The sequence below is a fragment of the Labrus bergylta genome, chromosome 10, assembly GCF_963930695.1.
Source record: "Labrus bergylta chromosome 10, fLabBer1.1, whole genome shotgun sequence".
NCBI lineage: Eukaryota > Metazoa > Chordata > Actinopteri > Labriformes > Labridae > Labrus > Labrus bergylta.
In genome coordinates this window covers 6,959,952-7,030,827 of record NC_089204.1, presented here as the reverse complement: position 1 = coordinate 7,030,827, position 70,876 = coordinate 6,959,952, and the positions used below count along the sequence as shown (strand labels likewise).

At 43.4% G+C, this 70,876-nt stretch overlaps 4 protein-coding genes and 1 non-coding gene across 5 annotated transcripts in view; 2 read left to right on the top strand and 3 right to left on the bottom strand.

Moving 5' to 3' along the window:
• The window catches only part of rel (v-rel avian reticuloendotheliosis viral oncogene homolog), a 17,010-nt gene extending 2,652 nt beyond the window's left edge, over positions 1–14,358 (bottom strand). The window contains 13 exon segments of the mRNA XM_020647006.3: positions 1–1,508; positions 1,779–1,853; positions 1,961–2,026; positions 2,121–2,339; positions 2,522–2,626; positions 6,018–6,158; positions 10,886–10,977; positions 11,571–11,590; positions 11,592–11,633; positions 11,635–11,721; positions 12,230–12,369; positions 13,920–13,955; positions 14,245–14,358. The exon segment at positions 1–1,508 is cut by the window's left edge and continues 2,652 nt beyond it. Coding sequence (XP_020502662.1) covers positions 643–1,508; positions 1,779–1,853; positions 1,961–2,026; positions 2,121–2,339; positions 2,522–2,626; positions 6,018–6,158; positions 10,886–10,977; positions 11,571–11,590; positions 11,592–11,633; positions 11,635–11,721; positions 12,230–12,369; positions 13,920–13,955; positions 14,245–14,251 — 1,896 coding nt within the window. The 5' untranslated portion in view covers positions 14,252–14,358 and the 3' untranslated portion in view covers positions 1–642.
• A 3,558-nt stretch (positions 14,359–17,916) lies between these two features.
• On the bottom strand, positions 17,917–37,399 carry papolg (poly(A) polymerase gamma). Its single transcript, XM_020647005.3, has 24 exons — positions 37,050–37,399; positions 34,702–34,863; positions 33,520–33,586; positions 33,330–33,411; positions 31,463–31,572; positions 31,165–31,218; positions 30,848–30,959; positions 30,601–30,690; positions 30,359–30,497; positions 29,345–29,417; positions 26,764–26,884; positions 26,506–26,590; positions 25,858–25,911; positions 25,623–25,742; positions 23,774–23,883; positions 23,565–23,686; positions 23,324–23,481; positions 22,992–23,206; positions 21,891–22,093; positions 21,047–21,115; positions 20,695–20,754; positions 20,290–20,393; positions 20,039–20,139; positions 17,917–19,865 (listed from the first exon to the last, which is right to left on the bottom strand). Exons 1-24 carry the CDS (start codon positions 37,064–37,066, stop codon positions 19,690–19,692), a joined length of 2,604 nt encoding a protein of 867 aa, XP_020502661.1. The 5' UTR covers positions 37,067–37,399; the 3' UTR covers positions 17,917–19,689.
• Positions 37,400–39,209: 1,810 nt separating this feature from the next.
• Positions 39,210–46,747, top strand: haao (3-hydroxyanthranilate 3,4-dioxygenase). Its single transcript, XM_020646999.3, has 10 exons — positions 39,210–39,367; positions 39,602–39,680; positions 40,063–40,146; positions 40,284–40,390; positions 40,586–40,675; positions 40,785–40,828; positions 42,323–42,468; positions 43,186–43,254; positions 43,720–43,802; positions 45,310–46,747. The coding sequence occupies exons 1-10, from the start codon at positions 39,279–39,281 to the stop codon at positions 45,380–45,382; spliced, it is 864 nt and encodes a 287-aa protein (XP_020502655.1). The 5' UTR covers positions 39,210–39,278; the 3' UTR covers positions 45,383–46,747.
• On the bottom strand, positions 46,744–49,603 carry LOC109993880 (transmembrane protein 229B). Its single transcript, XM_020647000.3, has 2 exons — positions 49,373–49,603; positions 46,744–48,010 (listed from the first exon to the last, which is right to left on the bottom strand). Exons 1-2 carry the CDS (start codon positions 49,422–49,424, stop codon positions 47,514–47,516), a joined length of 549 nt encoding a protein of 182 aa, XP_020502656.1. The 5' UTR covers positions 49,425–49,603; the 3' UTR covers positions 46,744–47,513.
• A 4,481-nt stretch (positions 49,604–54,084) lies between these two features.
• trnai-uau (transfer RNA isoleucine (anticodon UAU)) lies at positions 54,085–54,178 on the top strand. Its single transcript has 2 exons — positions 54,085–54,122; positions 54,143–54,178. It is a non-coding gene; the product is annotated as a tRNA-Ile (tRNA).
• Positions 54,179–70,876: the final 16,698 nt, after the last annotated feature.

Below are 70,876 nucleotides of genomic sequence, written 5' to 3'. Positions count from 1 at the left end.
TGTGTGTGTGCCTGTGTCTGTGTGTAGACAAGAGAATGGAACTGAAGTAAGATGAGCTGATTACACAAACTATAATAAGTTAAAGAATAAAGCACAACTCATGTATGTATCTATACAAACCTAGCATTCAAATATAAGCTAGGCTAGCAAAAAAAGGTTACAACCCTTGTACGCTAACTCCTCCACTCAGGTTCAGCGTCATTCTTTGGGAAACCCATTCTGACAGTTTGTTTGTCATTGGATTTACATAATATAAGGATATCATCAGTGTACAAGTGATGGAAAAGATAGACTAGGATATCATCAGCGTACAACTGATGAAAAAGATAGAACAGGATATCATCAGCGTAAAGTGATGTTTCTAAAACTCCTGAAGAATTCTGTGTGATGTGTTTGTAAGAAAACAAACCATCCATCTTAAAAGGTTCACCTTCTAACACTTCCTGTGTCTGGTTATTGATACGACTTTGTGATCATAGCTCTGATCTCATTCCTACTGGTGTAAAAACGCGACCTGGTGCCTCCAGAGTATGCAGACTCAGATTTTGACCAGAAAAAGCTGGATGTCTCCCTCTACAGGGAAGAATTAGACCAACTCCGTCCTTAGGGCTGTTCCTGTTCAATTAATGGAAGCAGCTCTTCTCAGTTACTTTGTCGAGTTGACTTGATGTAGTCAGCCAGAGTCGGATAGTGGCCATCAGGATTGTGCAGGTTTTTGAGGGGCTGTGTGTTCCCGCTCCTCATTGGATCCAAGTTGGTGCCATTGCTGGCTGGACGGGGGAGCAGGTTGGTGTAGGTGTTCCTTTGGCTTTCCCTCGGGGAGTGCATGACAGGAGCAGTGTTTTCTAGTACCTGTGGCTCTTGTTTTAAATGGAAGCCGGCCTGAGAATCTCCTCCCACCAGACCTTTCAGGAAATCCTCCCCTTCAATTCCCTCCAGGAAGGGGAAAGAGCCCTGACCCTGTGAGCCCCCTCCACCTCCAGGTACGGACCCATTAAACGGGTTTTGGACAGAATTGATGAGATTGAAATTGGGCCATCCAGTCTCGAGACCCTGGTTCTGGTTCTGGTTCTGTGGGTGATTCTGGGTCCGTAGCTCAGAGGGGAGCCCCGGCCTTTGTTGCTGCAGGTGGAAGAGGGTCTGAGACTCCTGCTGGCTCTGTCCAGGTGCCTGTTGTTCCAAGCACTGCAGGTCGGTCATGGAGAGCTCAGGGAGAAAGTTATTCTCAAAGCTGTGCTCTACTCTTTGGGGGATACTGGGTCCACGGCTTGGCTGTGGCCTGGAGTTAGGATGGGACAGGTTGTTCACGGCACCGGATGGGCTGATGGTGACTGTTTCCATGGAGATGGGGGGATTGGGGTTGGCCCACTGATGGCTGACAGGAACATTAGGACCCTGAGATGGCATCATGACACTGTGAGGGGCCGGCTGGTACTGCTGGTTGAATACCTGTTGTTGGTGCATCATAGGTGTGTGCTGCGGCCTCAGGTAAAGACCGCTGATGTCTGCTGAAGACACAAGGAGACTTTAGTGAGATTTCAGCGTAGACTCATCCTGATCAGTGTCCTGTTGCAGCAGCTCTGTATAAGCTCTGTCTCAAGTTATGTTGTAAAGTCTACATCAAACCCATTTTGGTGGCACCAGAGAGACGTAAGGTTCATCTCAAACTACGCTACATTTGAACTTTTGCAGAGCTGCTGCAACCCAGTGCTGGATAATTATGTTGTTTGTGGTTAACCATTGTTGTTATTTCAGGGACACAAAATTAAAGCAGTTACCTTTCCTCATGTGACCCATGGTACTCTGAGGGAAAGCCTTGGGCCTGTTCATGGATAGACCAGCGAAAGGACCACCTGAAGAAGGTCCAAAACCATTTGTTACACTACAGTCATGTGGAGGACATGCTAAAAACATTTACATGGTGAGTTGAAGTTTATATACAGAGTGCTGTATCACTTACCGGGCAGTCCTGAAATCCTCATCAGGTTTTCTCTTTTGCGCTTCTTCTCGTTGTAGCCGTAAGGATCTAAAGAGGAAACAACGTAAATGTACAATGTAAAAAAAAAGGCCCCAGTTTACCTGAAAACTATCTCCACACCCAGATGGAGATCTCTGCTCACCTTTGTCATCGGGCAGATATCTGAAGTCCAATGGTTCACTGACTTCCTGGTCAGAGGGTCGACGTAGCTGCATTTGCACGGTGATGGACTCGACGATGGAGGTGTTGTAGTAGGACGGAGTCTTAAAGACTATGGCGACCTGACGGTGAACATCAGCCTGAGAGAAGGAGCCTTTGGCCTCCCAGCCGTCAGAGGAGAAGAATCGCACCTCAATGTCGTCTGGGGGAAGTGATGATGGAATACAAGTGCGAAAAATTGACTGATCATGCAAAGAGACGGTGCTACACATATGAACCGTAAAATGAAGATGAATGGAGATGAACGGAGAGAAAACAGATTTAAGCTAACATTTCAGTGAAATAAAGTATAAATCATTTTCAAAGAACACTGATGGTATTCACCTTTCTGGACTTTGTCGCACAGTAAGAAGATCTCGTCCCCTCCTTTAACGCTGCCGCTGTTCTTATTGACCCGACAGATCCTCAGCTCGGCTGTGTTCGGGGCTCCTGATGACACACAAGTTAATAAGTCATACATTGAAGCACTTTATACCTTTGATGTTGTCAGTCTGTGAAACCTTTAGAGGAGCTTTGTATGATTTGCAGCTCAAAAAACTCATTATTTATCTGATACTGGCATCAGTAAAAACCCTCATTTCAGGTTTGTTTCAGCTGCTGTCTCCTTAAGACCCCCCTCTCCACATGCCCTCTTTCTTCTGATTGGCCAGCTCTCTGGAAGCCTCACGCAGGGGCAGAACGCTGCAGGGCTGCCAAGGGAGGGCTGCTCCCCAGTGCTGGGAGAAGGGAGCCTGTGCAAGAGGTTTTAACAGCTTACATTGAGGCTTGAAGCCATCTTTTAAAATTCCTGGTTTCATATCGGGAGACTATGGCGTGATTTACAGAACGAGATGTTTAGCGCCCTCTCCAGACATATCCTGGTATAACTCCAACAGACGTTTTCCTCATGATCTGAAACGTTGCTGTCTGTTACAGCAGGTAAGTGAAACAAAAAGCTCCTTCTGTTTCAGCCCAAGTGTCAGTCTTTGTGGTTGTAAATTTCCACCAGTTGCATCATGGGAAATAATCTTAACAGAAAGTTAGCTGTAGTCTCCACATAGTGGTGCTGTAAGATACCCAGTTTCAACCGCCAAGTAATTAATTATTTTTTAGATATGGGAGGGGTCAGACTGAAGTCTTTTTAGGGTCATTTTAATGTTCTTAGCGTTTGTTAGAATAAAGAAACATGTTTTCATTAGTCTGACATCAGAATGTGTCTGTGTCCGATCTATTTGATGTTGTGAATCTTTAGTTTCTCAGTCTAACCCGGTTCAATATTAACCTCAGGGAGCGACCACACTCAGGGTAAGTCAGATGACTGCTTTGAGAAGAGGAAGTGCTCCATGGTAACCGTGTTGCTGGGGGGTTAGTGGGTATAAAGAACTTCCTCTTTTTGTGTGTGTGAGGAACACTGAACTAGTACACAGCGTGCAACACTGTTACTGACACAACTACGCCATTTTCTTACATGAACATTTCTAAACAATTTCAGGCAGGCTGACCCTGAGATCTTCCTGATTTAGTTGTTCACACATGCACCTCACAGCGGGAGACGATACCCGTCCGACAGGCGGAGGGGGGGGTTCCTCAGGAGACACTATGTCAAAAGAAGTGTTGGATGAAGGAACACAGTCCGACTCTGTGAATCGTGCCTCTATATCAATGCTGTGTGTAGTTCAACTCATTCACAATATAAACTAAAGAGCAGATAACATCCTGGAGAACGGAAAACATAATAAAGCAGTTTGATTACGTGCACAGGGATCACACCTCTGGCATGCAGACAGTCTTTGGTCGTAGGCTATGCTCATCATCACCCCCTCCTGCTCACTGGTGGTGGTTTCGCTCACCCCGAAAAATTTCAGGATGTTTTCAGGAGTTATTTGCAAGCATATAAGCACCAGGTCATAAACACAGGCATGGGCGTCATAGTAGGGAGAAAAAGGGACGGACTACCAGGGCCCCCAAGGCCCTTATTTTGCCAGAAATAAATATACTGTATATAGATTTTGTTTTGATTTTTCACAGTAAAGGTGAAATGGGCAGAATGAATGAATATAAGTATTAACTTTCTTAACTCTTACAATAAAAACAACATAAAACATAAATTACAAAGTCGAATTAATTGTTATCATTTAATTTAAAATGCAAAGTGAGTTTTTAAAGGTGTAACAGAAAGTTAAAGTTATTTAAAGGTCACATATTCTCCTCCTTTCTTGTTCTAAATCCACTCTGATCCTGTATTTGAACATGTCTATAAACCCCTCTATTTAAGCCCTGCTCAGAACAGGCTGTTTCTGTGTCTGTACCTTTAAATATGTAAATGAGCTGTGTCTGACCACACCCCCCTCTCTGGAAGGGCTTGGGTGGCTCGGGCTTTCTCGCTCCATGTCCTATTGTTTACAGTGAGAAGGCAGACTCAGAGGACAGAACAAACACCTAGCTGTGGGAGTGTCACCCACCTGGGGGAGGGGTTACTGCCCTTTGTGATGTCATGAAGGGAAAATCTCCAGACAGCCTGTTTGAGCACACATTTTCTGAAAAGTGGAGCAGGCAAAAGACGGAGAGGATGCACTTTTCTCATCATTGGGGGGTTTGTAGACAGACTAGGGATGATGACTAGATGATTTCAAGTGATTGATTACCAAAAACTCCTGCAAACTGTCCTAATTGCTCAAATGAGTTGACAAACATGATGGACTCACTCCTCTCTTACACACCTTTCTTATGAAATAGATTTAGACAGAGATTTATTTTAAGGCTTTGGTGCTATCATTAAAATGTGAAGTATCAGAAAGTATTAAAGGAGGACCTTTCTGGACCATAGTTTAAAGCTTTTAATGGGTTGTGTGTTCAGTGGAGGTGTAGTTATAGTAATATTGCAGGATTGGCTGATGCTGTTGTTTTAGGTTTTAATGAGATATCGTCTCATGGGGCTCAGAAATCCTGCACACAGGTGTTGAAATAAAAGCTTGCAACAGGTACTCCCAGCACAATCTGTTTTTTCGAACACTTGTGCAACATGGTGACATTTTTTCAGGTTTATTTCAGACAGCAGGACTCAGTGCATTTCAGGAAATCATGTCGGATGATGTAAATATTAGAAACATGTCCACTGCTTTTTTTGAACATAACGTAATCTCACAACTGACCTCAGCGGCCTGAGTTACCGTCAGGTGATCACATGTCAGTTTCATAAAGTTCTCATCTCTTGTGATTGGCCAACATGACGGTAGTGTGAACGTGTTGTCAGTCTTAGCAGTCTGTAGCAGTGTTAGCAGTATGTTAGCATTGTAATAGCAGCTATTAGCACCATATTTGTACTCCAAATCAGGACACTTTAGTTGAACTGCAAACCCTGTATCGATCCACAGATCAGTGGCCAGCTCTGGTCACACAAGGTGGTAGGTAAAGGTTTCCTCCTGAGCTGCCTCACTTAAGTAGTTCATTCCCACAGTTTGTGTTTGCTTGTTTTTATATGGCTTTGTATGTTGGTGTTTTCACCGTGCAGTGTGTGCAAAATATAGCATACCAGGCAAAAATGCCTGGTACTTTTTGAAGGAAGCTGTAACTCTCCTGGAGCTCTTTGGAAAACACTGACTTCCTCGCCTACCTGCAGGTCCTGTTAGCATGATAAGCTAGGCTAGCTAAGCAACAGCAGCAACCCCGAGATTGATTGACACACGTACAGACTCTCTATCTCTTGGTTAAAACAGTAACAGCCTTGGCAACGTGTTTACAGATATTTGTGGGGACTTATATTGGAGCTTATATCCGGAGTATTAACACCCTACATATTTGGACGGTGTTAGCAGTTAGCATAGAGGTGTAACGGACTCACGGTTGTCATAGATGGGGTTGGTGACGATGGGGTTCAGAGCTCTGGTGTACTGTCCGTTCTCATCCTGCAGGTAAACCTGGATACACAGACGCACCACGTTCAGGTCGTACTCCTCCGTCTGCAGCAGCTGCTCCTGTGGTACTGAGGACACAAACACACACACGCTTCAGTATCTGGGTGAGCGACGTTATAACTTCCGTCACAGAATATGCGTTCAGTCATTAAAGGGTCAGATCACTCTAATAATTGTTTCAGTTTGAACATCTCTGCTGTGGTTGAAAGGCTTTTGGTTTTAGTCATCAAATCATAGTTTCATTCTCAAAGACAATCTGAAAAAAATTAAACAGACATGATGTGACTGTGAGGCTGGCTGAAGATGTGTTTGAAGAACGTTGTGTTGAAGATGCTCAGAGTTATTTTAGATTCATTGGAGATGATGTGTTACAGAGAGGTACGACAACAGGTGTGAAACATGCAGACCAGCAGAGAGACTCACACGCCAATAAATGTGTATCAGGGCGCTGGATGGCCTAGCGGTTATCAGAGGTGCTGCTTGTCAACAGGCAACTACTTGGGGCCCCAGACGAGAAGAGGGCTGAGAAAATTTAAAAATAATGCAGCGACCCATAATGTGAAAATTTTGGAATGACAGTAGGAAACCTCCCTTAGGGGGGCCCCATTCGGACAGCATTCCACTCTCATTGCCCCTGCTGAACGCTGGTTGACCGCCCCTCCCTGTTTAGACCTCACCCCATTCATTTGACTGACTAGAATCACCCTCTGGACATGTTGCAAGCCCCTGTCCTCAGGGCTTCAGGTAGCAGCCCGCTAAAGGGTAACATTCCCCTTTTAATGTAAGTCGGATGTTTCATTGTCCCATCGGAATGTGTCGTCCTTCAACCACCGCCGTCCGCATTCATGCACGGCCTGCTCCGACCTCCACCTCAGCTGCAAGGAAGCCTGGACAACAGGAACGCGAGGAATACAAAGGAGAAATCCTTCCTGCAGATTATTATTATTGTATGTGCTCTTTTGTTTTTGAATTGGCGCTACACAAATAAAGATTGATTGATTCGTGGAGCCCTGTCAAAGGAGAATTTCTGTCACTTTTAGGATAGACAATAAAGTTGATTCAGTTCTCAATGCAGCGGCCGTGGGTTCGAGTCCGACCTCTGCACTGTGCTTCATGTCATCCCCCTCTCTCTCCTCCCAACAGTTCCTGTCTCTCTTCAGCTGTCCTCTCTAATAAAGGCCAAAGGGCTGAAAAAAGATTACTTCATATATGTAAATATATGTTCATCACAAATGATGTCATCCACTCAATACTCAACTTGTATCACACGGTGTCATTAGCAGGCATCAAGCATTTTACAAAGCACGTTTACAATGATGTAAATATAATGAAAAAGAACATTCACGATAGATATGAACTTTTATTTTCTCTGGTGTTCTGTTGCTCATGTTTGTCACATCTGTAGGACGTCTCCAAACCACAACTCTGGACCAACACAAACACGTCACAGCCGCGATCCTCTGCCCACACACACACACACACACACACACACACACACACACACACACACACACACACACACACACATACACTAGCGTCACATTCACCACCCTCACAGGCAAAATGCAAACACACACCTTTGACTGAGAGACGCCCACACACATACAGAGTGTCAGTCACACACATCAGCTTTCACATCTGCCCACTTTCTCTTCCTCCAGCTCTCATTCTCTATCTCTCACTGAGGTGACGCTCTGAGACGTCACCTCAGGGTGGAAAGAAGAGTGTGTGTGTGTGTGCGAGCAGGAGGTGACCACGGTGCTCCTGACGTGTGTGAAAGTTGTGGGAAACATCTCAGCTCTTAAACTTTGTGTTTCTGACATTTTAGATTAAGACCTGGACAACACAATTAAACGCTAGACACACAGACTGTGTGAGAGCGAAGGTGGACTCCTCCACCTCAGGGTTGCAGAATAAAGACAATATTCTTCTGCAGGCTCGAGTCTGAGTGCTCTCACTGGTCATCGGGTTACGAGTCTTTAAATCTGAAGTTAATCCTCAGAGGAGCAGCGAACAGTTAGTTTCCAAACATCTCCAATGCAGAGTGAGCATTTCTGACAAGAAGACTATCTATGAACTCTGTTACATGTCGTGTATGTGATGTGATAAAATATAACAGAAGTGTTTGAAACTTCAGACTCACAACTTTCTGTCTGTCTGAGCTGCAGGATTCTCTACACAAACAGGGTGATATACTTTTATTTCTTTCTGACAGGACAGGAGATTAACACCCACTATCTTAAATGCTTTGCTACATCATGTTAGCAGCATGTTAGCTAAAATCAGAGGGACACAGCTAGCTTAGCAGCTCCTCCAAAGCTTAACGACTTAAAATCTCGGCTTTAAAGAGTTCCCTTCACACACAGCCGGGGTTTAGGGTGAGTAGTGTGAGTGCGTGAGTGTGTGCAGAGTGAGTGTGTGAGCAGAATTTGATTGGTAGGAGGAAGCTTAACCGCAAACAGCTTCAGTGACTCACATTTTCACTAGCCCTGTTCAGACTGCTGTGACGTTTTGCCTTCAATATGAATGTTACGGAGGCGTAATGGGTGGGATGGCAAAGTGATCGGCCCTCTGTACCGACTTCAGACGTAGTAACAGAGGCGTTACGCGGTGACACTGGATGCGCAGAGCCAGCGGGGGCGTGTGGAGCGCTGTGTGTGTGAGGAGCTCCTGCCGTGCTCTCAATTCTCAGACTGGGACACCACTATCACCCCGTTGCAGAATCAATATGAATGTCTTGAGGTGTAATGATGGGGGAGTACTCTTTGTTGTATAATCTTTACAGACACCCAAAATGTATCCAGCTTGAGACAGAAAAACCTCGATCAGAGCCAGACTCATTAGAGAACTGACCTCTGAAGAGAGTGGATGGAGAGAGAACATTTTTCACCGGAGATTAAGGTCAACACATTGATGTCTTCAAACTCCTTATTTTCTCAAACAGCCCTGATCCAGAGACTTTTTATTCACCCTCATTAGATCCTGATGTTTAACAGAATGAAACAAGACCTTCTCTGACATTTCTGCTTATTGGCTAACTGAAACAATTTACTGATTATCTACAAAGTTAAATCCCCTCCAGGTAGCCAAATCTCCAGAGTTTTTCAGGAGATTTCCGTATGTGTGAAAAGGGTTTATGTTTGTGTGTAGAGTGTTTGTGTGTATACATACAGTGTGTGTGTAGTAATGTGGGCAGTGTTTAAGTGTGTCGGTACAGTGTGTGTGTGTGTGTGTGTGTGTGTGTGTATGTATTTTGTGCATGCGTGTGTAGTGTGCTGCTTGATGTGTGCGCAGGTTTTGTGTGTCTTAGTATGGGCAGTGGTTTGTGTGTACAGTTGCATGTGTGTGTTTTTGTGTGCAGTGTGTCTGTGTACATTGAGTGTGTAATTGTGTGTTTATGTGTGCAGTGTTTTCAGAATCTAATGGTCTCAGGTCTGAACAACATGTGTTAAAAAGAGAACACTGAGCAGATGTTGGGTTAATGTAGCTGGATGAGCTAACGTGCCAATTAGCCTGTTACGTAACAAAGTGTTTGATTTAGATAAAACCATCAGATTAGAGACACAATAAATACCGAGAGCATCGAGCTCTAGATCAGGCCTGTTCACGGGTCTGTAAAGCTGCTATCTTCCTCTGAGAGAGCCGGGGAACCCCCAACCCCCTCACGCCCCCCCCCCCCCCCCCCCCCCCCCCCCCCCCCACTTAATGAATCCTGTATTCCCAGCTCTCACGTGGCCTCCTGCTCTCTGCTATGTTGAGAAACTGTGAACCAGGAATGAGGAAGTATCTGAGCGCCTGTTTGTACACGAGGACGCCGTCTGTCTGCAGAGACGAGCTCAGAGAAGGAGAACACACAGGAAGCAGCTTTAACACACACACACACACACACACACACACACACACACACACACACACACACACACACACACACACACACACACACACACACTGTGGTCCAAACCAAAAAGAAAATCTGTGACTTTATGGCACAGACTGCTGAGAACTGGGTCAAAGCAGCAATGAGGACTGTTCTCTGGAAATGATCTCAACATGTTGAACCGTAAAAATTACAACATCTTTTATAACAGCTGCATAGCTCACCTGAACACACACTGTCTGTCTACACTACACTGCAGCAAAGTGACAGTAAAGTAACACGCTCTGCTTGCTTGCCAAAATCTTATTAGTGAGCTATAATAAAGTTCTAATGTGTCTGGTTGTTAAAAGTGGAGATCAGACTTGTTGGACGGTCTGTTAGGTCCAATAAAGCTCACAGAGAGAGACAGATTATTAGTCTGATATTTACATGAACAAATCTCCAAAAGACTCCAACAGCACAAACACGACCCAGAGGTTAAAGGTCAGGGACTGAATTATCTGAGAGGACACCTAGCGCCCTTTTGTGTCTGTCCTGTATTACCGCTGTCGCGCGGGAAGTGACGATTCTTTCGACCAATCAACGGACTGCACTGTGTCTAGCTCCACCCTTTAGCTCCACCAATCCGTTATTTTGGTCCCATTCCCAACTTCTAATAGTGGAAACGCCAATACACAGGTACCGTACTGAACCGGACCACTTGTCCCCCAGTGGCCACTTGAGGTATTGCAGCACAATACAATCCTGCATCTCAAAAACGGTACAAAAGTACAAAAATGTCAGAGCTACTTTACTGAAGAGACATCTGTAAACTTTATCCAGAACAACTCCCACATCCGGCTGTGAAGACTGTCATGTGTTTCTGTGTGAAGGTGTTCATACGACAGGTGACATGAGGACAGAGTGAGGAGGACTCACCGTTGAAGGGGTTGATCTTCCTCGTCATCCTCTGAATGATGGCGTCTTTCACCTCCCTCCTCCTCACACACTGAATACCCAGGTTCTGAAAACTGAAGAAGAAGACGGGAGTGTAATCAGCTGACTGTGTGTAACCAAAACACACCTGAGGAAGGTGTGCTCCTCTTCTTCTTCTTCATGTCTGACACACACATGAAGTTTAGAGACACTCAGCTCAGAGACTTCAATAATCTGAATTTACTGCACAACAACCAGGATTTATAATTACACACACACACACACACACACGCACTCACTACACACACTACACACACAGCATATTTGTCAGATCATGTCTGTGATGTGGATGGTGTTATGGGAATTCCCCGGGTGACATCACTGAAGTCTGCCAGTTCCAGTGTGTGTGTGTGTGTGTGTGTGTGTGTGTGTGTGTGTGTGTGTGAGTTTGTTCATGTGAATGTCTGACTGTAACACACAGATGTGTTGATGTTGTTTATTGTTCTTCTGTTTATTTGTTAACACTTTGTTGTGATTTTTATTATTTTGTTTCTAAAGTTTTTAATGGGATGTGTTGTTGCTTTGTTCTCTTGTTGCTGTTTTGTTTTTATTGTTTTTATGTTGTGCTGTTCTTGTTAACTGTTTTTGTTGTTGTTGTTGTTGTTGTTGTCATCTGTTTTGTACTCACGCGATTACTCGACGGTCAGGGTCCGAACTCGGCCTCGTAGAATCCGTCTTTGCAGTCTTTCCCCCACCAGGTCGTGAGGATGAGGGCGGTATGGCTCGTTCTTCGTCACCAGGTAAACCTTCACCTTTCCTTTACCGCTGTAGTTCAAGATCTGAAGGAGAGGAGAGGAGAGGAGAGGAGAGGAGGAGAGGAGGACAAGGAGGAATGGGAAGAAAGGGAGGGGGATTATGAAATTAAGAAGGAGAAGGGGAGAGTGGAGAGAACAAGGAGGAGCAGGAGGAGGAGGAAGAGGAGAAGATTTAGAAGGAGGAGGAGTATATTAGGATCATTGATGCACCAGCAGCTGTACCATGAACCTGTGTGTGTGTGTGCGTGTGTGTGTGTGTGTGTGTGTGTGTGTGTGTGTTCAGTAAAGTGTGTGTGTGTGTGTGTGTTCAGTAAAGTGTGTGTGTGTGTGTGTGTGTGTGTTCAGTAAAGTGTGTGTGTGTTCAGTAAAGTGTGTGTGTGTGTGTGTGTGTGTGTGTGTGTTCAGTAAAGTGTGTGTGTGTGTGTGTGTGTGTGTGTGTGTGTGTTCAGTAAAGTGTGTGTGTGTGTGTGTGTGTGTGTGTGTTCAGTAAAGTGTGTGTGTGTGTGTGTGTGTGGAGGTAGATGTTTCTCACCTGCAGACTTGGGTAGGTCCGACTATTGTCGCTGCTCTTCTCTCCCGGGATACTTCCTGCTGAGCGACCCTCGCACTTATACCTGAAACGCATTCCTCTCTGCTTCGGCTGCTCGAAGATCTGCACCGCTGGTTCTGCCACTGCACAGGACAAGGGACAGTGAAGGCATCGTGAGAGGATGAGACAGACGGTGAAGGCATCATGACAAGAGAGAGGATGAGACAGACAGTGAAGGCATCATGACAAGACAGGATGACACTGACGTGACGGCATCATGACAGGAGAGAGGATGAGACTGACAGTAAATGCATCATGAGAGAAGAGAGGATGAGACGGACAGTGAAGGCATCATGATAAGCGACAGGATGGGACTGACAGTGAAGGCACCAATGGAGCAGATAGGATGCAGAGATGGACAGTGAAGGCACCATGAGAGCGGAGAGGTCAAACAGACGGACGGAAAGGCATCACATATTTGCAAACATGATGAAACATAAACTCAGTTAATCACAAAGATTTTGAGATTAAATAATCCCTGGCAGTATACTGAACTCAATCACAGCACAACATTAATTACAAAGATTTTGATTCACAATTAAATGTCTTAAAGTAACATAAAGTAAACTTTGATGATTCTCTGATTGAGGGCCCCCAGTGTCGGTTAATTTATCTTTTTAAAGCACCAGAAGTTGCAGACAAACATCTTTAAAAAGCACAGCAACCTCCAAATTGCACAAACAGGTTGACAACATATCTGAATTATACACAGTGCTGTCTGTGTTTTCTCTCACAGCAGCTTTTGGTTTAAATCATGACTGAAGATCTGAAGATTTTTATCAACTTTTTAAACAGGAAAATAATCAGACAATCTGATTTCTACAAGATGGTGTATTTAGACTTCATGTTCTGTTTGTATGTTGTCAATAAAGTTTGTGTCAACGACAAACAAAAGAGCTGAGGATGACTGCGAGAGAAAAGACGTCTCCTAGAAACCGTTTTTTGAATCTGAGCATTTTCTGTCCCTCCCGAATAAAAAAAAACAGGAAACACCGATGAGCGCTCGTTTCTCCTTTTTGTCTTCAATAATAAACTCAGTGACTTCCTCTTTTACTTCTGCATCTCAGCTGCACTGTCTGCGTTTGAGTACGAGTTAGAGGTATTCATATGGAGTGTTATATGTGTTCATACAGTGTGAGTGTTTTCAGTTCAGCTGTTCTGCGTAAACAGAAAAGAGTCTGAGCGTCAGATAAAGACTTGTTAGATATCTGAACGAGTCTGAGAGAGAGTCTGTGTTTACGGAGAAACAAGCTGAACATCAGGTCTGAGAGAGAGGAACTAAAACTGATACAACACTGAACACACACACACACACACACACACACACACACACACACACACACACACACACACACACACACACACACACACACACACACACACACACACACAGAGACACACATCTTATCAAACGAGTCCTGTCACATTTCTGACATGATTAGACATAAATAGATCATGTTGCTCAGCTGAACCTGCTTTCATATGAGTGCAACACACACACACACACACACACACACACACACACACACACACACACACACACACACTCAGATTTATAAGAAAAAGGAGAAGTGAAGAGGCTGTGCTGCGTTCACTGACTGTAGGACGTGTGCAGACGTGTTTGAGTACTCACAGAGGTTCGGATCCTCGAGCATGGAGGGCAGCAGGACTGAGGACACACAGTTAAAGATTAATTATAAACCTTCAAGTCACAGTGTGTGTGTGTGCGTGTGTGTGTGTGTGTGTGTGTGTGTGTGTGTGAGAGCTGATTCAGTAACATCACATCAGGACACAGAGAAGGAAGTGTGTGTGCTGCTGACTCTAATAAACAGATTTGAACTGAAAGAGTTAAACTTTGATGCTGCTGAACACGAAGACAAAGATAAATAACACAGAGTCTGAACATGATTATATTCATCATGAGTCGTTGTAAATAAATTAAAAGTGTTTGTACTCACCGTCCATGATGCTGTCTCTGTTTATACGTCTCTCTGTGAGTGTGTGTGTGTTCGTATGTGTGTGTGTCAGTGCAGAGGCTCGCTCTGAATGACTGACAGCCCAGCAGTAGAGATATTTGTTAGAGCAGACGGTCAGGGGGGAATTCCCCTCTGGCTCCGCCCCCTGTTATCTGAACTGACCAATGAGAGGCAGCCTGAGTCACAGAGAGGGAGGAGGACACGAACGTGGAGGAGAGGTTATGAGTGACAGCAGCCAGGAGAGCGCGGGGAGACAACATGGCAGAAACATAGACTGTAAAAATAAGAAACATGTAGAAACATGTATCAGACAGAGCTGAGGAAAGGATATAATACGGTTTTATTATGATTATTAATATTACATGACTGTGTTGTATACTTGATTCTGATTGGCCTTTAAGCATAACACGGTCATTCTACAGAAACGCCCCTAGCCTGATGTGACTTCAGAGTTTATTTAATTTTTAATTTTAACCAGTTATATTGACTCCTGGAAACCACTGCCTGTCCCTACAGTCATGTTTAGAGGGCAAAGGCAGTATATCGAGTTTTTTTTTTTGCTATTCCCTCATGCATCATTATGGACATTTTAGTCCATTTGGGCAAATGTTTCCTCTTTATCTGGCCATCATTTTGTCTGTGTTAGTGCATATGGCACACATTTTTGTAAGAAAGTTTTTTTTAATAGAGCAATAGAACACTGTGAAACATTTTTACTACCCTCTTCAGTCATTAAGTACAAAAATGTCCACTTCCAAAAAACTGCAATAAAAATAGAACAGATTGATATTTCTTTCTACATACATCTCCTAAACAATTTCAGCCCTGCTCAAAACTACCAAACATTCAATCGTTTTTAGAAATTCAACCCTTTAAATTCCAGTTTGATTACATGAGTCTGGCATTTTAGGGTTACATTCATTAAGTAGGACAGCTGGGAAAGACATGCAGCAAAGGGCAGAGGGCGGACCCAAACCCACAACTGCACATGAAGCACGTGACACAACCGCTAGGCCACCGGCGACCCACTTTGGATTTTTTAACTTTTGTCACACTGTTTTCATTCTTGGCTGAACCAGAATGTAAACCTGAGACTTTAAGCTGTGAGGTGACAGCGACAGCAACATGCTCTGCTCTGTATAGAACAATTAAATGTATTCAATGTAAAAAGCTTAAAAATATACAAATAAAAGAACAGAACAAAACACTGAATCTATCCTAACGCTGAACATCTGTCTTAAAGAACCAAACCGACACTATGAAGCCGCTGCTCTAAGTGTCAAACTTCGGTTTTCACAGGAATACTGCACAAGAAGTAGAGTGGGTGCTGACAGTCTGAGCTCCACTTTGCACATTTTGAGCCTCTGCAGTTTAAAGTGTGTCAGCCCTTGGGGGCCCCCTACTGGCCTGGGGCCTCAAGCAGTTGTCAGGTTGCCTCTTTACATTTCTCAGGTACAGGTTCCTTTATTTGTACTCGTAGGTAAATTTGGTTGCAGGGAGTCACATAAACATGATAATCCTCTGCTTGTGCAGTCCGGGGAGGACAACGTGCTCACTACACATCATCCCACGATGCTGAAGTTAGCTCCCTCTTCAGCAGTTAATGTGGAAAGTTGAAGTAGTCTCGACTTAAGTATGAAGCGTGTCAGTCTTTTTAGGAACCCCATGGTACTTTATAAAACCAACTTTCAAGTTTGTGAAACTTTTTTTTTATTTGTAAAAATGCAAAAAGAGAGATTTCACTTCTTTTGTCCCTTTCTTTCTGGACCAGATTGATCCAGAACCTCCAGATTTAGACCTTACACATCAGGACTAGATTATCTCAGAGAGGCTTCAGACTTTTTAGAACACTGTTTCAGATTAGTGAAGCCTTGGTTCTGGATCAAGACCTGGTCCAATGTGGTCTAGACATCTGGTCTGTTTTTCCCCCCTTATGTGATAGGAGGACACCTGCAGCTTACAATGCACCCCTCACCTGTCCCGGCTGGTGATTGGCCCATAGAAGAGCAAATACAGGTCAGATCGGGTCGAGGTGATTCTGCTACATTTTAGAGTAGACCAGGTCCCCTTTTGACCACAGGAACAAGTGTGAAACAGGAAACTGGGCACTCGTGAATCAATTTGAAATGCCATACAGCCTAATTTGCATAATCGTCCCTAGACTTCAGGCAACCGTGGAAATGCTGACAACTATGGGCCACAGGAAACTTGTAGGTCCTTGAGGAGAAAGCCCTGTAACTTTCAGTTTTGGGGCCCTTTGGTTGAAAAGGGGCTCAGGTGTTCCCGATGGCTTGGTCATCTTTCATATGTATTAAAAGTCACATATTCTGTAAAATCCTCTTCACCATGTTTCTCTAACACTAGTATGTGTCCCTATAGTCCGTCTACACCCCCCCCCCCCAATGATGAGAAAAGTCCATCCTCTCCGTCTTTTGCCAACTCTTCAGAAAATGTGTGCTCAAACAGGCTGTTTGGAGATTTTCCCTTCATGACATGACAAAGGGCAGTAACCCCTCCCCCAGGTGGGTGACACTCCCTCAGCTAGGTGTTTGCTCTGCCCTCTGAGTCTGCCTTCCTACCGTAAACATTGGCTGAATCTCAATGTCCTCCCTAAACCCTGAGCCCTTACAGACTTTATTGACGTCATCTGAAAAGTGATTGAGTGCATGAGGGCTCCAATGGTCAAATACAAATGGGACAGAACTTTGCAACTTCTCTGTAACCATGACTACATGTCGTGGCAAGAACTTATTTAAGATTTTTTAATGTACTCTCTTACAGACATGGCTCGCATCAAAAGTTATACTTAATATATACATTTCTTCATTTTAGGAAAACAATGGTTTATCTTTTATAATGGGACTAATGTGATCGCTGTCTCTATTGTTTTTGTTTATAGACTTGCAGAGGAGTTCTGAATTCGCTGTAGTTTCCAAATGGTAGACTGTAAATAGAGCGTGGTTTCACCTTCCTGCTTTTTTACTCTACCTTTATTACGTTTTATGGTGTTTGTTTACCTTTCAATTGTTGTGGGCTTCCCCAGGGAATCTTGTTTCACATCTCAATGCTTTGAACTCTGGGCAATTCCCTCACGCTAAGTCTGCAGATATATATATATATATATATCCACTTACGGACAGGGTGCATAAAGAGCTCGTAAAGTCAGCGAGAGATCCCTCAAACACTTTAAGATTTGACAGTGGGACAGCACTAAGCCCTCACAGACTTACTGGCACCAAAGTCAGTGAGTGTGTGAGGGTGGACATCGAGATTGGGTCAATAGGACATGGAGCAAGAAAGTCAGAGCCACCCAAGCCCTTCCAGAGAGGGGGCGTGGTCAGACACAGCTCATTTACATTTAAAGGTACAGACACAGAAACAGCCTGTTCTGAGCAGGGCTGAAATAGAGGGCTTTATAGAAATGTTTAAATACAGGATCAGAGTGGATTTAGAACAAGAAACTTCACACATGTTTTGATGAGCTCTGAGACTTATTTACACTGAAGAGGAGGAGAATATGTCACCTTTAAGTTCAGTTACATTCAATATAAATAGCCCTAATCAACACTCCTAAAGACCCCCCCTCCCTCCCCACATACACATCAGTGTATAAAGAGTGACTATAATGAAATAAAGCAGACGTACAGCAGCAGGTAGCTTTTGGGGTTTAATGGTGTACAGACTCATTTAAAGGAGGTGATAAACACATAGAAAAATACCCTTTGAATACAGTTTAGAAACAAACACCGACATGTCCGTCAGAAACACAGAGATGAAGAGTTCATTCAAAGAGACCTACCTGCTATGATGCTATTAAAAAAAAGATAACATGGTACAAATATGTAAATATAAATAAAGTGATAAGAAAACCCCGGTCATGAAGAATACGTCTCTGGAAAAAAAAAACCTCTTCTCTGTACATTTAGTCTCTGATGAAGAGGAGGAAGAGGAGGAAGAGGAGGGCGGATCCTCAGCTTTGCTTTATCTCACCTGGAATCAAACATGCCTGAACCCCCCACTATGCTGTGACCGCCCCCCCATGATGCTGTCTAAGAACCTCCACAGGAGGCGCAGGGGCTCAACAAACACACGCAGGGAAATCTGTCTGTTCACACATACTGCCAACACACACGCTGCAATTATGATTTTCTCGACTAATCAGCTGTTTTTTTAAGGATTAATCAATTAGTCTTAACGAGTCAGAGGGTCGTGTAATTAACTCATTCACAAAACGACAGGAAGTAGGAAATCATTTTGTTTGCTTTAAATCGATTAAATTATTAATATGTTTGGACATAAACTTTGTCTTCAATCAATCAATGTTGCAGCACACACACGGTCAAAGCTTCCATCCATGTGTTCTCACAGCGGCGTGACACAGAGTCCGAATCAGGCTGCATGCTGAACTGAGCGGTGGGTGTGTGTGTGTGTGCGTGCATGCGTGCGTGTGTGTGGGGCAACTAAAGGTGATCTGATCATCTTTAAGGATTGCTCACACTCACACTGAGTGTCTCAGCTGAAGGGTTAAACACACCTGAACATGAGGCCTTTAACCATCAGGTGAGTGAGCGCCTCTTGCAGCCGATCAGGATCAATAACTCGATTTGATTCTCTGTAATAACCCTCAAGCTTCACACCTGCCCACCATGTTTCTGTTGTCGTGAGAATGATTCACCTGACAGGTGTGTGTGGTCTCTGGTGGTCCTCGTCCTCCTCTTCCTTGCTCTGCAGTCCTCTGAGGGTCGTTGTGTGTTTGTGTCAGAAATCCTCCTGAAACTGAATCAAACCTTTACAGTGTTTACAAAAAGATCCAGGGATGACACCGTTTCTTTTTTCTTTTTTTGGGGACAAGTGATAGAGAAAAACGAAATATTACAATTTTTTAAACTTTTTTTTTCTTTTTAGATAAAACTACAATAAATGTTCAAAAGACTCGACAGCGATTCTTTTGCTTCTTTTTTTGTTTTTTTTAAGACAAAAGTTATGTACATCAACATTTACTGTACAGGTTCGTGTTCAGGAGAAACAAAGAGTCGGCGTTCAGCTCGAGCGTGTGCACAAACCGTCCATAAAGTTCTCTTTAAAACGTGTTCACTGGAAAAAAGAAACTGAAACAAAAACGTCTCCGCCTGTATGCTTAAACTCGGAGAGGAGACGACTCCTCACTGTTAAAGGTCCTGCTGGGAGCTAACAGAGCTAACCGCGCTAACAGAGCTAACGGAGCTAACAGAGCCGACCGTGGAGACGTGGACACACTTCCTGTGTCTGTTGGAGGTCATGGCCGCTGTCTGTAAGCCCCGTCCCTCTCTGTAAGATCCAGTCTGTACGCCTCGGCCCCTCTGTGTGATCCAGTTTACAAGCCACGCCCCTCTCTGTATGATCCAGTCTGTAAGCTCCGCCCCCTCTCTGTATAAGTCCAGTCTGCGTTCAGGAGATGTGAATCCTGGCCTTCTCAGTCTCCTTCAGCCTCTTGGCCTGCTCCTCCAGAGAGGGGGAGTGGGGTCTTTTGGAGGCGGCTCCGTTCAGAGGGTCGGCCCCTCGACTCACCAAAGTGGGGATGGAGCTGCCAACAGGGGGAGCCACGTGTTTGGATGTAACATGTTCTGAAGAAGAGACAGAAGCGTGTTTCATTTTTCAGGGATGTGAATGACATCAGATGAAAAAGAAGGAACTGTGGGTCAAAATATTGAATAGTGCTGGCCAGTGAGATGTGCTACCACGCCGCACAGGGAGCGTTATTAGAGAGATTTAGATTATTGATCGATGAGTCACTCACTGGAGCCGATGACGGGAATGGACATGCCCTTCTCCTCTCCTGCAGGAGGAGTCTCTGTTGGGGGGGTCGTCTCAAACACCGGGGGCTTGGGAGGGGTGATACTGCAGCACAGACATCAGACACAGTTTACACACATCAACACGTTTAATTTCTGTGTGTGTGTGTGTGTGTGTGTGTGTGTGTGTGTGTGTGTGTGTGTGTGTGTGTGTGTGTGTGTGTGTGTGTGTGTGAGAGAGAGAGGAGGGACTCACTTGTGGCGGTTCAGAGCCAGTTTGATGGAGTTCTTCACCACCCGACAACTGTTACTGGCCGGGAGGGGAGAGGAGGCGTCAGGAAGCTCCATGCTGGGCAGTCTCTGAAAACAAACACACACACACACACAGCCGTTACAGTTTTTATTTTTGGGGCGGAGGTTGCTCAGTCTGAAGGGACTTGGCAGGGTTGTCGGTTCAAGTCCTGTTGTGGTGCAAGTCTATTATTTGGTCAGGTAGCTGGATAAGTGCCAGATCACTTCCTGAGCACTGCTGAGGTGGATCAAGGATTTAAACCCCCCAATCAGCTCAGGAGCGCTTGCTGTGTTTCTTCTTTCAGAGCGATTTTAGAATCACTTCGATAGCAGGTAAAACCCGGAGGTGTGACAGAGCTGGGGGTGTTACCTGTGTTCTTGAGGTGTCGATGGTTGGAATGGGTTTAGCCTTTGATCCAGAGAGGGGGGTCTGATGGAGACACACACACAGCATGTTAACGTTTTGTGTGTGTGCAGAGTTAACACACAGAGAGAATAATTGAATTTCTATTTATTTTAATAGGGACAATGCAATTTAACATAGCTTCAATACAAAGCATGAAACTGATGTGCTGCATGAAGACTATATAGATATTGCTAATTTCCAACTCGGGTCTCTAGTTGGGCCTTTGTGGCAGGTTAGAAATGTAAAACATTCGGTTACATAAAACCCAATAACACTATATAAGGATACATTAAAATACATGGACAATAACACTTACTGTATTTTGTCCTTCTGTGTCAGAGGGAGGAAACGGCTCTTTAAACGTGCAGTCATCACTGGAAACAGCCTGTGACACACACATTTATCCGTAAAATTATTGTAAAATGCAGAATATACACACGGATATATAACCTTGGAATCACAGACGCACAGCTGAGGAGTCGTTTCAGTCAAACCAAGATTTTCAGGTGGCATGCGGAGAGTGATGACGGTGGCTGCACTTGCTTTTGTGACGGCACATGTCTCAGCATGTGATACTGGTATATCGGTGGCACCGGTAGATACGGTAAAATCCGGTGTATTAGACAAACTTTGAATTCCTATTGTTCCATCTCGAAAGTTGGCTGTGTCCTTTAAACCGGTGTAAAATACTGAGGCATGCACCGTCATTACCGTGAGTGCAGACCTCACCGTCACACTCTAAACCTGACATGACCCTTTTGGAAATTCACTCCCATTCATTGTGTATTGCAAGGAATCAAAGCGACGCCAACAAGGCTGACAGTGCCACTTTTTAGCATCTTTTCTCAGTCATTAGGTCGTAAAGGTGCATTTAAAGCAAACATTGATATACAGTTCAGTAAATAAAGCCCATGTAGCGCTGGTTTGATTCTAAGACTCCTCAACGAGTGACCAGTGGAGGTGAGCAGCGCGTGTCTAGAGGTCACAACTTTCACCATAAGCCGTCGTGATCTAAAAGAGCGACACAGCTGCACCGATACTTCACGCTGTAGACTCCCCTGAACACTGAAGTTAAACATCAGTAATCTTTCTTTAAGTTAAACATACAAACTGTTTTCTTACATCACATTAAACACACAGTGACTGTATGTTGTGAATACCTCAGAGTCTCGGGGTCTCTTAGCGGGGTCCTCCTCTGTGGGGGAGTGAGGTCTTTTCGCGGCGGCTCCGTTGAGCGTGTCCTCCAGGCCGTTCGATTCGTCTCGTGGGCTGCTCGCCGCGTTGGGCTTCACGTCTCCGCTCGGCACGGGGCTGTTGGAGCTGCCGGGTGGAGGGGAGGGGGGCTTCGCTTTGACTGGAGGCTCTACACAGACAGAGACAGAGACAGAGACAGAGACAGAGACAGAGACAGAGAGAGAACTTTGAATTCAACAGCAGGAAACACTACAAGTGACCAACAAAGGGTTAAACATGTGAAGTGTGAAGTGATCACAGACTGTCTGTAGTTTCAGTTTGAGACGGATCTTTCTTTTTACTCGAGGTTTTCTCAGTATTTATTTCCCTTTACTGACTAAAAGAAGCTCACCGCCCCCTCTAGTGGTCGTCCTGTGCCAATACATATAACAGACCTCTTTTTAATTCCACTTTTTCTGGACAGAGCTGATTTAAACTGTTATGGTTTGTGTTTATTATTGTTGATGTAAATGGTTGATACTACTGTCTATTCTGCCATGCTCGATTTCATATTTCTGTGAAACACCCCGCATCTATTTTCCTTTCGCTAAAATGGACGAGGAACGAGGTGGCTCTACCAACCATAAGCAGAAACATTGTGATTTCCTTTTTTCTTGCCAGCTAATTTTACAAAGTGGAGACAACGGTGCATTAATAACATCCGCTTTGAGAAAAACTTAATCCGACTCGCTCAGATGGTGAAATTCACGGAGCAAAGAAGTAAATACCTGAAGGATGCAGTGTGGATATTGAGTGTCGGATCTTATTAGACTTAGACTTTCTTTATTGTCATTCAAACTTGTACTTTACAGTGCAGATAAGAACGAAATTTCGTTGCATTTGGCCCGTTGTAGTGCAGGATAAAAACAGCAGCATGTATTTACATATAAAAAATAAAAATAAGGTGCAGATATAAATAGATATAAAAAGAAAAACTATGAGTAAATATATTAGATATATTATTAGATGCAATGCTTTATCGTGTGATGTTAGGACACGGTGTTAAAGTCACTGGAACAAAGACTCACTTGAGCCGATGACGGGGATGGACATGCCGTGGTCCGGAGCAGCTGGAGATGCAGCTGGACTTGGACCAGGACTTGGTGCTTTGTCTGGATCAGCGGTTGGATCGGCGGTGGGATCAGCGGTGGGATCAGCGGTTTGATCAGCGGTGGGTGCAGCGGTTGCAGCAGCAGTGGGTGTTGGGGAACCCTCGCCAAACAGCTGCTTGGGAGGGCTGACACTGGAGAACGGACAGAAACATTAAAGTTTAGACCGAGTTAAAGAGAAACAGGTTCATTATGACACTAAACACTAAAATGTTTGCATGTACATGGAGACACAGAGAGGTGTCTTTTACCTGTCCTCTGTGTCAGACGCGGGTTTAAAGGGTTTGGCGGAGGGGGAGCTGAAGGGGGTCCCTGAGTCTGTGTCTCTGGAGCTGTCCAGGTGAGAGCTGTCCAGAGAGAGCCGCTTGGAGCTGCCCCCGTTCGAGCTGCGGTTCAGCTCCGCTATGCTCTGAGAAAAATTAATAAACAAGTTAGAACAAGAAAAACACAACTTTAAGAAACACGATGAAGACTTCAACACAGCTCTCCTACCCTCTTCTTCTTCTGCACCAGCTCAGGAGGGAGGTACTGATGGAGCTGCTTCTTCTTCACGTGTGTCGCTTCAATCTTCATCCCGTCCTTCAGCATGTTGATGTTGTTGGCCTGTCTGTACACTGCACAAAGACACACAACAGGTTATTGATCAGATGCATGTGTCAGTCTAACCAGAAGGGGGCGGTGTCGATGTGCAGGGGACTAACCTGTGTCTGTGAAGGACTGAATGTCGTAGGTCAGGTCGATGTTGACGCTCTCTGCGTTCTCCACCTTCTTGAAGCTGATCCCGATGAACCACATGGACACAAAGTCGTTCCTGATGCGCCGTGAAAACAAAAGTTACTTCATGTTTAGAGTGAACATGCATGTAACGCTAGTGAGTCAGTGGGGTAGAACTGCTTCCTTTTACAGCTCTCTCAGCTGCACTACACTGACCACACGTTCCTGCCATAAATAAAAACTAGAGTCCGGGTGATTATGTTTTAAACGACTCAAAGACCTTCAGTTATAATTAATAATACATTAGACTTTTGAAGTGGCTTTCTTCAAAAGTACACTTAACAAACAACAACAACAAAACAGTGAAAACAAAACAAAGAAGTAATCAAAGAGAAGGAGGATAAGAGCACATTTTGTTAGGAGGTTGTAGGTGTTGTAGTTTTTAGGGATTTCTTGAAGGTGGAGAGTGAGGGGGGGGGGAGGGGTCTCTGATGGTTTTTGGGAGAAGCATTAGAGAAGGCCCTGCCCCTGCAGGACCAATGGTTGGTCCTGCAGGGAGGATGAGGGGGTTTGCATCAGCAGACCTGAGAGTGTGGGTGGAGGAGCTCAGACAGGTAAGGGGGAGGAGCCAGGTTATGGAGGGCTTTATGATGAGGAGTCTGAAGTGGATACGCTGCGGGGGATGGGGAGACAGTGGAGGTTATGAAGCACGGGGTAATGTGGTCACAGGTGTGGGAGTGTGTGAGAAGACGAACTTCTTTAACATCAAAACTATTAAACATTTTTCCATGATTGCACATTGGAATAGTGACTCTGATGTGCTGCCCCTTTTGGGTACTTCTTTTGAGAGGGCCGGTTTCCACCAGTAGCATTTTCGGCGCTGCATTTCCGGTTCAGAGCGCTTCTCACCAGTGTTTATTGTTGCTAGGTTCCAAAAGTTAACCTCCACTTTCCTTGATAATATGAAAATGAAAACAATGTTAAGGAATCCTGTCTTGGCAGTCGCAGCAGCTCTAGGCCAGGAAATTGCCCCCTCGAAAAGATGAAAGAGGCCACAGTTGTTGACAATCAGAAGCCCCGCCCCCTTTTGGTCAGTGAGGAAGAAGTGATGAGTATGGCGCCGTTACAAAAGTTGAACCTTTTTTCAACTGAGAGCGCGCTGTGAGCTCAGCAAGAAAGAACAGCTGCTGCCGAGGGCGTTTAAACTCTCTGTATGCTGAGTGCCAAAAACGCTGAACTACTTTGCCAGCACACACAACACTCTGTGGACACAGGCCCTTATTTTTAGTTTCCAGCTTTCCTTCTCTGGTCACATTCAACATCGGACTGCCCTCTGCCGAAACTTTATTTAAAATAGTTTTACACAGATTTTGTCCAAAGGAGCTGCAGCTCTCTCTGGGATTTTACCAGAGACGAAGAAGAGGAATCAGAAGCACACTCAAATCGAGACAGCAGGAAACAGACTGCATCAGTCCGCCTGGTAAAAGTCAGCTCCTCCCCGACACATCGTCTGTCAGAGGTTCCAGAGAAGATGAGGACAGTTTGTTTCCAGAGTGTTTCATTTTGATGAACGCATGTGATGCAGATTTTGTAAAATCGATGAGTAATTGTGTTTAATAATTGTAATCTCGACATCAATCAATATAATCTTGATTATGATTTTTGCCATTAATGAAGCAGCTCTTGTATCAACCTCCAAAACTGATCAGGCTCGAAAATCAATCCTCTCTCTCCGCTTTTATGTTAAAAGATACATTTCAGAGAGACATACAGCTGCTGTTAGATTATTAACCTTCACCGATCCGTCTGGACTGAGAGGAGGAAGAGGACACTCACTCGTTGCGGTTCTCTTTGGACCCGGGGAAGGACTGAGGGTTGACGTGAGCCAGTGTGATGTACTCGTTCCTCTCCAGGTTTCCCACCAGAACTCTGATCTTTGACTCCACCAGCCCGATCCTAACACACACACACACACACACACACACACACACAGAGAGCAGAGCGTCACATAACAACAAACGACTGCAGCACTCACTGGAGTTTTCATATGACGACGTTCTTTAATACTCACCATTCTAAGTGGTTTTCTTCTGTGGACGCGCTGGCAGTCAGGACGATGTAATGCCTGCAGCAGAGACACAAAACTGTGAGTGGAACTACACAAAAACAAAACATGTGGACTGAACTCTGCAGAGCACAGTGAGGAGAGTCTAAAGCCTAGTCCACATGTAGGCTGGTATTTTTGAAAAACGGTGCGTTTTGGCCTTTCGTCCTAAACGACGGGTAAAGATGTTTAGATACTTTGTTTAGGGTGTTTCTGTGTAGACGGGGAAATCAGATTTTTGTTCTTGTTGCGTCAAACTGTACGTTGGTTTCTCCTCTGTGTGATGCTGTCACTTTTGTTTACATGTGATTAGTGCGATGGCAGACGTAACCAAACTAGTGCTAAAGTTGCTAACTGGACTTTTTACACACTCACACATACATACACAGTTACTCTCCCACTATGTTGACAAGCAGAGACTCCTGATTGGACAACTTTGTCAATTAAATGGTCATTGCAGAGGAATGAGGAGAAGGACATTGTTTTTGACGTGCTCATGACAGCCATAAGAGAGCGTTTTGAGTTTTCATGTGGACAAAGATGTTTTTGAGAACTTAGCGTGTGGACTAGGACTTAATATCACAGCAGCTTTGGTTCAACAAATGAAACACCTACTTGTATTTTTGGAAAAAGTTTGGAGGTTCAAAAAGTTTTGGCCATTCTGCTTTTCCCTGAAGAATCTCATCTGTGACGCTGAGGCCTATAAACACAGAGATACACACACATGAACAATCAGCTAGAGACTCATTCTGACATGCAAATAAACAACCGAACTCTCAATGATGAACGGGTAAAAGTGTTTGGATGTCAGCAGTAGATTTAACAACAGATCCATCTCTGAAGGGATCCTTTCTGTAATATCAGACTCTTTACCAAATTTGAACTCCTCGCTCATGATGGTGCGTGTCGATGTGGAGACGTTGTAGGTGGAGTTCTGCTGGGGATAGGCAGGTGTGATGATGGGCATCAGGTGGTATCTGTCAGAGGGGTTTACCTAGAAACAAAAAAACATTGGTTGGTTTAACAGACATGTGATTTAATATCATTTTAAAAATTAGTAAAAACTAAACTAAATTCTTAGACTGAAAGAATCCTTTATTTACGTGATAATACACAGAGACAAAATGTCTGAGTGCAAACTCAAGGTGTTTCATTTTTTTGTAAATGTATATATATAGATGGATAAATCCTCATACAGACAACTGAATTAAAATCAACTTGAACTTGTTCAGTGAATAAATTTAAGAATAAACTTTTAGTTATTGCACTGCTTTTGATTAGCAGTTTTAGTTACTGTACAGACGTATACACCCCTATACAAAGAAATGCTTTAATTATTCTAATAAACTGGAATATTAAAGGAGCATTCAGCAAGATGTGTAGTGAGTGAAATGATAAAGTGACCTTACTATATGATCAGACATTAAGGAAACATGTTATGTTGACGTGCTGGCTTCTCTGACAACAATGCAGCAGCCAGTATGTCCTCCTTCTAACTTTAGATTCTGCACCTGAATGCTCTGGATTTGTTTGGACCAGAGAAGGTAGGCGCTTTTAAGACACCCCCACATGGCCGCTTTGGATGCCCCTCGGTTTGCCAGATATGAGAGCAGTTATCAGGTCAAACCAACAGGTGTTGCAGCGATGGAAGCGGGCAAGAGAAGTGGTTCAGATACAAGTGATTGTACCCGACCTAAAAAGCCTCTGCATGTTTCTAATAAGCTCCACGAGCAGAAACGTGCTCAAACTAGGATCAATATTGGAGATGCTTTTGAAAAATGGAGAGAGGTTAGAACACAGAAAGGTTTACAGACCGATGCAGAGCTGGATAAACACTGAAGCTTCAGTGTCCACCACATGGTGACCTGTGTGAGCATGGACTCTAGATAGGAGGGGGCAGGGGGGAGACAGCTCTCTGCATTGTTTTGATTTTGGACTCAAGTACCCATTGTAACCACTAGGTGTCAGAGTTACAGATTGCTCCTTTGACTGTAGCCAACTTAGTTGTTTTTAGGGGGAACAGGAGGAGAGGGTTACAATAGTCAACCCTGTTAGTTAGTTATAAAAGCCTGCATGCCTGTGGACCGTTGATCTAAACCTTTTCTGTCCTGGTTGAGCTACAGAATAATTCAGAGACATCCAAGCCTTAAAAATACATTTCTAAAGCGAGTGAACTTGTCTGTTGTCATCAGAAAGTTTTCTTTGCTCATTTCTCCTGTACACAGTTCTGTTGTTTATGTGTCCACAGGTGTGGGACGGCAGTGTGATAAATACACTGGTGTTACATCTGCTGTTATTTTCCAGCCAAAGCATTTGTGTGTCTGATAACAGACGTCCATGTAAGGAGCCCGTCAGGCTGCAGACTGTTTGGGAAAACGTCCTCCAGCAGAGATAAGGACTCATGATAAAAAAAGATCAACAGGGGGGTCAAATCAGGACCGACGGGAGAGGAAATACATGGTCACATACTCCACCTTGGGACTGAACGATGTGAGAAAACTAGGAAAGATCTGCACATGCTGAGTGAGAAAACATTACTTGTTTATTTATTGCAATAAAGTCAGACTTTTGCGTTTTGATTATTGTGAATTTTGTCAAAGTGAGAATGATGAAACCGCGATTATCGTTAACCTGGAATACAAGTCTTAGGGGAATATAAGAAAATCTGTTTTGGACTCTCAGATTCGGTTTTCTTTTCAGACAGATTTTTTGCAAACTAAGCTCCATTGTCATCACGTCTTTGTACATTCACATCGATTCCACGACGGTGTAATATTGGTGTCTCATTGCATTTCAGCGTTGCAGATGCACAGCTCCACATACACACACAGTCAGACATGCACGCTCACACACTATGATCCTGCTGCTGGCTCAGCTGAATCCGCCTCTGTTACTACCTCTGAAGACGGTACAGAGCGGGGATCACTTCCTCCCCCTATTACGACTCTGCAAAGTCCTCAATCTGCAGCTTGTGTGCATCTTTTTCTAGTGCAGTCAGTATGGCGCTTGAACTGTCATTCTACAGTGAAAAAGGTTAGGTACCGGCCAACTGCCAAAAACCAATTTGCCAAAAGTAGCCCTCCTCTGCTCACTGGTTGTCTTTATGACTTCATGAAGGAGGAAAGATAGCCTGGTCTGTGTCGTTTTGTTTACAAGCAGCAAGCTGCTTGCTATGCAGAATTTATTTTTTTGAAGTCATGTCAGCGCATGTCTCAGCATTTTATACGAGTTGCACAGGTAAATGGGAGGAAGCCAGCTTTTTAGATAAAAAAAGAAAGTTATTAAAAGTGTGTCTCATACAATTGATTTTAAGGTAATAGCTCAGCTCTTCTCCAAGTACTCATGTGTTTCAAAGACTAACAGCAGATTAACTCTGTCAGGACACAGATACACCCACACAGAGACATACACAGAGACACATCATCAGAGAGATAAAGAGATGGTTGTCACTCACTCTGGGGTCCCACACGGGTAGATTCAGGTTACTGTCCTCAGGTTGTTTCAGTAACACAGGATTGGGCCACTCCCTGTGTGAGGCAGAGACACATGAAGGAAAATCAGTTCAAACTGAGATATAGACAGCTGTGAAACGTTCATGTTTACCTCTTTACCCACAATCTCTTGAGTCCGATTGAAATCATGCAGACTGTGAATTCAAACATCCTGTTTACATGCAGGACAAATAAAGTGAATCTATTATGACGTGTGTGTTCATGCATCGAGCATTTAATCCGACATGTTCAGAGCTTTCTGTTGGTCTAATCTGACACAAAGAGCAGAAAAAGAAGACGTTCACTTCTTTAAACATGTATGTACTTTAACTACAAAGAGATTGATCTCCGTTCTTTGGTTTCGTGTCTCTGTCAATGAGTGTGTGTCAATAAAGTTTCCTGCCGTGTGTTTACTTCCCCGTTATTGTTTTCGGTCTAGTTTTTGGTACGTCGCCGTGCAGATCGACTCTGCCTGTGTTGTAAACAAACATGGCTGTCGCTGCACATGTCCAGATGTCTCTCCTCCGCTCTCCCCCTCGCTGTGAGACAAGAGGTTTACTTCTCCTATCTCACATCTGTGACTTTAGATGCATTTCATTTTACCGTTTTCTTAATTTATTCTTTTTCTCTTTTTATTAAGCTGCAAACTCAGCAGAACATAATGACACTGCCTATAACACCAGTGGGAGAGAGACAGCTGAGAGAGACAGAATATGCTGGGAGAAGAGAGTGGGGGATGACATGCAGCTAAAGGCCATGGTTGAATTTGAACCCACGGCCGCTGCAACAAGGACTATATCCTCTGTACATGGGGCACATGAACTAACTAGTAGGCTATACGCCAACCCATTAACCACCACTCTTGTTCAGAATGAAATGTCTTTCCGAATGAGCCGGATCGGAACGGTCTCTAACTATATAACATAGCTGATGACATAATGCAGAAAAGGGATGAAATATATTTATTATATTCTGACCATTTGGAGAAGACCAGGAAGAACTTGTGGACCAGCGTAGCAGCCACAGCGTTGGGGTAGAGCTGACAGGTCCGAGCAACCAGCATGGCCCACGACACACCGCCCAGAAAGCCCAGCATGTTGGAGTAGATCCCCCGACCTGAAGGCACACAAACGTCACATTCAACCGACCCAGACGAGGACACTCTGACATACATCAGCTTTTAAAACACATATTTGCGTAGAGAGTTAAATAGACGTACGTTTGGCCCACAGTTTGATGGCTCTCAGAGTCAGTCTGAAGTTTTCTTTGTTTGGCACCAGGTACAAAATCTCATCAGTCACTCGACAACCTGAACACAGAAGAGAGGAAATTAAAAACACAGAGAAAGTGATGCAGAAAATCCCAGAAAGAGGTTTGACTTGAATTTTATATCGAGCACTCGAGTAGTAAACAACTTCAGCTCCTGTTCTGTTTCTATATCATCTAACGGGACGATTGTGACGTACCGTTGAGGGAGCGGATGCAGCGGATGTCCAGGTTCCTGAGGATGGAGTCCCCCCTCAGGTCCAGGTTGTCTGGAATGGACTGTAAGGCCAGTCTGGCAAAGAGCAAGTCAATCTGACAGGGGGGGAGAGACACAGAACGCAAAGAGGTCAAAAACAGAATACAAGTGAAATGTCCTCTTTAACCACGTGCAGGTTTTTAAAAGTCAAACAATAAAAAGTGCTGATGAATTAATAAATAAATGAGAAATGTTTCAAACACATGGCTCAATGATATTTCTGACCATTGTTGAAGTAGAATATAACACACCGATACTGACCTCTATGCCATCAAATTTGAATTTTATCACGGGTACAAAAGCGTCCTCAACAGCCTGGAGAAAAAAAATCAATAGAGAAAGATATAAGAGACAGGTCGGAGACAAGCTGAGGTCACATGATCAATGAGTGACTCAGAAAACAGACAAAACTGTGGCGTCGTCGTCTCACTGTTTAGTCAGCTAGTCGCCCTCATCTCTAGATGGCATTATCACAAAATCAATAAGAACATCAAGCATTGCTAACTTTATGAACTGTAACTGCAAACGCTGAACTCTAGCGGCATGAAGACGCACTCACCCTGAGGTCTTTGATCTCTTCGTGCTGTTTAAACTTCTCAAAGAAAGATGAGAAAAAGTCGCTTCTCTCTACATGTCGAGGAGCAACGCATAAGGCATCGATATCAGCACCTGAGACAAACAGAAAGTACAAAAGTGTTGCATTAAAAGGGAAAGAGGAATATTGTGAATGGACTTGAGCTTGTATATTTCTTTTCTAGTCTTCTGACTACTCAAAGCTCTTTCACACCGCAAGTCACACCTACACATTCACACCCTGATGGTAGAGGCTGCTGTGTAAGGAGTCCATCAGTAACATCATTTAACTCATCCATTCATTCGCCATAGACGAAGCAGCGTGAACAACATGGGGTTAAGTTTCTTGCCAGAGGAAACAACGGACATGTTGCTGCAGGAGAGCACTGTGTTATTTTTCCCGTGATATGAAAAAAAATACAGGAAGTAATGCCAAATAAATGCAGTGAGGTTATTAGGACTTTAACTTTGCATCAGGATTTCATTTGTTGGATTCATTCATCTATTTTTGTCTCAAATTTGCACAATGTGAGAAAAAAAGATTAGATATTGTGATAATGACATGAAATGCAATTAAAAAACTATTAAAAAACACATATAGTAATTTCTTTAAAGCTTTTTGCAACTCCTGAATCTAAAACAAATCCCAAAAGCGCCAGTCGAGCAATGTGCACAGAGGCACGACGGCAGAGCAACGTTCGAACAGCTGCTCCCAATTGATGAATGTCTGACATGTTTGATATTTTGGTCCCACAGTGTGACCGAAGCCCTTAGCAGGACTCACCCTCCCTCCCCCCCCTCCTAATTCTACCTGCACAAACTGACAGAAACGTCTGAAAGCCCTGTGACTACAGCAGGCTCGCCTCTTTTCATCTGTCTCCCTCCTCATATCATGAAAGAAATGTCAAAAATATCTGCAGACCTCCAGCTGATGGGGAATATATGATTAAGCTGCTAATGAGAGAGAGAGAGAGAGATGCTAATGAGAGAGAGAGAGAGAGAGAGAGAGAGAGAGAGAGAGGTGTAGTAATCAGGCACTACTACCACCTGACAGTTCGGGTACTGTAACCGAGTCCGCTTGAAGAGCTGGTCTCGGGCACGATCGACTACTCGATTACGGCCCGTGGGAGATGTCAATGTGCAATCGTGCTCAAACAAGGACGTGGGCCGCTATATGACGTAATTCTTCAATTTGAAAACCCGTTGTACCCGCACAGCACGGGCCCGTTTCATCCTCTGAGCAGCACAGTACATGCAAAAAATTGAAAGAGGGTCGTTGTTGGCATATCAGAAAATAACAAAAACATCCACAGTTAGCAGGATGGACTCAGTGGTTGCCATGGTTACTTCTTCTTTCTGCTTTTTGGCAGATTTACAAACCAACTATGTGCATACTGCCACCTGCTTTATATGACTATGTCCATACCCAAGTGAACTCGGGTACAGAACGATGTTACTAATGTGAACAGAGACCAGTGGACAAGAGGGGAGCCTTAGTAATCTGTAGATCAGCTTTGAACATTCTGCATACTATAGCTATCACTTTAAGTCATGTTGCAGAGCATATTCTGTTCTCTCCTCTCTTGTGTGTAATGTGCCATGTAAAGCAGGGAAGCATATAGAGCACATTCACACCTCTAGTCTGTGCCGAGCCTGTTTACATCGTTCAGACCCCAAACGGCTCTTTACAAAAACCCTCTACAGCAGAGACTATGACAAAGGCAGCCTGAACTCAGCTGTATGAAAACAAAGACGCACACCTGATCGCACAGAGATGACTGCTGTGTGACTGTGACACAGTTTTAACCCGACACCTCGCAGTGATTTTAGGACTGAAGATCACTCTGACGTACCTTTTGTGTGAACTCCGAGTCTGTATGAACCGAATGTAAAAATCTTTCCTCCAACACAGCTGATGGCCGACGGTGGAAGGTTCTGCAGAGGGTAAAAAAAACAAACAAGTGGAGTGAAGCTTTAATGCATCTGATTCAATACAAACTATAAATGAATCTCAGCCGTAACATCAGAAGAACATGCACCTACCTTTAATTCACTAATCTCTGCGATCCACTCTTTAACAAAGTTATTCAACTTCCCCAGAACTGCAAGTCTGAAATCAGATTTATTATGAAACATGTTACATTTGGAAAAAATGAATTAAAAACACCTGGCAACGGAATGAAGTTAGCACCTGCCGAATACAGCAGAAAATATTGAGCTGTTACAGGTGATAGATCTCAGATCAGCGGTCACTCAAAAACAAATGTGGCATGACTGACTCCTGCTTCCTTCAGTCATGTATCACTGACTCAGTGTTCACAGCTCTACGGTGTTTGTTAAATGTAAGAGGTGGCAGACAGAGAGACTGACTGCCAATTCCCTCGTATTCAGTGTTCCATCAGCGCCATGGTTTTGCTCTGTCTGATGGCGCCCACAGGGTCCGTTTCTGGAGCGTGAGCGCAGCCATGAGCAGCTGTACACATGGGGTCCACAAGATCACGCGGGAATACAGAGAACAATGTGCAAACAACATGTTGCTTTGTCTCTGAGGATGATTTGTTGTTCAGCATGTTTTAATGTCATGTTGATGAAGTGATGAAATATACGATCAGGAGTCTGTTTATTGTGTTTTATTCGCTCTGTGCGTTTCCTTGCCTGACTTCCTTCCTATTTTGTCCAGCTTGACGCATGCTTGTAGTGGGCTCTGTCAAAAATAGATTCAGTGCGTATTTGAAATGAGCAGAGCGACGCTGCTGGTACGCTCCAGAGACTGACTGCGGTGCGTGATGTGGAAAACGGAGCACTGACAAGAGTAGCAGCGACGGACCGCGGTGTGCACGGACTATGTGGCAATTGGAAGCGAGTGTTGAGTGGAAATGTTTAGCGAGCTGTCTCAAAGACAGGCAAGGGAAAAACCTAAATTCTGTTTTGCAGTTTCAGATATCATACAAGCAAGGTCAGAAATTAACATTCGCCAAATGGGGGTACATTATCCATCAGGTGAGTAAATTTCAAAGGCAAGCCACATGGCAAGGAAAAACCAAACAATCATTTAATTTTGCCTCTGCTGTCTTCATGTTGGAGTGTCCCTAGGCAGGGACGCGCTGGCATACGCCACCATACACTGATGCGCACACACATGCAGGAATGCCAGCCACAAACCACGAGTCGTGCTGCTTCATATCACAGATGTTCATGCTTCCCAGTACACATGCTGGTCCTCACCTGTGATTCAGCTCCTCTTCATCCTCAAACACCCCAAAAGGTTTCATAGCATCACAGAGCTTCTTGGTGTACTGGTGGTCTATTTCTCGTGGCGGGGCCAGGCTGATGGCGGAGGTGATGCCGTAGTGTTTCTGAGGCTGCTGCTGCCCGCCAGGCATGGTGCTGCACAAAACCAGGGAGACGACAGTTAGACACAAAGGTTGTCATAATGTACAACACTTTCATACTTTTGGGTACAACTCATTTTAAAACGATACAATCTCTGTTGATTTAAGCTTAAAAAAAAACTTCAGATCTTCAGTCAAAAGCTGCCGCAAGAGAAAGGAGAGCATGGTGTCTAAATTGTTGGTAACATTGGTAACTCTTCTGCACAGAAACAAAGCCAACGTATTTGTCCAAGAAAACAACCGTACAATTTCTGGTGATTAAAAGCACAAGAAATATCCAATATTGGGTCTCCAGGACATCTAATGTTGTTGGTGTTGCATAAAATCAGGTGGAATATTGGTTGAATTTTACAAAGATGGTATCGAAGTTAGAAAATCAGATATCCTGACAAGTCTAAATACATCGAAACTGCATTTCACAATGACAAAAACTATTCTCTGCTAGTTTCCGAATCAAATTAAATTCAAACAGACTTTATTGGCAAGGGAAACAGACATACAGAAAAACATAAACTCATGGCATCGTTTCAAGTGTACAAGAAGAGCCACAGCTCCCTTTGCCATTGAAAAGCTAAATTTGCAGCCTAACTTTACTGGTATTGTATGTGTATGTGGGTTAGACGGATTTAGAGGACCGTTTTAGATTGTAAATCTTTATCATTTATTGTTAATTTGTCCTCCTCTTATCTATTTTAGCTTGTTGCCTGGGACAGGTCTGCTCTCTGTCCTCAGAATCAGAACCAAACACGGAAAAGCAGCCATCGTTTTTCATGCTTCACATATCTGGAACAAACTCACAGAAAAACTGCTGATGTGCAGAAACTCTCCGTTCTTTTAAATCAAGGCTGAAGACTCACCTGTTAACAGCCGCCTTTCACTAAATGATTTTAATACCGTTTTAATGAAATACCTCTGCAATGTAACTGGTGTTGATGTTGCGATACTTTGAATTGCCTTGTTGCTGAAATGTGCTATAAAAATAAAATTGCCTATAATGATTTAATTTAACCTACTGCACAGCACTTTAAAGCACTTTTCTGAACTGTTTCAACCTCTGGCTGAGTACGATAAAAGTACCTCTGAGAAAAAGGTAAGAACACCCTTGATGAATGAAATGAAATGTTTTGGAGCTCTGCAGATGACAGGATGCTGAGGTTGTTTATACACTGGCCACGTTTGACTCTAAAGCCTGGAATAAACATCAGGATGGCTTGTTTTGCTAGTGTCATTATTGTTCAGTGTCTGGTATATTTGTGTTAATAATGGTGAGCCTGTTTAGGGCTGGGCATGTTGTTCATGTCAAATCAATCAACTAATCTTTGTTTTTCACTTGAGCTGGTGATTTTCTGTGCATCTGTATTCCTGATTTTGTCTTTCGAGGTGTCTTGATCTGCTGCAGATCTAACTTCCTTTTTAATAATATTAATAAAATAGTTTTGCAGGATTATTACAGTGAATTATTATTAAAGTGAACATAAATCAGCTGATTGAGCTTAAAAATAGAAATAAAACTGTTAAATTGCTCTTAAAACACACACGAGTAAAGATGAGTTAAGCTGACAATATAAAATGTGAAAAGGTAAATGTTTTGCTTGTTTAAGAGTATATATGCACATTTTTAATTTCTGTTCCCTTCTTTGTTTTGTTACCGCGGACTCGTGTTGTAAACACTGACAGCTCAATGCTAACTACACAGCACTGACACCACAAGCCCGTTCACCACTTTATACTCAGTCACGAACAATTTAAATAACAAAGAGAGGAAATTACCAAATCAAAAGAAACGTGTTTGATGTGTTAAGTCTGCTCGGTCACAACTGGCGGCAAGCTAACATTAGCCGAGAGGCTACAAACAGGTTAGCTAACGTTAGCTGCGAGGCTACAAACAGGTTGTTAGCGCTAACAAATTAGCTAATTTAGCAAGTTAGCAAACGTTAGCTCGTCGCTACGAATATTTCAGTTGCTTTTAGGTTATGACTCGCTTTCCTGGCAGGTGAAATAAGAAACCAACATTAAGTGAATCTGGTTGTCCAACATGAAGCTAGCAGCTAGCAGGCCTTGTTGAGTTGTTGTGACAGTAAGCTAACAGTTAGCTTTTAGCTTTTAGCCTATTCTTCAGGACTCTCCGGAAAACGTTAAAACCCGGTAACAATTTTAAAATGTGCCACGTGCACGACTCACCTGGACATTTCTTTCATGACACTGTAAAAAGCTCGCGTTGTTTTTTCTGCTATAAACCCGTAAAAAAGTGTGAAAAGTGAGCAGGTGGAGGTGATAACAGCCTCGACCTGATTACAACACAGAGCATTCAAACCGCACACCGACCCGGAAACACTTCTTTTTAAGATACCGAACGACACCGTAACACCGACACTACTCTCACATCTCCCCGAGTCACACCGCAACACCGACACAGCTCATCATTTAGCGAGCTCACAGAGGAGTTAAAGACACATTACACCGCTTTACTAACTCCAAGGCCGTTTTAAGTGAGAAAAAACTACAAAAGTCACGCCATTTTGTCTGCGCGAGGCCAGAGACGCTAACGCTAGCTGCCTGCTACATGTCAATGACGTCATCTATTTACTCTGGCTGTCAAAAATTCCGATACATCGATACTTTTCCAAAACGATAAAATCTGTTATTTTCATGATCAGTAGTATCGAAACATTCTAAGGCTTAATTCATAAAAAAGTGGAAGAGCAGAATGATTCCGATTAAAAATTGTAAGCAAAGTCCAGCTCAAAATTGCACAAGCACATTGACAACGTTTTAATGTAGCTATTTTTAAAAAATTCTATTTCGACAGCGTGCAGGACTTTGCCTGCAATTTTCGAAAATTAGAAAGAAGAGATGAACCAATTTGCTGACTTCTGGTCTTCCAATGAAAGCAGATGGCTATGCGTCTGATTTTTACAAAAATTTGGTTATCTTGACGAACCTATCCTGAGGCCTATCTATGGAGCCCATGGAGGTGACATTGATACCATATGCTTTCTTTTTGGGGTTTTTTAAATTTCTTTCTATTTCGCATACCTCTTTGATTAATTGCACAAGCGTTTAATTAAAGTAGCAATATGTAACTCTGACATTTAGCATTTAAAATTGGTACAGTCCAAATTCAAAACATTGGAGAGAGTTGTCAGGGCTGCATGGTGGTGCAGTGGTTAGCGCTGTTGCCTCGTCTGACAGGAGCCTCTCTGTGTGTAGTTTGCACGTGTGCATGTGTGGGTTCCATCCGGGTACTCCAGCTTTTTCCCACAGTCCAAAGACGTGCTCGTTATGTTAACTGGTGACTCTAAATTGCCCGTAGGTGTGAATGTGAGTGTGGCTGGTTGTCTGTCCCTATATGTCAGCACTGTGATTGGCTGGTGAACCGTCCAGGATGTAACCCCGCCTCTGGCCCAATGGAAGCTGGGATCGGCTCTAGCCCCCGACGACCCCGAATGGGAAAAAGCGGTATAGATAATGGATGGATGGATAGAGAGAGCTGTCTCTCCCCGCCCCCTCCTCTCTAGAGTCGATGCTCACACAGGTCACCATGTGGTGGACACTGAAGCTTCAGTGTTTATCCAGCTCTGCATCGGTCTGTAAACCTTTCTGTGTTCTAACCTCTCTCCATTTTTCAAAAGCATCTCCAATATTGATCCTAGTTTGAGCACGTTTCTGCGCGTGGAGCTTATTAGAAACATGCAGAGGCTTTTTAGGTCGGGTACAATCACTTCTATCTGAACCACTTCTCTTGCCCGCTTCCATCGCTGCAACACCTGTTGGTTTGACCTGATAACTGCTCTCATATCTGGCAAACCGAGGGGCGCCGTTTGGGGGTGTCTTAAAAGCGCCTACCTTCTCTGGTCCAAACAAATCCAGAGCATTCAGGAGCAGAATCTAAACTTAGATGGAGGACATACTGGCAGCTGCATAACTGATTGGACTTTTAATGCTCATTTGACAAGATGCCCAGCCTTCATATAGATGTTGGTTAACATTAAAATAGCAACATTTTGAATAGTTAAACTCTACATACATCTGAAATGTTTTTGTCCCAGTGTTTCATGTTTTCTGAAACTTAATACACTGTGACATGTTTGACTTTGTGTTGTTGAAATATATAATTTATTGTGATGATATGTAATCTCATAGAGCCCAGCACTGCTTTCAGGGTCTATGAGGAGGTCAGTAAAACATAATTAACCTGGGCAAGGTTGTTCAGATTGCAGTATGTGATTGAGACAATTCCAGCAGATCAATAGAGTGACTCTGCTCAAAATCAACCATTAACCTTTGAGCAGAGCCCCGCCCCCTCAGCATACTCCCACTTCTGCCTTTTGGACTTTGATTCTCAGTCAGACAGTTTTAAAGCTCATCAGCGCAGCAGGAAGATCCCAGAGGACAGAGACAAGAGACAAAATGACTCAGGAAGGCTCTGTGGTGAATGTGGAGACGTGGATCTCTGAAAACAGGAAAGCCTTCCTGCCCCCGGTCTGCAACAAGCTCATGTAAGTTTCTTTACTGAGACATTAGACACCGAAACATCCAGAGTTCCTCTGCAGAAACACAGAGACATCTGGAGTCCTGTAGAGTCCTGTCTGCAGAGGCTCTGAGACATCCAGAGTCCTGTCTGCAGAAACACTGAGACATCTGGAGTCCTGTCTGCAGAGACATCCAGAGTTATGAAGCATGAATGTAAGCATTGTTAAAGTGAGTTTGATCTCAGTCCTTTCTCCTCTCAGGCACTTCTTTCAGCTGAACGTCATGTTTGTCGGGGGTCCAAACACCAGGAAGGATTATCACATCGAGGAGGGAGAGGAGGTTAGTTAATTCTGTATAAACTCTAGGCAACTCTGATGTTTGTTTAACCTTCACTTCCCGATTTCACAAAAAACACAGTTTCCTCTCTTTACTTTCAGTTTGTCAGCTGGTTAATCTGCTCTCTCTGATAGGAACAAACTCCACACCGCTAAAACATAATCACAATCCCTCCTGACGCAATAGGAGGTTAGCATGCTGTCAGGCGTGTTGAGTACTTCAGGTGGTCACATGAAACACAGCATGCTGTTAATCAACAGTTAGAGTTACCTGTTTAAAAATTGTTTTCTGCATGAGACTCAAGAAGATAATGTCTTCGTTTAAACATAAATCTTATAGAGAGTAAAAGGTGGTGTTTATGTGAATGTTGTTTTGTGTCAAACAGCTGTTCTACCAGCTGCAGGGCGACATGTGTCTGAAGGTGGTCGAAAACGGGAAACACAAAGACGTGCACATCAGAGAGGGAGAGGTGAGCTCTAATATGATTCTGCATTTATATATGTTCTGTAGAATCATTTTGTTGTGACCTGGTGTTCCTATGAGCCAGCGTCCATCAGACCCTGCAGACTGACTCTGTGTCATGTCATGTCTCTCCTTGGTGCTCAGATGTTCCTGCTGCCGGCTCGGATCCCTCACTCCCCCCAGAGGAAAGCTAACACCGTGGGTCTGGTGGTGGAGAGGAAACGACTGCTGACCGAGACAGACTGCCTCAGGTCACACACTCTGTCTACAAAAAACAAAACAATAAACAGTATATCAATCATAGAAAAATCTCTGCTCTAAAGAGTTGGACTTTAAAACAAATCAGGGGAGCGTTCAGAAAAAAAGTGTGAAAACTCTTCGCACAATCTTTAAAATCTTCCTGCTAAACATGTGTGTAACGTGTGTGTGTGTGTTGGTTGTTTCAGGTACTACGTGGACAACAGTACTGATCTTCTGTTTGAAAGATGGTTCTATTGTGAGAACCTGGGAACTCAGCTGGTACCTGTCATCAAAGAGTGAGAGCAACCATCAATCATTCCATCGATAAGTCGCTTTATCATCTATGATATAATCAAACAATCAGCCCGGTTCTGACTATGTGTGTGTGTGTGTGTGTTCACACAGGTTCATGGAGTCGGAGCAGTGCAGAACAGGGAAACCTGATCCAAGTGAGTCCATTTGAAGCTTCTTGTGATGACCTTTTTACAGATTTTACCCGACCTGAGCTAATCATACCAATGTGTTTTTTTTTTTATCCAGGCTGTAAACATGTTCATTTCTGCTGTAAAAACAGGTTTTTTTGAATGGGTGTGTATGTGACTTCCTGTTCTTCTGCAGCAGCCTCTGGTGGACACTTAAGGAACTGCAGGATTTTGCACACTAGCATCGGCTTCATTTTTCAACACCAGAGATTGCCACCTGGCTAGTTTAAGTAGATAACAGGAAAATTGGTTTCTTATTCAGGTTCACACCGCTGACGTAATCCAGAGTGAAGCCTCTGTGTAACCACAGGTGTCAAAAGTATTCACATTCATAGAGATAAGTATAGATACTAGGGTTTAAAAAGACTTCTGTAGAAGTATCAACTCAAGCTTTTTACTCAAGTAAAAGTGTAAAAGTACTGGTTTCAAAACTACTTAAAGTATAAAATTAAAAGTAATGTAAGGGGGAAAAAAATGCTATTAAGGACAAAAGCTTAGGCCGCGCCACTGGGGCCTATAGTGCACTACCCCACCTCCCCAAAAAACATTTTTCTAAAGGCCATAATGACTATAATGTTATATTAAAATGTTAATGTTGAAAAAATTTGGGATGCACCTGTTTCAGCCGCATTGTTGCCTATAGTGTGATGTGATTTGTGTCATGTGCAGGTCCGATGGATCGCGTACAAACCAATAGGGTGTTGGAATGGTATATGTTTATACTTCTCATCCAACCACAATCAAATTCACTCTATCTGGCACGATTTATCTGGATACGGTTTTCTTTGTGTGTGTGTTTTTTTGAACGATGACAAGCCGGAAAGAAAAGAATCCGAAATGAAATAGGAGTAACGAGGCTATTTTTAAAATATAAAGAGTAGAAAGTACAGATAATTGCGTGAAAATGTAATAAGTAGAAGTAAAAAGTCGGCTGAAAAATAATTACTCCAGTAAAGTATAGATACCCAAAATTTCTACTTAAATAAGGTAACGAAGTATTTGTATAGTTACTTGACACCTCTGTGTAACTTATTATTTACAGTTAAACTGAGACTCACAAGAAACACATGAACAGGAGCTCCTCCAGGGGATGGAGTGAACCAAGAATTGAGGACAGTGTTTATTTTGCAGACATACCTGGAGGGGAGAATTTTTATTTCACCTTTAATCTGAACACACGATCGCTTCTCAAGTTGTTTCCTGAACTGTAATCAATGCAGCCCACAGAAAAGGAAGTCTTTGTTCTCACTAACTGCTGGCTACACCTGAATTTCAGAAGAGTAGGCCATCGCTCCATGAGATGTAAATCCTCATCAGATGATGATGATCACTGAGCTGCTGTGGATCTGGTTCAGAGGCAGAACGGGTCGTCCTCTTTCCTGAAAGTTGACCGTTCAATCCCTGATTTCTTGCAATCATTATTTATTTAATTTTTCTCTCTGATGATGTTTGTGTTAACAGGTGAGAAGTTCATGGACCCTCCGTTCCAGATGAATTTGATAAACGTGATGTCTCCGTTCAGCTTCAAAGACTGGTTGGACAATCACAGACCGGCTCTGACCAGCAGGGGGCAGGTCGACATGTTCGGAGAGCAGTTCGAGACACAGGTAGGAGAAAGCAGGACGCAGGTATAAGCTAACAGAGAGCAAGTAACAGATAACAGGTAAGAAAAAGCAGGAAGCAGGTAACAGAGAGCAGGTAAAAGGTATCAGCTAATAGGGAACAGGTTACAGAAAGCAAGCAACAGGTTAACAAAGTGCAGGTAACAAGTAATTGGAAGCAGGTGGTATTAGAGCACCCTCTTTAGGGCGGGCAATAGGTTACAGAGAGCAGGTAAAAGGTGTCAGGGAGATACTAACAGAGCAAGTAAGAGGAAATATGTCACAGATAACAGAGAGCAGCTGACAGGACACAGGTGACATATAGAACAGGTGAGAGGTCACAGAGAGCAGGTTGTTCCTCTAGAACACACACGCTCATGAAACAGACGGCAGCTACAGAATTATCAGATATTCTTCAAATCTAGAAGTCAGATGCTAATATGCAGTGACAATCAAATATATCAAACAGTATTCATGAACTCTGTCAGCGTTTAAACATGAGCTGAAGTTTACCTCACAACATGTAATAGAGACACACCTGATCAGATGATTAAATTCAGCCTGCTTTATGATGCTGAATTTATGAATGATTTCTGTTACTTATCACCGACTTATCACTTATACTGATTAACCACAGTGCCTCATTCTGCTGCATGAGGAGGATGATGATGATAAGGATGATGAAGATGAAGATGATGAAGATGTGTGTGTGTGTTATTACAGGTGATGGTGTTTGGTGGTGGTCGCACGGAGTCGTCAGTGCAGCAGAGTGATGTGTGGATCTGGCAGATGGTTTGTTACTGTCATTCATCGTTCTGCAGTTTCACGTCGCAACTGTCTGTCTGTCTGTCTGTCTGTCTGTCTGCCTCTCTGTCTGTGTGTCTGTCTGTGTGTCTGTGTCTCTGTGTCTCTGTGTCTCTGTGTCTCTGTCTGTCTGTCTGTCGGTCTGTCTGTCTGTCGGTCTGTCTGTTTGTCTGTGTGTCTGTCTGCCTGTCTGCCTGTCTGTCTGTCTGTCTGTCTGTCTGTCTGTCTGTCTGTCTGTCTGTCTGTCTGCCTGCCTGTCTGTCTGTCTGTCTGAGTGTCTGTCTGTCTGTCTGTCTGTCTGTCTGTCTGTCTGTCAGTCTGTCTGTCAGTCTGTCTGTCTGTCTGTCTGTCTGTCTGTCTGTCAGTCTGTCAGTCTGTCTGTCTGTCTGTCTGTCTGTCAGTCTGTCTGTCTGTCTCTAATAAAGTTTGGTCTCCTCTCTGTGTGTTGATCAGGAGGGGAGTTCTGCAGTGACTGTGAACCAGCAGGAGTTCAGACTCTCAGCAGGAGACAGTTTACTAATCCATGAACAGCAACAGTGAGTCACGTAACCACACCATGCAGGGCGCTGTGTGTAATTTCAAAGTGATTCTAGATTGAACTGGAAGCTGATAAGGAGAGGCAAGAACTGGAGTAATACAGGACTGATGACCAGTGTGTGTTTTCAATAGCTGCTGCATTATGTGACAGTTGTAGACGTGATGCAGGTGAAGAGAGAGTTGCAGTAATAATGACCACACAACCCAACCATGACAGTAGGTGGACGGCGAGAGTCCACACATCAACACGGGTTATAAAGTGGGAACCTCCCTACACCGGTGTTTCGTCAAGTTAGGCTCATGACCCCTCTAGCTCTCACCGCCCGTAGACCCCACCTGCAGGACGTTTGTGCATCAGAATGCGATTGCTTAAACAGGCTAACAAAACGGTCACTAGTGCCGAAATAACAGACGAGAGAAGTCTGAAGAAGGTTTGAGAAAGAGACTATGCCGGGTTAGGCTGTATGCCCCACTGCCCACTACTCCCAGTTCTCCCAGTAATGACAGATAAATCTGTGACAGCCCCATGTTGGGCCATAATGTCAGCTTGTGATTTAGTCAAGACCACACTAACCGAGACCGAGACAAGACTAAGACCATAAATATCACAGAAAAATAACCATCCAGTGTGCAGAGGGCATGTCACTCACTTGACTGTAACACAGGAAAGGTTGCCGCCATAACTGGTTGGGAAAAAAAAAAAAATACAAAATTAAGTGCAGTTATACATTGTTTTAGAAAGAGGTATTTCCCTTCTAATCACAGTAATGGTGTGGAAAAAATAGCCGTTCAGTCTTGATTTAAAATCCTGAGCTGCTGGTGGCGCAGTGGATATAGTCCTCCATGTGAGTCACCCAGATTCGAATCTGACCTGTGACCATGTCATTCCCTACTCTCTTTCTCCCTGATTTCCAACTCCACTGTCCTATCTCTCCAATAAAGGCACAAAAAGCCCAAAAATAAAATCTGAAAAAAATCCAGAGTTCGCCCAGTTTGAGACCGAGACAAGACCGAGTAAAACTGCTTTAGATTCAGAGACGAGACCCAGACCTTCCAAAAAGTGGATTTGAGATTTCGAGTGCTGCAACACTAATGTCAGCTCAGAAAAATCAAATCAAAGCAAACAACCAGAGTTCACTAAAGTGATGTACAATAAGAAAACATACAGCGATTAAATTAGCACATCAAGGTAAAAGCAAAATTGGATAACGACCTTTAGGACTACAGGAAGGTAAGGGGTGGAATGGTAGGCCGTCTTAAAAACACTGAAATGCACAGGGGGAAAAGTGAGTCTTCAGTCTGGTCTTAAAAGTGCATAAAGAAGGGAAACACATAATATCAGAGGTAGTCTACTCCAGAGCTTCAAAATGTACGATAACTCTGCCTTTAGCCTCGACCGAGGATATTAACTGGGCTCTGGATAAATAAATAAAAAGGTTATTTGGTGGGAGTGAGATGCAGTCTGACTTCATCTGAAGAAATCTAACTGTTGTTGTGTTTGTGCAGGTATGAGTGGACGAGGGAGGATGGGACTGTGGCTCTGTTTGTAGTCCAGAACCCAGAGAGGAAGAGACCCTGAACGCCACACGTGATACGTGATATTACACAGAGAGAACATTTCCTGCATACGAGTGCAAACTCAAGGTGTTTCATTTTTTGTAAATGTATATATAGATGGATAAATCCTTATACAGACAACTGAATTAAATCAACTTGAACTTGATCAGTGAATAAATTTAAGAATAAACTTTTAGTTATTGCACTTTTTACCGCACTGCTTTTGATTAGCAGTTTTAGTTACTGTACAGACGTATACACCCCTATTCAAAGAAATGCTTTAATTATTCTAATAAACTGGAATATTAAAGGAGCGTTCAGCAAGATGTGTGTAGTGTAGTGAGTGAAATGATAAAGTGACCTTACAATATGATCAGACATTAAGGAAACATGTTATGTTGAAGTGCTGGCTTCTCTGACAACAATGCAGCAGCCAGTATGTCCTCCTTCTAACTTTAGATTCTGGTCCTGAATGCTCTGGATTTGTTTGGACCAGAGAAGGTAGGCGGTTTTAAGGAACCCCCCACACGGTTTTGGATGCCCCTCGGTTTGCCAGATATGAGAGCAGTTATCAGGTCAAACCAACAGGTGTTGCAGCGATGGAAGCGGGCAAGAGAAGTGGTTCAGATAGAAGTGATTGTACCCGACCTAAAAAGCCTCTGCATGTTTCTAATAAGCTCCACGAGCAGAAACGTGCTCAAACTAGGATCAATATTGGAGATGCTTTTGAAAAATGGAGAGAGGTTAGAACACAGAAAGGTTTACAGACCGATGTAGAGCTGGCTAAACACTGAAGCTACAGTGTCCACCACATGGTGACCTGTGTGAGCATCTACTCTAGAGAGGAGGGGGGTGGGGGGAGACAGCGCTCGACAATGTTTAGAATTTGGACTGCAGTACCCATTTCAAACACTAGGTGTCAGAGTTACACATAAAAGCTCCTCCCTTTGGTTAATCTGTAACACAGCTGAAAACAAACGAGGTAAACGATTCTATCAACGCTGCAAATATATGATGGCTTCATTGACCATGATGCTTTGCTGCAGATTAAACTAGTCCACCCAATAAAAAGGAGATAAATGAGCTCAACCTTTAACAACAATGACAAGCAAAATGCAAAATCTGCTTCAATAAAAACATCAAATGTATAGGCAACACTTGACGACACTTCTCCTCTAAATGCTCACATTTCTATACTTTTACGTCAGGATTCACACTAAGTTTCCATCGATGAAGGATCAGAATATTTCTTCATCGCAGTATTCTGTTTGTTCATGTATCATTACATGCAGGTCATATTATAAATCAGTCACTCATTCATGTGATAGAGAAAGTGAACATTGATCATGTAAGTGTTGGCTGAAATAAAACAGTAAATTTCACTCAGTTTTTATGTGAATTTGTTTTCTTTATTTCATGTGATTATTATTTCTGAATATGAGGAACATCAGATTAATAAAATAAATTAACAATAAATTAACATCTGTCGTGATGAATTTGTAGGTTTTGAGCTTTTTTTTGTTGTTGTCATTGTTTCTTCTTTCTCTTACAACATGACATTTATTTATTCCTTCATGTAAACCCCAATCATTTCTACTGTAGGAAGAAAAAACAAGAACAAAAATCAGCTGAGTCAGACTCTGATGACCATTGCCTGACGTCAAACACACTGCAGTTTTTCTAGTGGCCACCAGGGAGCGACTCATCTGGTCAACATAAGGCGTCTATGATAAAATGTTCCGCCATTTTCATAACGAGTTTATGGTCTTATTCTCTAGTTTAAAGTCTCCTTCAGCCTGATGCTCATTTTGTCAATTACGGTCCCATTTGGAATGTGAGAGGATTTAGGGCGGGGCTACCTGTGATTGACAGATGGAAACCATGGTGACTCGTTAACAGGATGAAAAATGTGTATCCTGTCGACCAAATATGGTAACTTCTGGTTCCTAAAACAAGAGAGTGACGACCAAAATCTCAAATTAAGTCTTAAGGCTACAGATCAATGTGTGACGTCACACCGGTCACGGTGGCCACGCCCACTTCTTCTCCAGCCCGTCGTCTGTCCATCCTTTAAATATCAAATGATAATAAACATGTCATTAACGTGAAGTCCATCTGTGTATAGTCTGTTCGTAGTTTAGGCTGATCTCAGGTCAGTCTTTCAGTCTCATCTTCAGCGTGTTCTTGATCACATGATGCTCTGCGATAAACGCCGCCAACGCCCAGAAAACGGCGTACTCCAGTGTCACCAGTCCTCCCAGGTTAAACCTGTAACCTGAGTAGTCCCAGGGACACGCCCCCAGCAGGCTGAGCCCCGCCCCCCAGCTGAACTCCCACAGGTAGATGAACAGAGTGTAAGCGGTGAGACGGGCGCTCAGAGACCAGTCCCGAGCCAGGAGGCGGAGCCTTAGGTGCTCGATAACAAAGATGGCGCAAGCGTACATGGGCAGCGCCCACAGACTGCTGTGCCCCCCAAGCCTGAAGTCCCCAGAGCCAAGCACATCCCACAGCGCTGTGAAGACCACCTCACAGAGACAACCGTGCAGCGCGTACACGTAGAGACGCACCGCCGCCGAGGGAGGACGACCGCCTTCATCATCATCAGTGTGGCCATGTAACCACTCTGGGGCGCCATTTTTTATTTCAGAGACTGAAACATAGAAACATTTTATTAAAGTATAAATGTTTAATCGGGCAATAAAAAACATGTGGAGAAACACAAACGCGACAAAAAAATACAACAGATAGAAAGATAATTATTAAAGACCTAAAGGTTAATTTAAAAGTGACAAACATGTGACTCTGCACAACATCAAGTCGAGTTATATTACATTTTATATTTCACAGTTGCCTCTGATTTATTTACAGTAATTATTTTTTATACTTTTTATTTTAAAATAGATCTTAAATCAAATCTCTGAACTAATTTGATCCACATTTAACAAATTTCATGTAAAGTAAATGTATAAAGATCATTTGAACTTGTGAATCATTTTATAGAGAAAGTCTGAAAATCTGATTCTATCATATGTTTCATTTGCCAACATAACTTTATTTGGAGACATTTAAGTTTAATAAACAAAGTAAATATCATTAAAAGTTGTTTCAAACATGTAAAAAACATACTGGACATTTTTTAGGGTGAGCTGCACGTGTGAACGCAAACAGACATATTTTTCAGTTGGACTTCACACAGGATTTTTCCTGCAGCAGCAGCTTAGTGAAGTTTCAGCGTAAAGTCAGGATGGGACCTTTACATCCTGGCACCTGCGTGCAACAATAGACTGTTTGCACGCCAGTGGTGTGCTCTCTCCACCCCGTTACAAAACATGTAGGGGATATGATCCCCTGCTCGTCAGCGTTGGCTTCATGGAAATATTAACAGGTGCAGGTTTGAAAACGTCTTTCTTTTATCAACACTATAGTAACCCCCTACCCCACCTGCAGAGCGTAAACAGTCCTGTTTCCTTCCTCCTCCATGAGCCTGCGCTAATGTGGATTAACGGGCTAATAACTCCGATTAGTAACCTGAGGATTATCTACCGCAGGTTTTCACTCTGCACGTTCAAAAAGAGCTGTTTGTCTTTAATCCAAATCAACTAACCCGTCCTTTTAATTCAATTACTATTTACTGACAATGAAAGAGTTAATAAGCGTCCTCCTGTGGATCATCACCTGAGCACGACGTGATGCCGACAGATCAAACAGGACTCCGTTCATCAGAAGATTAACGACCATAAAGTTACATTATTTTAGTAATTAGGCGAATCACATCCAAAAAAATAACACTACAGTATTACAGGTGTGTTTCATACTTACCTGTACAGTTTGTTTCAGGTATAAAGGTGTGAGCAGGTGTTCAGTGAGTGAAGTACCTTTACACACACATGAATACAACAGTTCTTCACCCTGAGTCCGTCTGCAGGTGCTCATCTGTATTCATGTTAATCATCGACGATAATAAAGGATCAACACGGATAAACACTGATTATTAACAGTTTGATCCCCTCACCTGTTCGAGTATCACCTGGTTTTCTCCTCGCAGGAACTTCTCTCGCCTCCATCCCTGAGCTGCAAGTGTGTCTGTGTGTGTGTCTGTGTGTGTGTGTATCTGTGTGTGTCTGTAATCCCTCTGCTTCCCCGTGTGTGTGCGTTTGTGTCCGGTGTGTGTGTGTCCTGGGCTAAACATTAAGCTGCTCCATGTTATCACAGTGACACGGTGTGTGTGTATGTGTGTGTATGTGTGTGTGTGTGTGTGTGTGTGTGTGTGTGTGTGTGTGTGTGTGTGTGTGTGTGTGTGTGTGTGTGTGTGTTAGGACGTGAGTGAGAGGATGACCCAAGAAGTAAAATCCTGAGGACGATGTGTGTGTCTTTGTGTGTGTGTTAACATGTAAAGCCAGTTAAAGTATTGATCTGGCAGATTAATAATATGTGTAAAGCACACAGCGAGTCACAGATGTGATGTGTGTGTGTGTGTGTGTGTGTGTGTGTGTGTTATCAGTGTAACACAGCAGTTGGGAGTGTCAGAGAAGATGACAAAAATAAACACTCAAACTCCGACACACACAGACGGCGTGCTAAACTTATTACGGATGTTAAATCCACATCATCATCACTTTAATGCATTTTGTGCAAACTCTGATTTTCTGTTGTTTCTGTAGTGTGTAGTGTGTGTAGTTGTAGTGTGTGTATTTGCAGTTAGCACTGGATCAGGCATCCCCAGGGCTGCCCTGATAGATCTACTGTGGCCCAGAAGACCCAGACAATCATTAGCAAAACGCTTAAAGGTCCCTCATTATCCTCCATGTTCACCTTTCATGTTATCAGTCAAACCTTAAGAGTAGCTTTGTATGATTTGTAGCTAAAAAAAAAAAACCCTCTTTATTAATCTGAGACTGGCGTCAGTAAAAACCCTCACTTCAGCTGCTGTCTCTTTAAGGACCCCCTCCCCACGTGCCCACTTTCTTCTGATTGGCCAGCTCCCTGGAAGCCTCCTGAGGGGCAGAACGCTGCAGGGCTGCCATAGGAGGGCTGCTCTCCAGTGCTGAGAGAAGACAGTCTGTCTAAGACATTTAACTGACTCACATAGAGGCTTGAAGCCGTCTGGTGAAATTCTTGGTTTCGTATCAGGGAACTATCGAGTGATTAGCAGAACAAGCCATTTAGAGCCCCCTGCAGACTTATCCTGGGATTACTCCAACATACGTTTACCTCGTGATCTGAACCTTTGTCCATTGTAACACTACATGAGAGTTTAAAAATGGGGATCAGCAGAAAAGGTCAACAGCAAAGGAGCAGTTCATTCGCAGCATGTTACAGGGTTTGCATTTGTTTTTGACTTCATGTTATTTAATTTGCAATGTTTATGAACATGTTGCCTGTTTTAAAAAAAAAGGTAAATCTGGAATATGAGACGCTCTGGTACAAAAAATGCTCTGCTTCTGGGGATCTCCCAGAGTGAAAAATGGTTTCAACTTAATTTTTTTATGATGACTTCCTTTGTGTTCAGTAAAGTCCACAAGTTTCAGTCAGTTTCTGTGCAGCTACAGTTTCTGTACCATCTATTTTGACCATGTGGAGTTTTGTAATCCTGCAAGCTACCTGAACACTAGTCAAGCTCTTAGCCTACGGTGACGTTGATTAACGTTGTTAAGTACAAATAACCAGTATACCCATTTCATACTTAAAAAATGTTGGCCGGTCTAGTAAACATCCGGGTATTTCTTGCATACACAAAAATGCATACTATGATTTTGGATCACACTAAAGCCAATGTGGCGTCACGTTTAGTTTTTATTTATTTAATAAAGAAAGGTGGCGCTGCCTCCCTGGTCCGCATCATCATGTATCCCAGCACGCTTACCTCAGTGAAGCAAACGCTTGAAAAATACAATGAATGGGGGCAAATTTGGCTGACGGTGGCGGCTGCACTTGTGACCTTGACGGTGATTGCGTCAGCGTAAAAAACATGTATATAGGTCCCACTGTGCACCGGAAAGTAAGGTATTAAAAGTGTGTCTTTTACACTGAATGTTAAGGTAAGTCTTTCTGCTGTTACCAAGCCTTCCACTTGTGAATTTTTTAGATGTCATAAAGTCCTTTATTAATAATGAAAATTAAAGATAAGAGCACACACACACAAACACCGAATAAAGACACACTGTATTAATGTGAGGCTGAGCTGTGTGATCACAAAGTGTGTATCTTAGCAGATGTGTGTGTTTGTTCAGTTTGTTATCTATTAAAACAGTTATCTTTAGGATCAGAGTCCAGGATTTGAACAAACACACATTCAGTCTGCAGAGTCAATAACCAGAGAGTCGCACACGCATGTGTACGCATCCTCGCTCGTACACACACACATTGCATGCATTGTTCACACTGAGCTCTGTGTGTGTTTAATTCTACAATTCTGTAAAGGAAGTTTGAGTAGGGAAATCAGCAGAGAACTTTGTCAGTGTAAACGGTAAATGGACTTTAGCTTGTATAAAATGGACTCGAGCTTGTATAGCGCTTTTCTATTCTTCTGATTACTCAAAGTACTTTTACACCTCAGGTCACACCTACACATTCACACACTGATGGTAGAGGCTGCTGAGTAAAGAGACCATCAGAAGTAACTGATCCCATTCATTCAAACTCACATGCCACAGACATAGCAGCAGGAGCAACTTGGGGTTAAGTGTCTTGCCCAAGGACGCATCAGACATGTTGCTGCAGGAGCTGGGGATTGAACCCTTGACCTTCTGATTGAAAGACGACCAACTCTACCAACTGAGGCACAGTGTGTGAAGTCATAGAAAAAGAAATGATGAAATGATTAACATAAACAAAAAACAGCTGAAAGAAGACGAGGCGATTAAATTAACTGTAAGAAAACCAACAACATGATTGTATGAAGGTGCAGTTGAGTTTTAACATCAGATGGCATCTTATAAAATAAGATAAGAAATACATTTTTTTTAAATGACGAGGTAAAGATGAGATGAAATGAGATCTGACATGAGAGGAGTCAGGATGTGACCTGATGCATGATGGTGGGATGACACGACAGAAGTCAGACTGAACAACACACTGTTCACTATTAAGTAAACTAGCCTACAAATATTGAATATGCCATTTTGTATTGGCGTCCAAAATCTGAATGAGCACTTTCAAACCCTAGGACAATGCATTGTGAAAGTTACTCCACAACTGAAGGTCACAATTCAAACAATATACAGTATATCATCATGGTGAATGTATTATATGATGCACTGATACAAAAATGTTTATATCTATTTTTTCTTTACATGGGATGTTACAGATTAGCTTACCAGTCACTCAGGCTGTGTCTGAAACCACATACTACATATTACTGATTATGAGACACGGGACATACTCACTACGAGCTCCCTTCGATGAGCTATCAGCTGGTGCGACCACAGGTCTATAAATATATACATTTCCCAAACCGGTCGCATCCACCTGTTTTTTTGTTTTTGTTTAGCTTTATTCAAGAAGAGTAATGCGCATATACAGTCAGGTAAACAAACCAATATCACAATGTAAATCAAGTAAAAGACAGATTAAATAACTAAATAACATACAGTAGCCTACATAAAGAAAAGTACAAATGAAAGACAGTAATATACAGAATATAAAGTAAAATAAACAAATAAAGACGCATTTAAATAGTGAAATCATTATTTAAATAGAGGGGGAAAGGTTTTATAATGATGCAGACATTTGTTTTATTTTCTGTTGTTAATTTAAAGTAGCGATTTCAGTCGGGACTTTAAATTAAGATTAAATTAATCAATGCTCGTTTGTTTTGATTTGGAGGCGCACGTGAAGTGACGATTTACGTTTAATTTCGCACAGCATTGTGGGTGGTAAAATACAATTAATTTCCTGTAAGCACGCATCCGATCCATACTGCATGAAACCCGGAAGTTAGTATCCATACTGAAATGTTCAGTATACTGAAGTGTACCCAAAAAATGCATACTGAATGACCACGAGAGTTCAGTATACTGAAAATGTTCCGGTTGTGATCATCCTGTACTGAACTGTTCCGATATGGCGGCGGTCAAGAAGCAGGCGCAGGTGTTACGGTTCAAAGAGTGACCCTGTTAAACTGGGCACATTCAGCCGAGAAGACGTGAAGTGTCCTAAACTATTATCTCTGTGTTTACTTAATAAATGAATATCTGATTAGTATTTTGACATTGTAATAAAAAATAAAACTAAACACAGACGCATTTGGTAGGACACTTTCTTCTGAAACAAATGTTGTAACCACGACAACCACGGACGCTTTCGAGTTAAAGTCTCCAGTTAACATGGTCACTTTTTGCACCGTAACACCGGAAGTAGTTTACTAACAGGGTTCTACGATCAGCGGTGAGCAGATAAATAAGTCTATTACACATCCATGACATACACTAAGAAGAAATAAACAACTACGCACATATAAACCATGTATTATGAGATGTTTCGTGTAAATATTAACCCTGTTTGTGCACGGTAATCCCGCTCAGACGTTTTTTAAATCACTTCCTGAAATACAGTGTGTTATCATTCCTCCTTTATGACGGCCTTCACTGTGTTCTCGTACATTTTTAATTAAATATTAACGTTCATGTAGAGTCAGCAGAAGAGGGATAAACAACGATAAATAACCTAGTTCTATCCGGTAACCGTCCCCGGTTTATAAACGGATCTGCGGCCGCTGAACAGTGAGCTCCAGTGGCGCAATCGGTTAGCGCGCGGTACTTATATGACAGTACAATGTAGAGCAATGCCGAGGTTGTGAGTTCGAGCCTCACCTGGAGCAGTCTTTTGATACTGACTCATTGTAAGGCTCAGGTGAACCTACCTCTTATTTATCGCATCAGAAGTCAGAGAACATGGGGAGTCCTTGTAGTTGATCATTGTGAAACCGTGAATCATTTACAAGATTTACGACTGTCATATTTATTTGAATATGTAGACTAAGGGAAATATAACAAACCACCATAACACTTCTAGGCTTTTTTTTTTCTTACTTCAACATATGAAAGGACCCTGCCTTTATTTGGGACAGGTGGCAACACATCACAGGCTTTGAATTATTTTGAAACTAAACTCTTGCAAAGCATAATAATTACAATTTTACACCAGAAAGTATTTTTAACTGTGCATAAAATTAGGATATCAATAAATCAAAATAACTAATTTGACTTTGTTTGTAAAGCAGCATGCTAACCTGCTTCACTTCCTGTACACATACAAGCATTATCCTTGGACAGATGTTTATCTTTCGTCTTTATTTTCTACTTTTTGTCCTTCTTAATTTTGATCCACAAACTATTCCAACAACAAATGCATAGGGGCCTCTAACTGAGAGCTGCCTTTATTAATCAAAAACATGCAGCGACACCGGGCTAGTATAAGGGACTGGAACCTTAAATTGGGATGGGCTTTACGGTAAGTTTTATAGTACATGCAAAAAGGATGAACGTAGTAAAATTATTTAAAGCAAACAAAAACAGTCCACATATGGGTCAAAAAGTATTTATGTCCTATTTATTAAATTATATTCCCATGTTTTAAAGTCGCATATACACTCTTTTTTATACTAACAAAGCACTTTGCATACATTCATTCTTAATTCATGACGAACAAAATCAAAACCTGTTCTTTAAGCAGGCCTAATGTAAAATACTCATAAACTCTCTTCACTTCAGTGGTACTGCCAGCAGGGGGCAGCACCTCTCCGTCTCTGATTTGATCTACTCATTAAAAGTGACATAACTCAAACTCCCAGTACATTAATGTGTTCATTACATGTTTAATAATATAATAATTTACACATTGTAAACAAGTTATTGAATTATTATTCTTATTGTGGCATTTCATTGATTTAAAGATTGATTTTCAATCATATATCAATATCAATATATATATATCAAAATCAATCATATATGATTGGGGAAATGAGGAAGAAGAAAAGGATTTACAAATTTAAATCTAAATTCCTGTCTTGTATATTTTTTATGCTGTTTTCTTCCTGGACCAATAGATTCATTATCTAAAAACTAACCCTAAAATGTTTTAAATCTCAATGGAGGAATGCAAACACTTCACTCCTAATGGGTCAGAACACTCTCTCGCTTGTTCTTCCACTAGGTGTCGATGTTGTCCTCTGATTGGACGTCCCCATCTGTTTTTGCTCTCTGGTACCGATTGTGAGAGCTTGACTGTGATTGGCTGTTTCTGCAGTTTGAATGAAAACACTCCAGCTCCCCCGTGCTCCCTGTGTTTATAATAAGCTGTATTATTATTCAGAGGGCAGACATGACCGGCACATAGGACGTCTGAATATGTTTATTTTTCCGATATGAGAGGAAGGAAAATGTTCTTTCTGACATGTGAACTCTGGCTGCTCCTGCATACATGAAAGTTAAACATCAAGCAGACTTTTTAATCCGTCCAAACTTTCCATTAAAACTTTTAGAGAGTCATGTAGGAGGACCAATGAGGAGCCTGCTTAATGTGCATGAGTAATGAAAAGACATGTGGACACACACACACACACACACACACACACACACACACACACACACACACACACACACACACACACACACACACACACACAGCATACATCCCTGTCAACTTCCAGATTAAATCACAGATGATTTATGTGATCGATGATGAATGTCAGGCTTATAAACAGTGATTAAACTGAAAACTTTATTTACGTGTTCAGACTTCACACCTGAGTTCGATCAGTCCACACAGCAGAAAACTCTCAGGTCGTTTTCACACATGCACTCTTTTCAGGCAGGCTCATGCACGTGCAGGAACATATTTTCACTTAGGGGTGCTACGTGGTACAAAAACTCCCTAACCCTAAATAACATACTGATCCCGTTACACGCTGCAGTCATCGTTTATGGAAAGGCCATGAAGGTTGTTACGATTGGCTACAACCCCAAATTAAATAATACAACAATCATTTATAGCTCAAAGTGAGAACAACAATATATTGATAGTGTGCTGCATAAAGATCTGTGTTAAAGGCCGGATGTCCAAGTCATCCAAAATATCCAGACGGACGTGCAGCGAGCGCAGCAAAGTGAGGTGAGAGAGGAAACAGGAGTAACCAGTAAATGGCAGAAATGACTACTCTTAATTTTCCTCCCAAATGTTTTTTGAGAAGTGTCCCGTCCATTAGAGGATAAACTGCATCTGTTATTAACAGTGACACGTAAGACTCCTCTTGCATATTTAGTCAGTGTGTACTAGCCAATTAGAGGCGGCGTAGGGAGGTCGTCCCTTCACCTTCCTAGGAAAAAAAATAGCAGGGGCGCTGGTGGCGCAGTGGTTAGTGTGCACGCCCCATGTATGGAGGCCATAGTCCTAGGCTATATTCCCTACTCTCTCTCGCTCCCTGATATTCAACTCTATCCACTGTCCTATCTCTCCATTAAAGGCCCAAAAAGCCCAAAAAAGAAAACAAAAAAATTGCAATATGCTAATGAATATTGTAAATCAATCAATGGAGACTGAAAGATTTATAGTTATACTCCGTATACCTGCGTATACCCTGCACTGTTTACACGTTGCCCCCCCCCCCCCCCCCCGCTGTTCCTGAAATCTTCCTGAGTTGCTTTTTAGCAGGAGGCAAGACATGACATATAATAAACGATGATGCAGAAGTGAAAGACAATGTAAGTCGTGTGCATACAGTCTCGTGCCGTGCGCTGGTTGCAGGGTATAAATGTCGCCTCCACCCAAAATTGGAGTGAAACTTTCTTTTCTTTCACACATGCTGCTCCTAAAGGACGTGAAATAAACAACGTGTGTCGTCATGTTGGCTGAGTTCATTATTTATCCAGTCTGTGATTAGTCTGCTTACACGACTCTCTTTTCCCATGAACAGTTTACATGTGCACATAGTTTAACATCTAAATCTGAAACACACACACACACACACACACACACACACACACACACACACTCCTCCCTCCGGTCAACATGACTTTTATATTTGTGTATTTGTATATTTGCTGCTTTGTTGCTACAGCAAACACAATAACCTTCATGTTGCATGAGTCAGGCATGTTTCATCACCGTCCACATTCTTCACATGGACTCAGGGATCAATAATCAGTCACTGTGTGTGTGTGTGTGTGTGTGTGTGTGTTACAGAGTGTGTGACAGTGTGAGTAAGAAGCTGTAATAAAGAGGGACACCCCCTCGAGTAGAGCCCTGCACCGTATTCTGACCATTATCACCCACTCCAATAGTGTATATGATCTGCTCTCTTCTATGCCTGTCAGATTCTGACCATTCACGTAAACACTGTGTTCAATTAATTGAATGATAATATACAAGAAATACATTGCAAAGCATCACACAGTGCTCAGAGCTTCCTGAAATATTTCGGGCAAGCTGCAGGTGTGAACACAAGCGTCCACATTTTTCACTCTGATCAAAGATCCCAGGAGAGCCAAAGCGAGAACGCAGCAGGAAGTGGGAGTGGGAGAGGGTGCAAAGTAATGTTTGGTGGCTGTGGCTCAGCTGGTAGAGTCGTTGTCTCTTAACTGGAAGGTTGGGGGTTCAATCCCCAGCTCTTGTAGCAACATGTCCGATGCACAAGGTGCTCCCACTGCTTCGTCAGCGGTGTATGAATGGATTAGTTAATACTGATGGACACTTTACTAAGCAGCCTCTACCATCAGTGTGTGAATGTGTAGGTGTGACCTGCAGGGTAAAAGCACTTTGAGTAGTCAGAAGACTAGAAAAGAAAAATACAAGCTCAAGTCCATTTACCTATATACATTTACATATGTGTGTTTGTGCGTGTGTGTACTAGGGCTGGGCGATATGGACCAAAACTCATATCTCAATATTGTTTAGCTCAGGGGTGCCCAACCTTTTTTGAACCAAGATCTACTTTTAAAGTTGCCAGTCTGCCGAGATCTACCAGTCCACATAGTGAGCCATAGCCTTTACCAACAGCCTACAAACGCATTTAATACTCAAACAACAAACAGAAAATAATAAATGAGAGTTCTGTAAAAAATAATGCAATATCGACATACTTTTTAAAAAACTCTTATTTTAGGGTAGGCTACATTTTAATATTACGTTTGTATTTATATCACATATGTTTTCCCCTTAATTTAGTTTACAACAAACAACTTTAATCTGTGTGGAGATGTTCACAGACTACAGCAGGCTGCTGTGAGATGATTTTGCTTTTGTTAAATTAGCTGCAGACACGGTGAGAGTGAACGGAGTAAAGTCCAACCGACCGTTTGACCGGGTCACGTGTGTTCCCGCCTCGGTCCGTACGGATCACGGATCAACTGTGTGCTGTAGCACTAAAAGTAAAAAGTAAAAAGGTTGGCGTGGTGGCTGGCGCTCCAGTACAAGTGTGTGTGTGTGTGTGTGTGTGTGTGTGTGTGCGCGTGCGCGTTTGTGCTGTTTGTTGGTGTGTCTCGTCCCCCGCTATGTTCACAGTCATGACAGCAGAGAGGAGCAGAGAAAAGTAGCTGCAGCTTCATCAAATGCGCTTAATACTCGTTGCATAGTTTCTATATATGACTTTTTGGTAAAACATTTAGACTCCCCCCCCCCCCCGTTTTACCTGCACGTCCTTGCGCATGCCTGCTCTCTCTCTCTTGCGCGCGCTCTCTCTCTCTCTTTATCTCCCCCGCTCGCTCTCTCATGCACGCAGCAATTTCATGAATAAATGAAAAATTAAATACAAACAGGTCGGAAGTATACTTGGGCTCCCAACACAGGTATCGTGTGTGGGAAACAGTGCAATGAGATTAAATTGAAATCACTTTTCTATTTTACAATTGTATTTTATATTGACAAAACATCTCGATCGACTGAGAAACAGTCAGCGATCTACCTGTCGATCGCGATCGACTGTTTGGGCACCCCTGGTTTTGCTGAATGGCGATACTCGATATATAGTGATATGTCTTTTATTAACAGTGAAAACACATGGAAAAATAAACTACCTGTTTGTGAATTAAAAAAGTAATATTATAAAATAAAAATGTTCCTTATATACAATAAAAGAGAGAGAGAGGAGGAGCAGGGCTAAGAGGGACAGACAGTCAGTCATCATCAGTGAGATGAGAAAAAAGTGACCTGGCACCTCTATAACATTATTTTAATGCAACTTAAACTATATCAATATTAACGATATTGTCTTACCCTATATCTTGTTTGAAAATATATCGATATATCTTAAAAACTTGATATATTTCCCAGCCCTAATGTGTACAAGAAAGTGTCTTTCCTCTCTCTGTGTTCTGTTCTCTGCATATGTATCACTGTCTCATATATGCAGACAGGCTAACGATGTGTGTGTGTGTGTGTGTGTGTGTGTGTGTGTGTGTGGACCTGTCTGCACCCTCCCTATCTCTCCCTGTGGGCTCATGACGGGCGGTGTGGAGGTTGGAGCTGCTGACATGAAGAGAAGGTTCAAAGAGATGGAGCATGCAGAGAGCGAACAGAGCGTCTTTATGTTCACCTGAGAGCAGCCTGGGAAAACTCGGCAGACCCCCCTCCCCTCCCCTCCACTCCCCACACACGCAGGGAGGTGTGTGGAGCTACAGGTGCTGCAGGGTGCTGCTCAGGCTCCATCATTTGTCAGCATGCGATGTATAAACTCAGCAGTGTGTTTCAGTCAGAGCTGAGGATGCTGATGGTTCAGTGTGTGTGTGTGTGTGTGTGTGTGTGTGTGTGTGTGTGTGTGTGTGTGTATTCTTAGTACCCAGGGTTGAGATTAGCTGCAGCATTAATGGATGCGTCCCTCCTCCTCCTCCATCACATTCCTTTGTCCCAAACACACACTCTCACATTAACAGCCTTATGTGACCCCCACACACATTTACTCGCTCCCCCCCAGGCCTGTAACATCAGAGCAGACCTCCCTGATCCCCCTTTAGGCAGCATGCAGACCTGTTAAACCAACACAGGCCCAAGTCTTTGTCCTGGTCCTGGTCTGGAGTGTGTGTGTTGGTTTGGACGGACTGAAGGTTTGGACAGAGTTAGATCCCTCTAATACTACAAAAACACAGGAAAACACACACAGCAAGAGCCCGGACCTGGAACTCGGCTCTCCCCCTTCACCTGCTCACACACACACACACACACACACACACACACACACACTGACAGACACACACACACACACACACACACACACACACACACACACACACACACACACTGACAGACACACACACACACACACACACACACACACACACACATACACACACACACACACACACACACACACACACACACACACACACACACACACACATACACACACACGGACAGACACACACACACACACACACACACACACACACACACACATACACACAGAAGCTTTTCTAACATGTGCACTCCTGAAAATCTCAACAAGATTTCAGTACAGGCTGCCCATCAAATCTTCCTGACTTTCCCTGTCAGATTGTGTGTGTGTGTGTGTGTGTGTGTGTGTGTGTGTGTGTGTGTGGGGGGGGTGTCTGAGATGGCAGCACATGACGCAACGAGAACGACACCAAAGTTGCGGACAAAGCATCAAAGTCTAATCATGGATACATTATAGAATGGACACAGCATTGGAGGTGGAGCCCCGTTCATTCCTATGAAAGCTGCTCAGTGGCGCATGAAGCCAAAAAAAGTCAAACTTCTTTATGTAAAAGTACCCGGATCTTCTCCGTTACCAGGCCAATAGAGCATGTGCACTTGGAGTCACAGTCCTGTGTGATCTGATCTGCGTCCCAATTAAGGGAAGTTGATGTATCCGGCAATTCATAGACGTCTCGGGGAAAAGTCTTTCTGGGCTCAATGGCACCACGTGACGCTGCAGCATCAGGTTTGGCCACAATGGAAGATAGGCTTCACTGCTTGGTGCACTTCCTGGGGGCTTAAATCTGACGCTATGATGTAAATTTTTTGCCTTTATTTCAATCCTATGTGTAGTTCGACACATTCACAATATCAACAAAAGAGCGCAGAAAAACAAACTTGAGAACTGGTCACTCACCGGCCGGTCGGTTTACTGAACTGAACACTCAGAATAACCGCGATAAGCAAAAATTCTACTTTGAGTTTACCACCATGGTATGGTTCTCAAAGACTCAGTTAGCTGCTAGTTGTTGCTAACATGTAAATAAAATAAAGTTCTAATGTGACTGGTTGTAAAAAGTGGAGCTCAGACTTGTTGGACGGTCTGTTAGACTGCAGCAGTTACCACAGATTGCTAATGCATAGAAGGAAGCGTGTGAACATCAAATTGTTTAAGTAATGTTAGTTTTTTTGCAAAGATGAACAAAGAAAACAGGATACAATCATCACACCCTGCAGCACTGAACGCCTCTCTGCCTTCCTGTTTCAATACATCACACATGACGTTCATCCAGATGTCTGTACAATAAAAACAGCTCGGCTCTTTTTAACCTGTGGCTCCTGAACGCTCCTCTGAGACTGTCGCTCGGTGAAGAGTTAAGCTGCGAGCTGTACATGTAACACACACTGACATTAAAGAGAGCGAGTCAGAGCACACACACGGTTTGATTTACTGCAGCAGAAACACATTTGATATTCATTTCCTCAGCTGAGGCCAGCTAAAAAAACAGTCCACAAATAGACTGACAAAGGCTCAGTGTGTGTGTGTGTGTGTGTGTGTGTGTGTGTGTGTGTGTGTGTGTGCATGTCCTATTTCAGACCTGTTTTGGGCCTCTGATAGTCAGACTCTGCAGACGTTTCTGATTGGCTGATCACATTAAATAAGTAATCATTGAAAACACCTTCATGCAGCTTTATTCTGTGTCAGCAAGCTGTTTTTATTCAGAGCCAGAAAAACAGGCGTGCATTCAGAGTTTTCTTCAAGGAGAAGAGAGAAATATTCTCCTTACCCTGAGGAGGAGGATGATGAGGATGAGGAGGAGGAAGAAGAGGAGGAGGAAGAGGAGGAAGCAAGCAAACAGAGTGTAATGTTCAAAATTGAATTTATCTAAATACTGCGTCATGCTCGATTTATTCAAAATGTCAACGAGAAGAACATACTAAGAGAAGAAAATGAAGGCAGTTTAATGACATGCACAGACAGCACGCTTACAGTCAGTGCTTGTGGATATAAACGTCTCCAGCCACTTCAGCTCGTCCGGGTGAATTCTCCTGAATATTTCCTCCTGCATTCTCACATCAACTCAACCTGACTTCACGAGGACATTTAACTAGGGAGCTGGCAGGAGAGCTTCTGGGTAAAGTTAGAATAAAAAATGTGTTTGTTTTTTGTTCACACATGCAGCTCACCCTGAACATCTCGGGAGACTTTCCAGAAGTTTTGAGCACGTGCAAAAAAACTCCATAACTCTTCTTCTGTGTTAATGTCTCACTTTTGCCTCCTCACTGTCAGAGCTGCTGCTGCCTGTTCTGACGGCGTGCCCCCCCCCACATCACCCCCCCCCCCCCCCCCCCGCCCGCCCGCCCGGAGCTGTGGATCTGTCCCGGCCTGCACACAGGAATGTACTATTGAGAAATCTCTGCACCACAAATCCTCCAACCATTCCAACATGTAATCAGATCCAGGCTCACATCCCCCATCCTGTCTCCAATCTATACCACTCTACCTCTCTCTCTCTCTGGAAGACATGTACACACACACACACACACACACACACACAACAATTGGCAGATATGTTAGAACTTACAAAAGCAGTTCTACAGTCACACTCGTTTTCATACCCGTCATGAGTAAAACATGTCACCCCTTCCTGTCCAACATGGAAAAAGATTTCAGGGGCGGCCTGCTCTGAAAACTTCTTGACATTTTCAGGAGTACACGTTTGAAAACGTCTTGTCCTGTTCTTCCTCAGTGAGGAGGAGGTTTATGTTCCTCTACTGTGAGCAGGTCAGTGTGTGTGTGTGTGTGTGTGTGTGTGTGTGTGTGTGTGTGTGTGTGCCAGCAGGAAACCTCTGACATCAGTACCAATCAGCACTTTTAAAAGTCAGCAGCTGAATGCCAGCGTGAACCCTCAATCCTGGAAAAATTCAGACTCACCTGCTCCGCCTGTCTGCTCAAAGAATCGACATTACAGGACGTTCTTATTCACATACTAAACAACAGATGTGGGTGTTTTAGGGTCTTAAGTTAAGGATGTTTCTTTAGAAGAAGAATGTGGTAGCAGCAGATGAGGCCACGGAGACCGACGCTATGATGACTCATATCATGTGTAGTTGGACATATTCACAGTGTCAACACAAGAGTGTTACACACTCGTGCGTACAGTCTGTGGTCGTGTTTCATTCACAGATTATATAGGCTACATCATCACTGCCTCCCGCTTGCTCTGGGTCGAATGTTCCTGAATATTTCCTCCTGCGTTCTCACATCAGCTCACCCTGAGTTCACATCGGTAAAAATGGTCTGGGAAAAGTCGGAATGAAAAATTCACCTGTATGCGCTCACACTTGCAGCACACCCTGAAAACATCAGAAAGTTTTCTGGAGACTTGTGCAAGTGTGAAAACAATATACCTGTCTTTTTCTCTCCTCCAAGCACACACACACACACACACTCACACACACACACACTCACACACACTCACACACACACACACACACACACACACACACACACCATCACACCCCCTCAGTGTCAAGTTTAGGCTGCGTTTTCATGAGTCACTAAACAACACAGAGACTCCCATGTTGAAAGCTGATAAGAAGCCCTTACCCCCACTGCCACTTGGTTTGTGTGTGTGTGTGTGTGTGTGTGTGTGAGTGTGTGTGTGTGTGTGTGTGTGTGTGTGTGTGTGTGTGTGTGTGTGTCTGTCCATGTGTGTGTGTGTGTGTGTGTGTGCGCGTGTGCGTGTCAGTGTGTGTGAGGATGAAGAGGGTGAGGCCGCCCGTCGCCTAGGCCTTTTGTTTCTTCTCTAACTCCAGCCGCCATCACTGCTGTCGGTAAACACCTCACCCCTCCTCCTCCCCCTTTGGTTTGATTTATTCCACTAAGGAAATAACATTCACTTACCCCCACCCCCCCCCTTTGTTCACAGGTTTGTTTCTCTGGTTGGAAAATCCTGCAGGAATGTGGAGGAAGTGGGTGTTTCCTGCAGGAGTTGCACTTCTAGCTGGCCTGTGTGTGTGTGTGTGTGTGTGTGTGTGTGTGTGTATCACAGTGCTTCAGGTGGTCTGCAGGCAGGGTGTGTTTAGGGTGGCTTCAGGTTACCCGAGGCAGTGGGGCCTGCTTTTGATCATTAATTAAAGGGGTGGGGCTGATAAGCTTTAGTCCAAACACACGTGCACACACAGGTAAAACACCTGTGGTCATCTGTTTTGCTGATTACAGTTCAGTTTGTGCTGCTCACTCCCAGTCCACATCTATTTGAAAATGACTCTCTTTGTAGTTTAGGGTCACTCGAAATAACAACCCCACCTCATCGTCCATACACACGATTATTCATATTTGAGCTGTTTTTTTTATGTTTACACTACATCAAGTCGAGATTTTTAAAAGGTCTGAATTCATGATCAGTCATGTTCCTGTGAGACAACATTCAGATTTTTACATTACAGGAATACAGACAGACAAACCGAACCTCAGGGTTTGTTGTAAAGCAGAAGGAAGAGTCCAAACATGCTCGGAGACCCCCGGTATTACAGACAGGCTGTCAGGAATGAGTGTTTATTTATATCGCTGTACATGTGGAGGACGACCAGAAAAGGTTACCTACAGGGTCCCATCATCCAACTCACACTTCTCACAGGTAGCAGAGACTGAGTGAAAGATTCTGTTTGATTTGCGCGCGTGTGTGTGTGTGTGTGTGTGTGTGTGTGTGTGTGTGTGTGTGTGTGTGTGTGTGTGTGTGTGTGTGTGTGTGTGTCTGAATGGTTGGCAGGGTCTAATCTTTGTTCCTGTCTATCTGCACAGGTGATGATCTGATCTCAGGTGTTTGTGTTGGAGGAATCTGACTCCCCCCATCTTCAGTCTATCCGTCTCTCAGCACTCTTGTAGCAGCAGATCAGATACCCCCCCGCCACCCCCCCACCCCCAGCAGGTGATCACAGGACATCTTTGCTACCTGTCACAGAGGTATGTGCTCAGTGTTCACACTCAGAACCGAAGCTGTCTGCCTGAGAAACACTTCAACCTCGATTTGTTTCAGCTGCTATATTTTAAAGGCCCCCCTCCCCACATGCCCACTTTCTTCTGATTGGCCAGCTCTCTGGAACCCTCACAAGGGGCAGAACACTGCAGGGCTACAAGGGGAGGGCTGCTTTCCAGTGCTTGGAGGAGAGTTTCTGTGGCTTACGTAGAGGCTTGAAGCCGACTGGTGAAATTCTTGGTTTCATAACCTGGGAACCTGATTTGCAGAACAAGCTGTTAAGCGTCCTCTGCAGACTTATCCTGGGATTACTCCAACATACGTTTACCTCATGATCGTTTAGTTTGTGTATCCAGCATCGTAAAAATCTATGAACTTTTAAAATGGGGCTCAGCATTGACACTGTGGATTTAGGCCTCATTTTAATCCTTTTGCAAAACCTGGCAAATTCACCAGCGGGCTTGTCAATGGATAAAAAGGGACATTAAACTGTCTAAAACCTGCATGCTCTACAACGTCCATCAGAGGGTGACCTCACTGTTTGTAAAAAGTAGTCAGACTTAGTCTATGGTCAAATGTTTTTACTTCTCAGGTGATTTATTCCCTCAGCAAACATTTTCCTAATGATTTCATGGTCTCAATCTCTAGTTTCAAGACTTCGTCAATACAGCATGATGTTCATTCATGGTCACGTTCAGACTCAAAGGGACCCGAGAGCAGGTGAGGAGTTAAGCTACCTGTAATTGGCAAGTCACCTGCTGTCCTCTCAGCATAGAATCCCAAAATCCTGATTTGGACGATTAAAATGCCAAACGTCTTCCTGCAAATGTGTCCATGTTTTGATGGTTCGACATACAACCGTTTTGCTGCTTGCTAACTAATTGACGAAGCCGACCAGAATGAGGTCATATCACCACCTACAGTTGAACATCCACCAACAAAACGGTTCTCCCACAGTGCCCGTATACTGGCACAAGGACAGTAGTCCAATTAAATGTCCAAAACGAGCTGCAACCAGAGCTCAACTTAACTGTGTTTGTAAACGTACTGACTATATGTGTGTGTCAGCGTGTGTGTGTGTGTGTGTGTGTGTGTGTGTGTGTGTGTGTGTGTGTGTGTGTGTGTGTGTGTGTGTCTGTGTGTGTTTGGCCTTGAGTAGGAGCAGGATGACATCAGAGGACAAACTGTTCTCATGTTGGTTTCCACATTAACAGAGGGCCACTGTGGCTCCGTCTCCATGGCAACGGCCCTTCACCTCCAATCAGCGGACAGCATAATCATCACCCTGTCACCCCGGCCCAATTCAAACTTTACATTTTACACTCTCATTTTTCTTTTTTTGTGTTCCTTCTCTCTCTCTCTCTTTCTATGTTTTGTTCTATTTTTAGCAGGTGAGGATGTTAGGTGGACTTTTATTTTTTACTCCAGGTGACACTGCACATTTTCCCCCTCTCGCCCTTCTCTGTCAGCGTGTTCTGCGAGTCCTCGGCAGTTTGTAGAAGTTTCTCTAATTGTTATTCCATTTCTCATCATACATCACCTCCTCTCAACGTGTGTGTGTGTGTGTGTGCATGGGTTCAGTCATTTGTGTATATTTGTATAAAGTGTGTTTCTTCGCCCTTCCTCCTGGAAAAATGAGTAAGTGAACATTAAAGTTGTCATTGTGTGTATTTATGTATGAAGCTTATCTGGCACACTGACCGGTGTTCCACACAGAGAGAGTGTGTTATGTAAGGAGACCTGCTTATATGTGTGTGTGTGTGTGTGTGTGTGTGTGTGTGTGTGTGTGTGTGTGTGTGTTTTAGGTCATCTGCTTTCCATTCCCTCACAATGGATGACAGATAGAACCTGACGGGCGGATGTGGAGGAGCTCGGTTGTCCCGCTGGGGGAGCTGCAGACTGACAGAGGAGAAAATCACTGCTTTCTTTTTCCCTCCTCTCTTCCCAGCAGAGCGCAGAACCCGAGCCAAATAATGTGAGGGTAATTTTTATGATTTGTGTTGGCTCAGAGGGATGGGTGGGATTTACCGCAGAGAACAATGTGGAGAGAGCCAGGACGATTAAACGATCACTGATGTCAGTTTTGTGTGTGTGATGGTTAAAACCTCAGCAGACCTGGTGATCATCAGAGCAGGTTAAAATAAATGTTCTCAGAGATCTGACCCAGGTCGCTGAAGCTGTTCTCACACATGGAACCCTGAACATGAACCCTGAAAATTATAGGCAGGCTGCTCCTGAAATCTTTCTGAGTTGGTTGTTCACACATGCACTTCACATATGGAGATGATTCCTGCTGGAAGGTGGGGGGGGGGATCTGACGCTGTGATGACAATGTATGCCTTTACATCAATGCTGCGTGTAGTTTGATACTCTCACAATATCAGCAAAGGAGTGAAGAAGATCGACGAAACATTAAAGCAGCAATGAAGGAGTTTCATTTGGTGCACCAAGATCGAAAGCATAAAGTTTATTGTCATGCACCGATCGCAGGATAAAAATGTCATCACCTCCTCCCAGTCCCTCGAGGTGAATTTTTCCTGAATATGCCCTGTTGCGTTCTCACATCAGTTCATCTCGACTCTGCATGGGGGGGGGGGGGGGGCAAATGAAGGGCACACAGAGCAGTGAATTAACGACAGTGCAGCTAGACTAAAAATGTAAACAAAAAATATAAAGTGTCAATTTAAATACAAAAGTTCACACATTATTCAACTCACCCAGTGGCTAGTTTTCAGGAGTTTGTGTGTAAGTGTGAAAGCAAGAGGCTATTCAAACAGGACCAGGGATCAAATGTACAAGTTTGAAACATGTTAGTGATCCGAGTGTCAGTAAGGTAACAGGAACAGTTCAGACCACAGAAGTCAGGTATTCATCAATCGTGAGAGAATCACTTCAGTGTTTGATTGGAGATTCCAGGCAGAGCTCCAAATAAGAAGTTAAGCTGTGTACTGCAGCAGACGGACATTTTGAATCTTCTCACATCTTTGACTTGTCATCAGACAGATCTTTCCTTCAGCTAATGGAAAACTGTATGAGTAAAGGGTTAGAGATGTAAATAATGAAATCTGTAACTGAATCAGAACCTGACTCACCAAAGATGTCCGATCCTTCAACCTGCACACGCACACAGAACCAAACTTTCACATCACTTTTTTTTCAGTCTCTTTGTCCCCACTGTCTGAATAAGAAAGAGTTCAGAGAATGAGGCGGCCTGTGGGACAGAGACTGAGGGAGAACACACTGTTTGACACATGCTGATGTTTCTTTACTTGCAGAACAAACATGCAGAAAACCTCTGATTCATTGGGAGTTATAAAACATCACTTTCAGTCTGCAGGATGTCATGTTGTGGTATTTTTCTCTTTACACGCTCTGCTGCGGCGCTCTCAGGGTGATCTCTGTGTTTGGATCGTTCCCTGGTGGATGAGGGGGAGTGATACGTTACAGATGTGTAAGCCTGTGCATGCATGTGTGTACTTGTGTGTGTGTGTGTGGGAGTGTGTGTGGGGGAGTGTGAGAGCATGCCTGTGCAGTCTCCTCTGATCTGTTTCTGGATTTATGAGCAGACCTATCAGATAGAGAGAGCTCCTGAGTGGTATCAGCAGGTTTCAGTTCACGGCACACACTGCGGGCTGAGGTGTGTGTGTGTGTGTGTGTGTGTGTGTGTGTGTGTGTGTGTGTGTGTGTGTGTGTGTGTGTGTGTGTGTGTGTGTGTGTGTGTGTGTGTGTGTTCCTGCAAACTTGCAGACCAACATTCCCCTTCTTTCACACACAAACACGCCCCGACACGTCTGTGTGTATTAACCAAACTGATCCTTTGGATATCCCAAATAATCCTCCATCAGAGCCTCACAGCTTCTTTTTAAACTCTCCAACGTTTACCTCATCCTCTGCTTCATCGACGATCTGAGAGCACAAACAGCACAGACCCCAGCCTCCCCCCCCCCCCCCCCCCCAGTAATCACAGCAGAGACAGACGTGGACATTGTGATACAAATGTTTGAAGTGTTTTAAAACAGCTAACAGATGAGGAAGCGTTCTCTGGTTGTTCCACAGTTGAGGAGTGTGGAAAGCTGCTTCACCCTGCTGCAACGACAACAAACGATCCTGCACTTTATTAAAAACAAAAAAGGGCTAAATGTAAAAATGTCCCTGCTGTCTCAGTTCTGTAAAGTGATTTCAAACTCCTGATATATCCTGCTATCAGCATGTGTGAACACAAACATCTGAATGTTTCTCTCTTCACTCAGAGTTTCTCCTTCAGCCTCCTCGTGTTTATTCTGCAGAAAGTCAGAGTGAGCTGATGTGAGAACGCAGCAGGATATAATCAGGAGAATTCACCTGGAGCGAGTGGGAGGGGGTGGTGACGTTTATTCCCTGTGATCACTGCACGACCATAGACTGTCTGCACGCCACCTCTACCATCTCTGTGCTCTAATGAACCTGCTGCATTATGTTTCCTGTTCTCCAGTATGTTCTTCTCCACTCTTTAGTTCACATTGAGATTCTCTTCAACTACACAGCATTGATAGAAAGACACATATTCTCATCATAGCGTTGTGTAGCTGACTGCTTCGTCCACTACTTCCACATTGTTTTTTACATCTTGTCTTACCTCAGGAGACCCCCCCGCCCCCCTCCCGTCAGACAGGGATAGTCTCCTGCTGTGAGGAGCATGTGTGAACAGCCAGGTCAGGAGGATCTGCGGAGCAGTCCTCCTAAAATGAGCTTGAAATTTTCAGGAGTGCAGATGTGAAAACATTTTTTGTCTGAAGAGGTCGAAGTAGAAGTCATAAAGCTGGTTTGATTTCACGTTCACTGCTTCATTGTTGTTGTTGGTGGATCTTCTCACAGGAACAGGGATCCTGACATTGTTTAGAAAGAGTCCACACAACGCTCCTAAGATAAACTGAAAAAAAAGAAAACGTTTGTGTGGTGAAAGAAAACTGAATAGAGACTCTGCAGGTTGTTTTAAGTAATTCATTCATATTAAGTTGATTTTGATTTGATGCATCACCAGCCTCTTCAAAAGACAACCAGTGCAGAAGTTCATTCATGTGTATGTGTGTGTGTGTGTGTGTGTGTGTGTGTGTTTAGTGTGTTACATTTGTCCTTGGAGACACTCCAGCAGTAATGTGTCTGAACATGAGGATTATGTTTCTGTCAGCACCTTCACCCTCTGATTCATTAACACACACACACACACACACACACACACACACACACACACACACACACACACACACACAGAAACTCTGCCCTAATTATACAAGTCCAGGCGTGTGAAGTGTTGCAATCAGTTGGTTGTTTGGTTGTAGCCTCAGAGAAGAATCGATTCATTGACAGACGGATGCTCGACTCCGCTACAGTAGGTGGCGATCTGCTCCCCT

What these genes read in the sequence shown, in the direction of transcription:
- LOC109993880 (XM_020647000.3), bottom strand. Translation starts at nt 49,424, where the DNA reads ATGGAGGCGAGAGAAGTTCCTGCGAGGAGAAAACCAGGTGATACTCGA. An exon ending in ACCAGGTGATACTCGAACAG is followed by an intron (nt 48,011 to 49,372) that starts GTGAGGGGATCA and finishes TCTATGTTTCAG; the next exon opens with TCTCTGAAATAAAAAATGGC.
- haao (XM_020646999.3), top strand. Translation starts at nt 39,279, where the DNA reads ATGACTCAGGAAGGCTCTGTGGTGAATGTGGAGACGTGGATCTCTGAA. An exon ending in CTGGTACCTGTCATCAAAGA is followed by an intron (nt 40,676 to 40,784) that starts GTGAGAGCAACC and finishes GTGTTCACACAG; the next exon opens with GTTCATGGAGTCGGAGCAGT. An exon ending in CTAATCCATGAACAGCAACA is followed by an intron (nt 43,803 to 45,309) that starts GTGAGTCACGTA and finishes GTGTTTGTGCAG; the next exon opens with GTATGAGTGGACGAGGGAGG.
- papolg (XM_020647005.3), bottom strand. An exon ending in ACTCGGAGTTCACACAAAAG is followed by an intron (nt 31,573 to 33,329) that starts GTACGTCAGAGT and finishes TGTTTGTCTCAG; the next exon opens with GTGCTGATATCGATGCCTTA. An exon ending in AACTTTTTCCAAAAATACAA is followed by an intron (nt 25,912 to 26,505) that starts GTAGGTGTTTCA and finishes TCTCTGCTGCAG; the next exon opens with GCATTACATCGTCCTGACTG.